The sequence below is a fragment of the Sander vitreus genome, chromosome 12, assembly GCF_031162955.1.
Source record: "Sander vitreus isolate 19-12246 chromosome 12, sanVit1, whole genome shotgun sequence".
In the NCBI taxonomy this organism is placed as follows: domain Eukaryota; kingdom Metazoa; phylum Chordata; class Actinopteri; order Perciformes; family Percidae; genus Sander; species Sander vitreus.
Genome location: NC_135866.1, coordinates 13,285,571 through 13,346,518, shown reverse-complemented (window position 1 = coordinate 13,346,518; position 60,948 = coordinate 13,285,571). Strand labels below are relative to the sequence as shown.

The 60,948-nt window shown below is 40.0% G+C and overlaps 3 protein-coding genes across 6 annotated transcripts in view; all 3 read left to right on the top strand.

Annotated features, from left to right (window-relative positions):
- The first annotated feature begins 1,221 nt into the window (after positions 1 to 1,221).
- Positions 1,222 to 8,007, top strand: LOC144526658 (TERF1-interacting nuclear factor 2-like). 2 transcript variants are annotated; one of them, XM_078264268.1, is made up of 7 exons: positions 1,222 to 1,324; positions 1,543 to 1,742; positions 3,285 to 3,386; positions 3,467 to 3,562; positions 3,783 to 3,893; positions 4,340 to 4,457; positions 4,553 to 8,007. In XM_078264268.1, the coding sequence occupies exons 1-7, from the start codon at positions 1,300 to 1,302 to the stop codon at positions 6,802 to 6,804; spliced, it is 2,904 nt and encodes a 967-aa protein (XP_078120394.1). In that variant the 5' UTR covers positions 1,222 to 1,299; the 3' UTR covers positions 6,805 to 8,007. The 2 variants fall into 2 exon arrangements, with proteins under 2 accessions (XP_078120394.1, XP_078120395.1); XM_078264269.1 differs by lacking the exon at positions 4,553 to 8,007 and having other exon boundaries at positions 4,374 to 4,457.
- Positions 8,008 to 16,089: 8,082 nt separating this feature from the next.
- On the top strand, positions 16,090 to 24,172 carry LOC144526611 (NAD-dependent protein deacylase sirtuin-5, mitochondrial-like). Its single transcript, XM_078264185.1, has 9 exons — positions 16,090 to 16,197; positions 17,317 to 17,424; positions 18,491 to 18,624; positions 19,114 to 19,339; positions 19,878 to 19,965; positions 20,159 to 20,212; positions 22,594 to 22,717; positions 22,873 to 22,988; positions 23,234 to 24,172. The coding sequence occupies exons 2-9, from the start codon at positions 17,325 to 17,327 to the stop codon at positions 23,304 to 23,306; spliced, it is 915 nt and encodes a 304-aa protein (XP_078120311.1). The 5' UTR covers positions 16,090 to 16,197; positions 17,317 to 17,324; the 3' UTR covers positions 23,307 to 24,172.
- Positions 24,173 to 36,978: 12,806 nt separating this feature from the next.
- LOC144526380 (adenylate cyclase type 1-like) overlaps positions 36,979 to 60,948 on the top strand; it is a 38,376-nt gene continuing 14,406 nt past the window's right edge. For 2 of the 3 annotated variants that reach the window (XM_078263817.1, XM_078263815.1), the window contains exons 1-5: positions 36,979 to 37,587; positions 40,545 to 40,694; positions 41,044 to 41,162; positions 49,808 to 49,919; positions 60,736 to 60,863. In XM_078263817.1, the coding sequence (XP_078119943.1) occupies positions 36,979 to 37,587; positions 40,545 to 40,694; positions 41,044 to 41,162; positions 49,808 to 49,919; positions 60,736 to 60,863 (1,118 nt within the window). The remainder of the gene's footprint in view (positions 37,588 to 40,544; positions 40,695 to 41,043; positions 41,163 to 49,807; positions 49,920 to 60,735; positions 60,864 to 60,948) is intronic. The other variant, XM_078263816.1, reaches the window with a different exon arrangement.

The window sequence follows — 60,948 nt, the reverse complement described above, 5'->3', positions numbered from 1 at the left end:
GTCACTACAAATTTGCTGTTCCTGTTCTCCCTGCAATTCTCTGTCTCTTCCCATCTGTCATTCTCTCTCTGCATTATTATCTGTCGTACTCACTCGTGCACACACAGTACCAGATTTCCTTGACACAATCTGAAAGAGAATTAATAAGATGGTATAAGTGCAGTGCCTTGCCTTTTCTACTTTTGATGTAGGGACATATGAATGATAGTTACGCAATCATAATCTGTAAGGAGAATGACTCCACACATTTTTTAAGCAGTTCTTGGCTCCATCTTCAGCATTTAGCTCAATCTTCCCCCTGACAGGCAGCAGAATAATGTGACATGATTATGTGAAGTCAACAGACTGCAACACTTCAGGAGTGAAACAGTGATGTATTCATTTTGAAAATAAATCAAACACAGACACAGACAGAGCTGACACAGACATGTCAAACTGAGATAGAAATATATCTACTTGTTTTTAGAAACAGTTGTGCACGTCGACAACTTTCCCTCTTAACATTAATAGTCACTGTGAATATACAGTAATTCTGCTCAGCCACTGAATCCAGCCGAAAAGTTCATAGTACTGTTATAGACTGTCAGGGATTGTTGTAAAATGCTTGCAACTACAGTTTCAGAAAACAGTATAGCCTACAGATGACTGCTCGCTTTTCATCTCTGTTGTAATTCATTCTGCCTCATTCTGTTTTTTCCTCTCCTCCTCCCGTTTGCTTGCCATGTCTCAGTATGTTTTCTGGATGAATTGACAAGTCTGAATGCCAACGCGATAACACAACGTATCAAATGGTACCTGATATAAGGAACAGCTACCACTGAATAATGTCACAATAAAACGTAACCCTTGTGTTGTCCTCCGGGTCATCGGGACCCGTCCAGTTTATTTGACGTTTTGTATTGGCCTGGCGTTGAGCTTCGGGGTTTATCCCATGTTACAATGCCGCTATCTAGTGGGGCATTTTGGTAACGTGGCGACAAATTATTTCATAGCACCCTAAACAAATCAAAAATAGAGAGTAGATTCTAACTTTTCTGCTGCTTATGTGCCTCTTTCACCACAATACCGATTGTGTGTTATTAACAATGTCTTTTGTTCTATCTAAATGCCAGAATACCATTATTTAACAGGCTATGCTACTAAAATAACTGAAATGTGCATCTGCCTTGCACGTTTGTACGTAACGACGTAATGCGTAGGTTGATACTTCCCAAAGAGAAGTCGGAAGTGGCTTCCATATTCCACAGTCAGACGTTTTCCTACTCTGCGACATAAAATGATTATGTCCATAACGCCAAAATGAGCAAGATATTAATGGACCATGGTGAGTGTTTAACACTCAACTAAACCTTACCTCAGTCCCTATCGTTAGATAAAAAGATAGCGTTAGAAAGTGATGGTTTTTGGGTAACTTCACGGCTAATGTTAACGGAAACAGTGGCTATTAGTAACGTTACTGTAATACATGTGTTGTTTATGTTCACTCTAGTGATAAAAGCAGTTGTCTCTGTTACCACACAGTTTTACCATTTGTTTCCTCAGGTTTCCTTCCTCTTTCCTCTCTCCGTCTTATCGTGCCCCCTCTGCAGCTTGTGTCTGCAGCTCTGTGGGAGATAGTGAAGCAGGGAGCTGTGATGTACTATGGTCTGCTGGAGGAGTTCGTTACCTCAGTGCTGGAAACAGTCCCTGAACTGCTCACATACACAGAGAGAGTCCAACTAGCTATGGGCCTACGTGCAAAGGTAAGAATTTAAGCATACTCAAGTGCTGTTCCTATGTTCAATTTTGAGGTACTTTCCATTTTATGCTACGTTTTACTTCTACTCCACTACATTTTAGAGGGAAATACTTTTTCCTTCACTACATTAATTTGGCAGCTCTATTTCAGAGTTAGATTATTAATCAAAAAATATAAATCAACTTATAAATTATGAAATATTGTAGCAGCATGTACCATAATCTAAATCAGCTCCACCTTTACCAGCTGCAACATGAAAGTGATATACACAATAATGCATCACTAATTATAATCCAGCAATATAATAGTCTCAACATTATTCTGAAATGGGCCATTCTGCATAATGCTAATACTTTTGTACTTTTACTTGAGTACAATTTTGAACGCAGGACTTTTACTTGTAATAGAGTATGTTTACTCTGTGGTATTACTACTTTTACTTAAGTAAAAAATCTGCATTCATACTTATACTCTACTAAATTTTAAATGGAAATGTAGCTACATACAATACAGCTATGTAGCTGTCAAATAAATGAATTGGAGTAAAAAGTACATTACTTACTCTGTAGAAAAAAGATAATAAACATGAAATCTATAATGGTTTTATGAAATATGGTGATTGTTTTTGATTAAACAACCAACAGTATCAAAGTATTTAAAGATAGTTAAAATGAATAACCAATTAATAAAATACTGTAAATAATACTTTAACACAATAATACTGCATAACAGGCATTTTTACATTTTGCTGATAAGACTCCATAATTAACCATAATTAAAGGTGCACTATGAGTTCCTGCATGGTTTCAGCGCAATTTCATTTTTGTCTCAAATCGTAGGCATCTGTCCTTGCCTGCCCCCTGAATACACTGTGAAAAAGCCCGGTCTCGGGAGACAACACAGGGGTCGTAAACGTCAAACAAACACTAGAGGCACAGAATAGGCACCAAAATACAACAAACACGTTCCAGCCAATCACCAACAAGATGGTTGGGGGAGGGGGTGGGGGTTAGTGACAGTTAGTCAGTTAGTACAGAAACATGGGGGGAGGGGCGAGCTTGCTCTGTTTTGTTTTCAATTTACTTGGAATGTCAACAGAAGTGACGTCATGCAGGAACGCATAGTGCACCTTTAAGATCATTGTAGTATTGCTACTTTTGGGTTAATGATCTGAATGATTTTTCCATCACTGCTTGTCTGATAGTTATAGCCCTAATAGTCAAAAGACATATGCCTGTTGATCTCGGGGTCAACTACAAAATAGCACCTCTGGATCTGGTAGAGAATCGGTTTACTACAGCTTAAATATGCTATGATCATGATCATGTGCTTTAGTATGTGGGAAGTATGAATAAATCAAACTGCATCATTAAGCACCTAACACTTCACAATACTGTTTTCTGCTCATACTTCGCATTGTTATATATGGTACTATTGGTGATAGCTCTCAGGTGATGGGCCATGCTACTCAGGGCCACGCCTTCACATGTGACTGAGTTGAAAAATAAAGGCTTCAGTGAGATGTAGTTTCTTTCTATGCCAACAGGTGGTGCTAGAGTTGTGCAGCAACAGGGATTTTGCCAGCCCACAGGCCATCCAGCCTCATCTGAGCAGAATAACAACCTACATTACACACCAGGATAAAGAGGTGGGTGCTCTTGTTTAATCTCCATCACTCTTTGTGTCATGTGCATTGACTCATGTGCACTTTTATTTGCTTTTTCAAAGACTTCCAGCTCTGAGGTAAAAGCATCAGTGACAAACTTCAAGAAGCTTGTTCAAACTCTAGTGGATGACCAATGTCAGAGAGATACATTTTATCAGGTGACTTGGTTGGTACTATATATTTTAATTATTAAGATGATGTCCTATGAGAAAAACGCTAAAAACAAATTTATAAAGTCAATTTCTAAGTTCCTATCATTATATACCATTAAATGTCTTCATGATTGCCTTAACGTAAATCTCAAGATCTGTAGTGGTATCAAAAGGGCCTTCCCTTGTTGGATAACATTTAATGAATACTTTTCTCTTTATTCTTTAGAAAATCTTTCCAACAGTGTTCGGCCCTAAATATGACTCAGCCCTACTGGCTCTAATGAGAAAGTTCCTCTTCAATCTGCAGAAGCTTTTACCTGTTCCAAACCTTGAACAAGTAGGTACCTGACAAACAGTAATCCTGGAACAAATAAAGCACAAAAACCCATAGATATTTAATATTTATACTGAACCTATTAAGTATTATTGTAATATTTGTTAGCAGTATGTTTGTATGTTAGCACAGAACCAAGTAATGGTTTGTATTGCTTTTCCTTTATATTATTTTTCCTGACTTCATTAACTTGGTAATCATATCTAAATCCATGCATATATTTGTGGTTACTGTAAGAGGAAGAACAGTTTCACTAGCTTACCCTTCTCTGGGAGATGATGAGATGAGAGGGAAATGTAGAAAAGCATTACCTGATTTGAGGCATATGAGGGGCGTTGTTACAATAACAAGAATATTAACAACATATATGAACACGACTGAAATGCAAGGATTTATTTTGAATATAACAATATCTGAAATTGATTCCAACTGTTCTGTTACATTTCAAGACTTCCCTCAGTCTCTCTCCTTCTATCTTGAAAGAGTGTGTAGACTTCCTGAATCAACCTGAGCCCCTGAATACACTCATTCAGCATCACAAACATCATGGCCACAAAGTTCCACAAGGTAGTATTTTCACACAACTCCCAATTGTCTGTCATATTATTCCTTCTGTTTTAGTTACTGAAAATAATTTTGTTTTGTCATTTTTTTTTTTCTAGCTTTATCTTCCTGCGGTGATGATTGCATTCTTTCCAGCCTGTCCTATCACCTACCACATGTGGACAATGACAAAGGAGACACACTTGGCAGTGAGTCGAAAAAGAAGAAAGAAGAAAACTCCAAGGTGATAAATTCAGAATTGGTGCGGAATAACGATAGAAATGGACATAAGCATGTTACTGATCTGACTGAAGACCAAGGAGCTTCTGTTGAAGTAATACTTCAACCTTTTGATGAAAGTGAGTCTAATGATGATGACGACATGGACAAAGAATGGTTCCACCATTTGAAAACTGGCAGTACGACATCCTCAAAAACCTTCATGTGTCTTGTCTGTGGCAAAGATTTTGGTTCCCCAAGGAAACTAAAGGAACACAAGATTACCCATAGTGGTTGCTGTACAAACCCAACGAGTCAGTCAAATTATGTGGGCCAAAGTAGCTTTTTTGAGAAGATAAATGTACAGCCTAAACCAAAGACTTTTGAGAATAACGCTTCTAGAAGTGAGAATAGGCTTTCATCATGTGCAAGTGCCACAACACATAACCCATCGAATCTATACAGTCTTCAAAATTTTGAGCAGTCTAATGATGACTCTAGTCTTGTTTGTCATGTTTGTGGCAAGGCTTTCACTTACCCAAAGAATTTTGACAAACACCAGAGGACTTGTGTGGTTAGTAGTAAACGACAAGCAGAGACAGACCCACAGTGTTCCACAAGCTTAGCTCATCACTCCAAACCAAACCCTGTTGATAAGACCAAAGAGTCTTTCTCCACTGAAACTGGGCTTTCAAATGGTCTACCCCAGGAATCAATATCTTTGGACTCACCACAAGAGCAGATGTGTAAAAGAAGCAGTCGTGTCAAACAATGCTCCGCATGCGGGAAAGTATTTACTTTTTCTGTTGACTTGATGAGGCACATGAGATGCCACACTGAACACAGTCCTTACCTTTGTTCTTATTGTGGGAAACACTTTGACAACTACGAAGACTGCGAGACGCACAAGGAAGGTAAATGCAGAGTTTCACACCAGCATTCACAAGACAATTCACTGAGCAACGCAAATAAAAGGAATCAGGAGAATACCGTTGTTTCAAGTGGTATAACTCAGATCCCAACAACCCGAGACGCATCTGCCAACTCGCAGGCTAAGTCACCCCTGACGTGTCAAGAATGTGGCCAGGCTTTTACTTACTACAAGAGTTTTGAGAAGCACCAGAGCAGATGTTCCAAAAGAGCTCCTCGAAGGAAAAAGCCAACAAATGCAAACCATTGCGTTATCAATGCTTGTAATTTCCGATCAGCTGACAATTTCGACGGGAGACATGCTGAGGCAAGTTCTGAAACGAAGGAAAGTGAAACTGCAAAAACTCTGACCTCGGCAGAACACGCAGATGACTCCCAGACTGAATCTCGCGCCATCAAGTGCACCATGTGTGAGAAGAACTTCTCAGAAATTGTCCTCATGAAAAGACATTATTCCAAATCCCATAAAGTTAGAGGCTCATACCCCTGTCCTTTGTGTAAGAGAACTTTTGTGAGGTTGTGCGAGTTGGTTCGACATCAGCAAAACAAAAGACTGTACCAGTGCGCCACCTGCAAGAAATGTTATACAAAGCCAGGACTATTAAATGATCATGAAAAAGTCCATAGCGCAAGTGTGGCACCACACATCTGTGAAACGTGCGGGAAAAGCTTCAAATCTCTCGCTCATCTGATTCTGCACCAGAGCAAGCATAGAGAACGGCAACCTAGTGTTTGTTCCTACTGTGGGAAACAGTTCAGTACGAAAGACTGCCTGAGAGCGCATATGGTGAGGCACACAGGTGGTTACCCGTGCCCTGTCTGCGGGAAGAAATTCTACCAAAAAACATACCTTAAATGGCATCTGTATAAACACACGGGGCAAGAGCCGTACCTTTGTGACACATGTGGGAAAGGCTGGCCGAGTGCAGCTCAGCTCAAGCTTCACATGATTGAACATACGGAGGAAAGGCCATTCAAGTGCGAGGACTGCGGTGCGTGTTACAAGAGGGGATCCCATTTGATGGCTCACCACAGAGCCAAACATATCAGGTTGCGGCCATTCGTGTGCGAGGTTTGCAGCAAAGCCTTTAGATTAAACGGTGAGCTGAAAAAACACATGATGGTTCACACAGGGGAACGGCCATTCACGTGTCCAAGGTGTGACAAAAGATTCACGAGAAATTCTCGCCTTAGGGAACACAGAGAAAAAGCATGTCTGTAACTTCATGCTGTTACTTACTACATACTGTAATAAAACCGTTTATGATTCATATGCCATACTACACTACAGACAGTACATACATGCGCCATAAATTCTCTCATCAACTATGTCTCAATGCTGTATATCTATGATGGCTTTAATAACAAACTACAGATGTGTGAACATTTTGTCTGATTTTGTAAATGGTTTTCATTCACTGAGAATGAAAAAATCAACAATTGTGACAAATGAAGGATTTTGTAAAATGTGCTGATGTCTACAAGGTTTCTCCAGGGGCTACAGAGAGCTCAAGTCTGTGTGATAGAATTTGGAGGAGGCAGACTGCCAATCTGGGTTATATGGGGGTAGATCCAATCCAAATAAATTGCACGAGGCCCGCCTTTGCATACACTGGAGTAAAGCTGAAACAATTTGTCAACCAAAAAATTAACGGGTAACCATTTAGCTAATTAATAATTTTAAGTATTTTTTTTTAAACCAAAAATGCCATACATTGTGTCACACCAGCTTCTTAAATGTGAGGATTTGCTTCTCTTTATTGTTTCATATCATAACATTTGAATACCTTTAGGTTTAAAATTGTTGGTCGGACAAAACAAGCACTCCGAAGACGATACCTTGGGCTCTGAGAAAGCGGCAGACATTTTTCTGAAGTTATACACCAAACTATCAACCGATTAATTGAGAAAATAATTGTCATATTATTTGGTAATGGAAATAATATGGCAGTTATGGGAACTTGTATATTAAAATTTCCCAGAGCTTCCCATTATCTTGACAGTGCTTGTGTTGGGATGTCAATTTAAAATGATAGGAATGCCATTTTTGCTTTCTAGATTACTTATTGGTTAATCAGTCATAGTTCCAGCACTAGGGTATGTATTGATATATGTACATTTAACCTTGTGCAGTAGCCTACTGTTGCAGAAAAAGCATTGCTTCCACCAGAGAGCAGTGGTGCTCCAGGGACTGCCTCATTTTCATCAGCCAGTGTCAAACTGTATTTTATGTACAGTATCTAGAAGCTGATTATTTCTTAAGCGTTCTTCAACAGGCCACATCCCATGCAACACATTTTTCTATGTCAAACTGAAAATGACTTGGACTACAGAACATTTTGATTTTGGAAGTTGTTACATATGACTGTAATCTTTAAATTTGCAAGGATAAAAGTGCAACAGTGCTACTGTAAATCGTTCATTAGATCTGTTGTCTGTGTCTCATTTGTTCTATGCAGAGCCCTGTCTCTGCAGAGCATGGAGGAACACTCAGTTTGGGAAATTTACACTTTGTCTACTAATTAAAAAACAGTGTTGCAGGCAAGGTGATAGAGGGTGACAGACAGCATCTTTTTTTGGTAGGGGAAATTAAGATCTCTGTAATAACCACACAATAGGGAGGGATGCAATTACTTTTGTGTTAGTCCTGTTTAATGAAATTAATGCAATAAGGGGAAAGAGAACACTGTATACTTTTCTATTTCGAGCCTTTGAAAGGTCTATGGACAGGATGTGCTATACAAAAGCACATTTTGCGGTACTAAGGTTCGGTTACAAGCCCACAAAATCACACTTCTGTACTTGACAGCAAAGTGAGTGAAAATCGAAACAGAAGTACCACAAAATACAAGCAATCTTCACTGGGCTTTGCAACGCTAACTGGTTGGCAGACTGTCCCACTCCTCTGGGACATTCTGGCTGTCTCTGTCTGCAGAGACACCCTGAGATTTTTCTCTGAATGAAACCTCCATCTGCCCTGCTCACTCTTGTTGAACACTGCAGCATGGAGTGGAGTGGACTATCAACTAAAGAGCTTAGGTCCCCTCTGGCCTCTTATGCCTCTGCTGAAATTAGGACTAATATCTCAGGCACAGGTAAAACTCAGCATTATATAACAAATCAAAGGGTTTTCCTAATTACTAATGAGCCAGGGCTGCTATTATAATTGCAGGTGTTAGTACAGAATGATCCCCCATGGACCATTATACAATGATCCATACAGCATATAAGTCATTTTAAATCTTCTGATATTGATATAGTCATAGATGTGATCCAATTCACTTATTGACCCCAACCACCAGAATCAAGGCCAAAATCTTACTCTTAGAATATGAACAGAACCCCCAGTATCATGTTTAACCTCTATACAGTTAGTGGAACTTTTTCGCTCATACAGTAATTGTTTCTGTTTTGGATCACCCTGGTGGCCTAGGACGCCGAGCCAACCGTGAACAATGTCAACATGCAAACTGCTGTTTGCGTGCAGCCAGGGGCCTTAGTTTTCATTCCCCATATCTCTCTTCACTCATTTCCTGTCATCTCTCTACTGCAACTATCTCATAAAATATGAAATACAATTACAAATATTTTAGACTTTATGTTTGGTTAGTTTTAAAACATTGCATGTTTGTCAGTGTGTGCTTTTTGATACTACCACTGTGATTTTTCAAAGCCAAATATTTTCACAACCTACACACAGGGCCTTTAAGTAGTATTTAGAACATTTTATCACTGCAGTTATTATGTGATGTGACTACAAGATCAATTCTACATTGAAGCTGTAAGATTTGCTAGAGAAAGGGTAGCAGCAAAATGTCCCCTCGGTTTAATTTCACATAATTGTCCTGCCTCTCCAGATATCAGTCATTTATCCTGTAGGCTAGTAGTTTGTGTTTTTATACAGAGTTACATAATTGTCTGTTAATTTCAGGCATACCATAGCATAATGTTCTATGTAGAGCACACACTGTATCTTTGTTTGATTTGAATGGCTCCCCCCTCCAAATTAAGTCCAAAGAAGGTTTATACTTTAACAAAATAATAATATCCACTTTGATTTATAGCATAACTGATAGGGAGAGATGGTATGACAATATGATAACTAATACAGAAATATTTATATTTTTTAAAATACCAAATAGCAATACTTTTCCAAAATGGAAGTAGCTTTTGGGGATGTTATTAATTTGTGGTTTATATTGACAGAACATTTGAGAATGACTCATGGCCAGAGGATGAACAAACATCAAGTGGTTTAGCTAATATAGTATAATAATACACATCAGCTGTTAATGTAAAGCCAAAATGTATAATGACTTTTCTCATTAGAAATAGGATGCAATTTTGAAGGACTGCTGAGTGGTGCAATGCAGCTTTGATTGAATTGACTCCCAGGTTTGCAGCAGTGTTGAAAAGGATTCTGACTCTGTAAAATCTCTTACTCAGCAGAAGTGTCCTCAAGAGCTGGTGCACTATGGGAGCTGCATTTTTGACGGCAGCAACAAATGCCATTCTGGTGACGTTGATCATATCCACATAATGGATGCCCATCTTTATCCCCCACCTGCCTGACATTATCTTGCTGAGAATATGCATTTTGTTATCATTGTAGATATTAGGGATATGACCTACCCATCCTTTAGGCAATAGACTGGATACAGTGTGCTGCCTCTTTTGTCTTATTTCCTTGGGCCCCACAGAATTCATTGCATGTTGCTTTAAATTCAGTAAAACCATCATTAGAGAGTGATAGTGATTCAGGCAGAGCTCTCTCCTCCAGCGTAATTGGTCCTTGGCAATGCTGCTTTTCAGATTGGAGTCGTATCTTTTCCCAATGTGCTGCCACACTTATTGTAAATATGACCCATAAGCACATCGCCATGCCGCTTTCTCCAGCTTGGGAGGCTTTTGAAAAAGGCGTTATTTCTCAGCTGGCGTGTGGAAAGCACATCACAGCCAGGAGCCTTTCTCACACTTCTAAGTGTGGCAGAGAGAGAAAGCAGAGAGAGAGAGAAAGATCCTGAGAGGATGAAGCTTCCTGCAGGTTTTTATAGAAGACACCTGGCCGTCGTTTTCTTTAAACCATCTTGGCCAGGTGACACTGATGGTTGATTGAACATTAAAGCAGCAGATACATCCAGTAAGGGTCCTGGATATAGCATTGCTATTTTGTCCTACTGATGTTTTATTCAGACACAGGATGCTTCAGCACAAGAAGGCCTATGTGCAGCCAAGTAGGGAAGATGGATGCCAGTTTTTTTTTTTTTTTTTGAGATACAGGGCTGTGAGTCTATCATATGATGGTCTGTAAATGCCAGCCATATGCTGTGTGTGCATGCATTAGTTAGATGGGGGTATAAAAGAGAGGGATAGATTGGAAGCGACCGAAACAGAGAACTCATGCTGAAATCTCTTGCCACTAATTATTATCAATTTGTTAAACACTTTTGCTAATAGCCTCAAGTGTTGCCATAAACTGCTAAAAACATCACAAATTCAACAGCCTCTGCACTGGCTCCAGCCCAGCTAGTTAATCTGAAATTCACTTTCCTTTTGAAAAAAAAGGCTGACAGTTCGAATTGGTGATTGCAAATTCTGCTCGTTCTTGACATTGTAGTCACATTTAGCTGCTTTTTGAATTCCAACAAAAAGTGGATAATCTGACTAGACCTTCTTCTGTGAGAGTGAATATATGCAATCATTTCTACATGATTAACAGAGTAGTGAAACACAACACAAAATATCTGCACACATGTCCTGTTAGAGAGGCTACAGTTAAATATCTCCCAGTGCGTGTAGGAAGTGTGTCTCTTGCACACTGTAAATCCTCAAGTAAACCCTGCACACACACAGAGCTCTGCAGCAGAAATTTGTCCCATCCCACCATGCATCTGGTATGTATTGATTGTACTCTTTTGGACAGCGGTGCTTACTGTACACAGGGATTGCAACACAGAGCAGAGAGAGAGAGAGAGAGAGAGGCAGGGAGTGGTGGGTGGTGAATGAGTTGAGTTTAGCTTTTTTTAGCTTAATGTGGCTGCAACACAGAGCCAGGTTTGAACATTGAATTGTGAGACAGAGAGTACTTGTACATATCCAAATATTGTGTTCAAACTTGTGTGCTTACATCTTAATTTGTAGACAATGTTTGAATTTGAATACAGTATGCATGTTGTTTATGTGCAATGATAAGAATACATACCCAATATTATATATCCTCCAACAACTGTAATGCAGCCAAGTCTGAACTTCAGCTTTGTCTATTTGCATTCAGGCTTGGTATAATGGTGGGAGCTCCAGCCATCTGCGTCCCCACACTTCTACATTTCACACAGCACCCAGCTGTTCAGCACAATTAACATCTGTACAGTAGGTCTGCTGTGATTAATGTTCCATATGCCAGACCAGACCTGAGAAGACCCTAAGCCTGTAAGGACAAGCTGACCTGTGTGTCGAGGCTGCAAGGTGCATAGAAAAAACAACAACGAAATGATTATCAAAACATATTAGTGGCATTCTAGATCAAAATATGCTACATGACTGTTATTAAACATAGTATTGATGAGCTTTGCCTAAATTCTGGCATGGCAAGTTGTAGTGTATATACAGATTTTATTAAAAGTAAACAAAACTTACCTAGATTACCCCTTGATTTACTAACTTTTTAGTACAATTTAAAAACGTCTGCCATGTGGCTATTCCTGTTTAAATCACAATACAAAAGCATTCATGTGCAGCATACATAACACACATGTACTGTAAAACACAACTGAATTGCACCAGGAAGTCTGGTTTCTTTGGTAGGAGTGTGTTAGAGGAATATCAAAAAGAGACTCTGTAATTGGGTGAGTTTCTTTTGTGTATCATGAGCGTGCCGACAGAAAGCAGATGGGGCTGTAGTTGAGCTGCTGAATGATGGGCAAATAAAAACAAGCAGACAACCTCTTCCAGTGAGACGGATGCTATGTCAGCAGGCAACACATGCATATCACACTAACAAGGGACCAATATGCATGCACGCTTGGCGATCACAAACACACATACAACAAATACACATGTTCTACCTTTTGGCTTAAAATCCATAGACAAGATCCTTACTTAAATAATAATAATTGTAGTTCAACAAACACTGTTGGTCCAGATGATGATGTGTGTGTGTGTGTGTGTGTGTGTGTGTGTGTGTGTGTGTGTGTGTGTGTGTGTGTGTGTGTTTCACAACAGGCAGTAATGATTGAAATTAAATCTGTGAAGTAGGTCAACCATCCGTCTACACCTTCACCCTTAAATGTTTTATGACAGGTGACACAATCGTTGATAGCTGCACAGTAACTGACGCCATTATATTGTTATGTCTTTGTGACTGTGTGCGGGGCCATTTAACGGTGGGGCAAATTAGATCAGTGCAGACACTACAGGTCAATGCAATAAAGCAATGTTTCATATGTGCTCGCTGATTCCATTAGAAGCCCATAGAGTATCTGCCATTTGTATGCTACAGCCTTGTTTCTGCAAAAGTCAAACTGAATCCCCATAGACACCACTGATGCATGCATGGGCTAACTACGCTAGGTTTCAGCATCAGGGAATAGAGCAAAGTATCAGCTGTTTAAACACTAAACAGTCGCTGTGAACCTCCGACTCATCTCCAAACCATCACATACACAAACTCACCACAAATCCAAAACAAATTACACAACTCTGTTTCATTGAAGCTGGCAGACACTGGCAGTGTCTTGATTATAATGTGACTGTGTGAGATACTAAAGTGCATTTTCTGCTCTCTGTGAGCAGTTCATTGATGAAAACATGGATACAGTCATAAATAGAATATAAGGCTTAACCATTACAACAACACTGAAAAAGCATAAAGACAAACCAAAGCCACTGCCTTGTCCAGAACTAAACAGAGATAATTGCTTAGTTCTTGTTTCACATCTTTGGCAGCACTGGTCATTTATCATTATTAAGCACCTAGGCACACACAACCACAATGATTTTGGTTTCCTTGGCAATAAGCAAGCTAAAGCCTGCTCCACTTCTTCAGGTGGAAGTGAGTCAACAGTGCTGTTGTACAAATCGCCCCCGTGCCATCCTCATGCTTTGTATGAGCTCAGTGTGGAGTAGGAACACATAAAAAAGGAAGAAAAGAGACAAATTACAGTGTCCTGTCGTTGACAACAAGCTTATCTCCACAGGCCAAGTACTCAATTGGCATGAGCAGCCAGTACTACAGAGGCTTATCTGAGATAAGCATGCTGGGGGGCTTTTTTTATTCAACATTCATTCATCCAGGAAAATACAGCTAAGCACCAAATGCTCTTTTCCAGCAGCACCCTGGTTCACATTGCACACCTGAGAGCTAATACAGAAGCTACACTGTTGGCCATTGAGCAGCTGCACTGGAGAAAGGTGCAGTCACTTTATCTATAACCTGATGACCCTGAACCTGAGACCCTGAAAACACAATCCCCTCACCATCCAGAGTCTAGACTGCTTCTGTCCTGACTTGAAATAACACAAAAATGTGCTTAGTGACCTCCCACCTATAAACACATAGTGCTGAAATGATTAGTTGATTAATTGATGTGCTATCAGCTTTTCCAAGTGTGATGAAGGTTTTCTGCATTCCTCAGTTTATATAGGATTTGGGATTGTTGGTCGGACAAAATGAGCAATTTAAAGATGTAACTTTGGTGTCTGTTGAATTGTGATGGATGTGACTAATAAGTGAAAAGCACATTTTGATTATGACTGCTGCAAACATCACATATCCTTTAGATATTATGAAATGCTTAACATGACTATCATTAGATCTGTAAAACAGACAGCTGGATGCAGAGTGTGTCTTAATAAAGTGCAAAAAATATGAATGGTTGACTCAGCATAAAATGCCAAGTCACCATGGTAACAGGGAATGCAACACGCTTTGTAACTGGGTGATGTGGACAGTAGACGATTCACAATTAACTAGCATAATCACGGGATCTATTTAAAAACTATTTTTACTGCGGTGATTAAAGTCTACAAAAAAAAACGCTGAACCAACCATATGCCATTTGATTTTGTGCTCCACAACCACAGCCAAAGCTTAGGCTGGGTCACGTTGAAGCTTCTTCATATTATATAACTGCTTTAAGGTTAAATTACAGTGGTAGAAATTACCAAGCGCTGACCAAATCAACATTCACACATGAACGGTATTTAAAGCTATACAATTGCTGCTTTAATATCTGGACTCCCTCACTATGTTTTTTGCGCCAAACACGTCAGTATAACCACCAGCGTTAGCCTACAAAGTTGCATAACATTTCAGTCACATTTCCCCCTGCCTTACAATAATATTTAGAGCTATCCATTAATAAATTATGGAGGGATACACACATTAAACTAGCGCCAGTCCACAAGAACAATAGCCATAGGGGTCGTTGTAATTTCCCATTCGCGTAAACCAGAAGCGTATATCTTAGGCGATAATTCCCCCACAGTCCACCCACATAAGACATCTTGCAAAACATCTAACAAAAAGATTTTGGGGACAGGATGGATGGATGGATGCGCCCCTACCTGTCCGCAGGTTGAAGGAGAGTCTGGCTTCAACCAGATACGGGATATCGCTCTTGGAGCGGAGTCTCCTTATCGGTCTGCGGTCTGTGCTGCTGTCTGGAGTGGTCGCCATCAATTTGAACCAGTGTCCAGGGATGACTGTCGGCCGACTTGGGCAGACGCAGAACCACGGCCACTCACACCGAGGTAGCTATTGATGGGGAGGAGGGAGTTCAGACACACACACACACACACACACACACACACACACACACACACACACAGAGAGAGAGAGAGAGAGAGAGGCGTTGGTGGCATAAGGGTGGCAATTTGTGGGGGCAAAAATCTACATCGGCTTGACCATAATGTAGCTACAGTATTGTTGTACACTGTTTAGTTACAGTATTTATAGATATTATGAATATGAATATATAACTATATTCTTGATAGATTTACATATCAAGAATATGAATATGTATGATCATCTAGGGTAATTTATAATAGCCTAAAAAAGACAGCTATGGCTTTCACGTTACTAACATAGGCCACACTATAACTATTATTAATAGGCCTATTAAAGATAACCAAACAGTAATATTTAAAACAAAGTAAAATAATATATGGTAAGAGGACATTTTTTTTTAACACTTACATGTAGGCTATATGCAATGCTGAGAACTACAGAATAAGAGATAAAATGGCAGATTTTGAGAGGGATCAGTGCAGTTTTTCATGTGATGTGTGATAAGTTCTGTTCAGATCTTTGTTGCCCCACAAAAATAAATACTTTTTGCAGCAAGGCAGCATGAAAACATAAATAGAAACACAGTCAAAACAATAAGACTTTAATGGTGTAGCATGAAGTGCTGCTCTGTCTCTAACTTGGGGGAATGAATGACTCATACTTACGGCAGTCTACCACCAGATGGCTCTCCTAAACCTACAACTTTTCAGAGCGCGGTTTACGACAGTGTGGCACTTTTACGGCCTCTCATGATAATTGCAGTGAGGTAAACAAGCAAACTCGGCGTGACTTTCTACTCGGAAAAGTCTAGGAATATTATTAAGCGAGGTAAGTACGATAAAGTTTCTATGGCAAGGTAATTTAAATGCGCATGTATCGGTCCTGTTTTCAGCGGATGTTACCTGTAAATACACGTCGGATGAACACGTTAGTTCCTATTTATGTGACAGACAGCAAAGCAATAGCCTATTAATCCATAGCTAACTTAACGTTAGTTCGCGACGCTACAAGCGACGTTATGTTAGTTAACGTAGTGCATTTTAGAAGTTTGTAAAGGGCTTAACCTGTTATGCTAACGTTAACTACGTGTCTTCTAAATATATAGTAACGTGGCTGTTTGCCGTGGGGGGAAAAAAACTGTTTTAAGTCGTTTAAAGTCTGTTTTAAAATGGCTAATACGAGCCTGGGCCTAAAACCTGTTTCGATACATTTGGCTTGTATTTTCAGGCTTGTAGCGCTGTTAATTTTCTGTTTTTATAGGCCGTTTAAAACCTGCCTCTTACTAATACTATTACTCCAACCTCTTCGTTTTAAAATGTTCACAAACCTTGTCTTATCAGTGCCAATAGCCAGACTTCCTCAGGTTTGTTGCTATCGCAGGCTACAAGAAAATAGTATCATTGCTCTGATTGCACAACTACTTCAACTGCATGCATTCCTGCAGCTATAGCTTGTATTTATTTTTGATATATTGAAGCAATGTAATATAAAGTGGGACAGGTACACATACACAGGCTCCCTTCTATTGAATTTCCCACTAAAGAGAACATTTAACATAAGAGCACATACAGCTATATATAAACTCAACAAGACAGCATGTTCGTTATGGCTGCACTATTACACCAAATGCATAATATATATTCTAGCTCGCTTTAGCATAATTTTGTATATAAATATAGCGTGACATATTTGGAAACTTTGGGATCCCTGTAGGGATTTAAGGTAACGTTGTGTGGGTTTGAACAATGCTTGACTGCACAACATGACTTTGTAAAGAAGAGTTGACGCTAAAGGATGATTTGTCAGCTTTATATTAATTACAGAAAAGTAAGAATGCATGTAATAATAATCTGCACTTATGTATATCTCCATACTGTAAATTAAAACAACTTTAATTTTGTGTTCTCTTTCATGTTTTTCATGTGTTCCTCCTGGATTTTGTAACAGTAGTGACAATGCTTCTCCAAAATCGAGCTGTGTTTGCACTTGGTCTTCGCATGTACTCCACTCATGTGATGAAAGGACCTTTGATGGATAAAGCAAATTCCAACTCAGGTAAAATGAAAGCTATAATTAGGTTTATATACTGTTGGTTTGCTGCTGTGTCAGGTCAATACTGGTCCTTCATTAAACATTGATTATCAGCCAGTCAGGGGTCATCCTTCTTGACAGGCACTGTGTAGCATAAGAACATCATGTTGAAATAAAGTGTTTTTAGTAGAATTTTGCAAAAGGGCAGAGAAATATTGTAGGATCTAGTAAATGAGTGAAAAACCAATCAAGTAGTAACTGAATTAATGAAAAACAAACATAACTCAATCAAGAACTATTCAGATAATGATAAGTTACTATCAAACAGACTAGATTCTATGTTAATGAACCAGTGTCTAATGTTTACTTATCTGTACATTTGCAAACATGACTTCTTTCTCAAATCAGTTGTTCTTGACTTGCCTAATGCAAAGTCTTTGGTAGGGACACTAAAACACTACAAATTAGAACTCAGATATTGTGATAATACCAAATGTAATATTTACTGATATTTTCCTGCATCCATAGTGCCCCTCCCCAGGCTTTAGTGGACAAATTGTTGACAGATCAGTTGTTGAAAATTATCAGCTTAAGAACAAAACAATTGATCTCTCAGACTGATATCAGCTTGTGACTTGGCTTTCATAGTTTGATAGTAATAAATAAGTTATAGAACTGTTTAAAAAATATCAAGACTAGGGCTGGGCAATATGGAGAAAATCAAATATAACAATATTTTTAACGATATTGTAGTGTTGACTATTGGTGCTTTCACAAAATATTTACACAATGAGATTTTTGATAAATAATCATCAATAATGTGGATATAATGTCTAAGTGGGTAAAGGCGAATAATAGAACAGTTACAACAGTCTGGTAAGTTCAGAAAATTACATCACTTTACTGTAATGCGGCCTTTAAAACCTGGAAAAGACAACACTTATGCCATATTACGATATCCAAAATCTAAGACGATATCTAGTCTCATATCACGATATCGATATAATATCAATATATTGCCCAGCTCTAATCAAGACACTTAGAAAGCACTTCATTATACAGTATGTTGCTTTGTCTTTTATTTTTCTAGAACTGTCTGAATTCCGCAACGTCTTTTCCAAAGCCAAGCACATAGCAATCATCACAGGGGCAGGTGTGAGTGCAGAGAGTGGAGTACTAACCTTCAGGGGAGAAAATGAGAAGTGGAGGAAGTGGAAATCTCAGGTAATTTCTTAAAAAGCAAAACACACACACACACACACACACACACACACACACACACACACACACACACACTTGTGTGTGGCTGTATTATCTTTTTTTGTCTTTTTATTTAGGTCAAAGTTTTGTGTTTGGTCTAATTTCCACCTGTGGTTCAGAGTTGTTGCTGTGGAGTGGGTGTATTTAATGTTTACATAATACATCTTCACAGCTCGGTGGATTTATCTCAGCAGCAACAGCCAGTAAAGAGAGAAATGGTGATTGTTGCATAATCCTGATTCTTGTCGTGGGCTGCAACAAGATTTACCTCCAGGAAAAAAAAATCTCATACCAAAAATTATAAGCTCCCTCCCTAATTGAGGGTTTTAAACTTAATATATGCTGCCTTTCATTGTCTGTCTAATTCTTGCCTCTGATTACTACACTTTTGATTCCTACCTTCTAAGCACTTGAGTTTTGACCTAAAACATGCCTCTGTTGATGCATCCACAGGACCTGTCGACCCCAGAGGCCTTCTCTCGCACCCCGTCTCGGGTCTGGGAGTTCTACCATTACAGAAGGGAGCTGGCTTTGAACAAGACGCCCACTGCTGCCCATCTGGCTATAGCAGAGTGTGAGGCCCGGCTGAGGAAGCAGGGGCGCTCTGTGGTTGTCATCACCCAGTGCACAGACGACCTCCACCGACAGGCCGGGTCCAAACATGTGCTCAAAGTTCATGGTGAGGGGCAGAGTTGGGCCAGAACTACAGACCAACATGCATTACACTGAAATAGTGAAATTTCACAGGACATAAAAGACATAATCATAATCATTTGATTGAGAATGGTTTGCTGTTGCACCGAATACTAAAGTGGTGTCTCATTTCATAGGGGTATGTTTTCATCCCTAGCCCTTACCACTCGGTTTCGAGGGACAAGGGCTGGGGGTAAGACGAAGGGGTAAAACAGAGAAATGAGATTCAGCCTAATTTTACAGGAAAAATCTAGCCTCAAACTGAAGTCACGTGTATTTTTATTTCAATGTTTTGAATTTGTTGTCAAACCAACATCCCATGAGCACACAGCCCTGTTTTCACCCAGTTTTACAGTGGATTGTGGCAAAAATGGCGGTAATTAGTTATTAGCGCTGCAATTAATTGAATTAACTGTGTATAAGTCAGAAAAACATAACTATCATTGTCAATACATTGTGTGGAGAGGGAGATGGTTTTTGTGAGGCCTTAATGAAAAACAGCTGTGTGCCTTGTGTAACTGCAGGCAGTCTGATGGAAACGCGCTGTGTGAGTTGTGGATATGTCACCGTGAACAACCGAAGCCCCATATGTGCTGCCCTTAAGGACAAAGGGTAAAAGGCAGCACCTCTGGAGTATACACACACACACACACACACACACACACACACACACACACACACACACACACACACACACACACACACACACACACACACAGATAAACATGCAGGATTTGTAGACTGATTTCTTGGGGTAAAATTAAAATGACATTTAACCCACTGTGTTTGTTCTCCTAATGTACAGTGCACCTGACCCAGATGTTCCTGATGCCCAGATTCCTGTGGATAAACTGCCAAGGTGGGATTACTGTCACTTCATATTAATAACACTGAGGTCAGATTTGCCTTAGCCTTTTTATACTTTTTTTTTGCATACTGCTCCTGAAGTTTTCCTTTATTAAACAGGTGCACCAGCCTGAAAACACAATTTGCCTGTGATCTTAGATGCATTTAATCTGCATGACAGCAGTGAAATGTGTCTCTCTCCTCTATTTGTGTATGCATTTGAGGTAGGATTGTGCAAATACCTCTTTGGAGGCAGACAAGTGATATAATAAAAGAAACAAAACATCTGAAGATTTTATAACACTAAAAGCAAAATATGACAGTTTGTGCTCATTGGACATTAACTTAATATTCAACTAAAGGGGGAGTCTCTGTATACTACCAATTGCACTCGTCCGATAAGATGAAGTGCAGTTCATTTGACATGCTTGCGAGACATTAGTTGTATTACCCACCATCTCCAGCCTCCACCTGCTCTGCTTTAAGCTTCTGCTGGACCTGCTGCTCCTTCCTGCTCTGAGCTCTCTCTCTGTCCCAGCTCTCTCTCACCACCTGTTGCAGTTGCTTGTATATCTATTTATTATATTGTGCATCTTATTAAGTTGCCCCTATTCCTTTTTTATTTACTTAGAATAACATTGCATGGCTATTGCATTAATAATATAAATTAAGGCTGTCAAACGATTAATTTTTTTAATCGCGATTAATCACCAATTTTCTATAGTTAATCACGATTAATCGCATATTTTATCACATGAATACAATTCTATTTTGCATTTCAGAACAGTTTTTAAGTACATATTAACAATGGAAAGCCATTATTACCAGTGTATCTTAATTGGGAATCAAATTCATGCAGAGAAAGTTACTTTATGAACTTGACTTTAAGATTTGTAATTGTTTATTATTTTTTTACTGTAAACAAAAGAAAAATGTGTGAATCTGTCATTATTGCACAATTCCTACAAGTACCTAACCTAACTGAGATGTAGCACTAACACTTTGCTTATACAGTACGAACAAAATGGTCCAAAAACCGGATGCCACAGCAGACATTTGTAACCTTTACGTTTTTCTAATAAGGAATGTAACAATTCTCCTGGACAGAAAAGGGGGTGGACAATGTCTCAAACAAAAACAGTCAAAAAAATGATACAAACAACACAGTCCTAAAACCGTATGCTGATATATGTAGTCAATATAGTGTGCAGTAACTCCTAAATAATGTTGATTACTCACTGACGTCCAGTGATCACTGGTTAATGAGACAGCGTTTGCAGCACTTTGCAGCAGTTCCAGTTGGGCTGCTTTCTCCGTGGAGGACAGGCTGTGTATGCGTGAAACTACTGTCCCCCTCGACAACTTTTTAAAAGTAAACTTTCCATTCAGAATCTTATTGGCATCCATTTTGGCGTCTCGCGCTCGCCAACCACTCAAAACGTAACGTTAGCCTACTACTCTTTGGCCGGCTCGCAAGCCCAAACAAGTGTGTGCGCATGGTGTGCAGCGTGCCTGTTGTTTTGTTTCCGGTCTAGCTAGATCCGGTGTGGTGTTGTAGTTTTTCTAACGTTACTAGTTGTTGCAACAGCATGTGGAGAAAAACGATAAGGTTTGCTAGGCCAAAAAGAACGTTAATCTTGCGATAAAAAAATTGACGCCGTTAAAATGGGTTTGCGTTAATGCCGTTAATAACGCGTTTAACTGACAGCACTAATATAAATACATAAAGCAATAGATCATTTTTGTTTGGTGATGTTAAAGTGGGATAACCGCGTCATTACTTTTTTTGAGTTGCCCACTAACTCTTTTACTCACAGAATGCACCTTGCGTTGGTGTGCTGGCCGAGTAAATCGGTGTGAGAGCAAATGAAATGAAGAGCACAATGCAAATGTTCTCTCTGTAACTCTGGCCCCCAGGACTTGGTTTGATCATGCATTAAAGGTTACACTCAATTCCCATGTCACTGATAGTGGAGTCAGGGCTTCCACGTGGGGGCATTGGTGTGCTATGAAAATGTTAACTTTCCTCTTAGACTTCAGGCTAGCAAGTGTTGCTAAATATGGCCAAAGAGTTGCAAACTGACAACAAATTGAGTTTAAATTCAAACAAACACACATACAAGGAACATGGGTCATACCGTTGAACCATAAAGAACAACAGAAAAGTGATGCTTTAATTAGTCTCTGTCTGACCCTACGTCCTCATCGATAGGACAAAAAACTGCCACTTCTTCATTCTTTATGGGTTTTAACTATCATGCATGTTGCACCTCTGGCCACACAATCAGTGAAACCATGTCTGTGTGGAATTTTGCTTTATGGCCAATTATTCTGTGATAAATGCAGAATGACACAATTAATCGTCTAAGGACTGTTTGGTGCTGCCCTATCAAGGTGTGGTGAAGGTGACTGCAACGGTCTGCTGAGGCCCAATGTGGTGTTTTTTGGTGAAACTCTGGACTCTCATATCCTGACCAAGGTGGAAAAAGAGATGGAAACCTGTGATCTCTGTTTGGTGGTGAGTCATCCTCATTTTTACATGCATGTCATATTCTCCTCTTGTGTAATATTATTACATAAAGCAATATTTGTTCAGAATCTCTCAGGGACTGGACCTGAAATACTATTTTGTACAAGCTGACACTGGTGACATTGCTCCCTGTTAACTCATAGGTGGGCACGTCTTCAATCGTTTACCCAGCAGCCATGTTTGGCCCCCAGATTGCATCCAGGGGTGTCCCAGTGGCGGAGTTTAACACACAAACAACACCAAAAACGGAGTACTTCACGTAAGTCATTCAAGAATGAAAAAGAAGATGAAAATATATTGATTAAAAGTGAAACCAGACCAGTGGGTAATGATGCATGCGTATGTTGATATTTAGTGCCATCCACTGGCAGCATAAGCAACATCCAGGCCCCTCCCCAGTGTTTGTTACCTTAAATCTATGAGTGTCCTTCCACCTGTTAACATAAAGTGTGTGTGTGTCTCTCTCTCTCTCTCTCTCTCTCTCTCTCTCTCTCTCTCTCTCAGGTATCACTTCCAGGGTCCATGTGGAACTACGCTGCCTCCAGCTTTGGCACAACATGAGTCAGAGGTTATTTAACAGCCACAGCAATGACTTTACAAACAGCAACCATTGCCTTCTTCCTACTAATGCAGTCTAAGCCTGGGGGGTTCAGAGCATATTTTATTCCAAAGGTAGAGGGAGAGTTAAGCTTAAAATTGAGCATTTTAGGACCTTGAGATGGATCTTGTAATACTTGAATATCATGTATAGTCCGCTAAACTGGAAATGGGATATTGTAAGTTTGACATATGTGCTGCTTTGAAATAGGCAAGAGCTTGGTATACGAAAGGGAATGCACTATGTATGTAGTTACTTGCATAGGATAATATCTCCTTCGATATCAGAGGGTATTTCTATTCTTCACATATCTTGTGTATTAGATGCTGGTGAGGGATTGTCACATTTTGCTGTAGATCAGAACCTATTACTCCTGATGCCGATGGAGAGTATTCCTCTTTTCTCTTTGCACCAAATAAACAGATGTACAGAGCGTAACATAATCTTGTGCCTTTCAAAACTGTTTACACAACCTTGACCAAATGTTTGCTTTAAACCTCAAGTGCAAATCAACCAATGTTACAGAGATTTAGTCAAGTGTACATAGTTTGCTTTTGACCAAGGACAGAGAGGGTAGAGAGAGGGAAAATGTCCCTTTTTAATGATTCAGCCTGATTCAGCATTATTTCCTTCTCATGTGGTTTGAATGTGTTTATTTTGACATCAGTATAGTTACACGTCATGGGTTATTCATGATGCATTTTTACACATTGTAGTGTCTGTTTTCAAAAAATATGTTTAACAACTGTAAACTAAAATTCGACATTAAGCATTGTGCACATTTTCTTATAATGAAAACTGCCAATGCAATTATACAGAACATAATTATTAAAACACTAAATGTGTATGTGCTGTTTTTGTGTCTTATTGTGCATTGAAAAAGCATCCGTGGCTTTTCTTGAGAGAGTGGAGTGTACTGTGTGTGCCCGAAATGAACAGTAGATGCCAGCATGTAGCTTTCTATCTTAACCAGATTATATAGTAACAAATGACTCGGCTTTGGAAGTGGCACAGAAAACAACATTGCATCCACTTAGATTATTCTCTTAGTATGCATGAGTGAGTGGAAATGCAGACTTAAGAACCCCGAGGCCATCAATGAGCTCAGATTTGTTACGGCTGAGCTGAGGAAACCGTATCGGCCTCAATCACAATGCTGCTGAGAATGGAAACAGTTTGAAGTGAAAAGCAGTCTATGACACAATGAGGCATCTGTTGTCCCAGCTGATCTCTTACAGGGATCTCAATACATTTTATATTTTCATAGTATTGCTTGAGTACAAAAACATGCGACGAGGAAGGGAGATTGTTTCTGGCAAACTCTAGCATATTTTCAAATGAACTAATAATACAAAATAAAAAATCTCACTCCTAAAACTGTTTGCCTTCATCTACTGACTCGACTAACATGTGTAAGTCACCCAGTCCAATGAGAGGCAGAGGGCTAGGAGTCATTCAAATTAGCCGTGGATGGTTATGTTCATTAGACAGTGTTATGATAATGTAATGATAGTCATAAAGGAATTATCTCAAGAGAGCTAGGGAGAGTATGTGTGTGAGACACACACACACACAGAGAGAGGTACGTAATCCATCTTCAGTGTCTCAGGGAAGTCACTCAGGGTTAGCTCATTTAATGCCCACTGTAGTTTCATTACTCTCATTATCCAATTGTTAGTCCACACAGCATTGCAGCCACTCAAAACAACACCACAAACACACCACAGTTGGTCCACATTGGTGAAACAGCACATGTGCGACACTATTTCCTTTCCTAAATTGTATTCTGTCTTCACTGTGGCACCTCACTACTTGCTTTCTTTGCTCAACAATTAGCATCCAAATCAAATCCTTCTGTCTGTCCATAAAGTATCTCCACCTGTTAATGTATATCATCATCATCATTGACATGATTAGATTTCCTCATTTCCTGTTCTATTACCGCTGCTTCCCCTTCAAGGAGAGTTAGGCCACGTCCCATTTGTCATCCGGCGAAAAAGTACAAGGAGGGGCACTTAAGAGAAATCTCAGCCATCTGATATTGTCATTTCTAGAGCTAATGTGAACAATTCTGCCAGAGAGCTGACAACTCTGCTTCCAAGTCCTGCAGCTCATTCATTTAATGAATGCAGTCGGGAGGGCTAAAATAGTAGAAGTGGAAAGGTTCTTGTCTGACCCAAAAGCCTTCGGGTTAATAGACTCATCTTCATTGGTGGCAGCTCTACAAATATCTCTCTGTCTCTTTGAATGAGGTGGTAGATTGACCGTGAGATGGCATCTCTGTGTGTGTAGGCATATATTGGTTTTAGTATAAGTGTGTGTGTGTGTGTGTGTGTGTGTGTGTGTGTGTGTGTGTGTGCGTGCGTGCGTGTGTGTGTGTGTGTGTGCGTGTGTGCATGCGTGTGATTGACTCTGATTTATTTTGTTGGAGTCTCTGTGTTTTGAAAAAGCTGAGAGTGGTATTTGATGGCCAGCTGGCTGTGTGTGTGTGTGTGTGTGTGTGTGTGTGTGTGTGTGTGTGTTTGTGCTGTAAGTGTACTCGTGTGATTTTTCCTTTCTGTATGCAGACCGGCAGAAGTGTCAGACCAAACCAGGTCAGGCTCGGTGAGGAGCTGTGAATATTACACAGATAAGCATACTGTAGCTTTATGGTTACACAGAGCTATTACACATTGTGTATAGCTACAGGCATCAGTGGCATTACTGTCAATTTTCTTTTAAAGACAACTTCTCTATCATCACATCCCATAGTACACATATTATTAATGTGTCTATTTTCATTTGATACAGTAACTAATTTGTTATACAATCAATTGGAGGCTATTGGGTGTGGTAACCTATAGTTCAGGAGAGACTTTGTTGAAAGGTACAAATAAGTTTATTCATCGCATGATGCACAAGGTTGAAATGTACAGTCTTTGGAGATTAGACTCCATCGCTATGTACATTTTTATAAGGGGTAGAGAGGCTATGAGTAGGCTGGATCTGGATAGATGTTATGGGAGCAGAGCTTCTGGTGGAGGACTGTGAATGATGATGACTGGAGGTGAATGGGGTGGGCTGCTCGATTTGCCTGAAATGACAACTGATAGCGGCAGAGAGGAGAACAGATTTTAAAGCAAGGATGCAATGATGTGATTGGCTCATGGAAATCATGGCAAATTCTGGTTGGTTTAACTGAAGAGTGAACGCCAGAATCAGCTGATCAGATTAGGAAAGACAGAGAGGAGAATGAAAGCATGGAAGTCTTCCTGAATGAACTTACGCTTAGCTTCATTTAGTTGGTTGAAATCATACCTAACTAATCATATTTAGTATAGTATTAATGGCACAGGTGGCGTTCCACAGGTATCGATCTAAGTCCCTCATTATTCCTAATATGTATAAGGGATATGAAATTGGCACTTGATTGTTAGCTTTTTCTGTAAGCTGACAAAATAAAATGTCCACAAGTTTAATCCTTGTGTAACCCTGGTTAGGTTTATAGTACTGTAATTAACAGAACCCTTTGAATGCATCTTAGTGTAATTAACAGAACCCTTTGAATGCATCTTAGTTGTTTCTCGTCTGGTAGTGGAACTTCTGAGCTTACCTAATGCATCACCTGCAGCTCTCGGTGTGTGAGAAGGTGAACGGAAAAAAAAGAGAGAAACCTCGTGCAGCCGCGGAGAAAAGTGTCCTTGTTCAGCGACCCACCGATGATATTTTGTGAATGTTGTGATAGACTGTCGTTAGAAAGTGAGTGTGAAGAGATACTTACTTGGTGGAAGTGCAATCGATCACAGGAGCAACTCCGACGGAGTGTTTCCTCGAGCTTTTCTGAACTATTCTGGCTGTTTTTTTTTGAGGGACGAGTTCTTCAATTCAACTGTGTACAGGAGACCTTTGCGGCCCTTAGTGGCGCTAAATGGTTCTCCGTCATGGACCTTAAATCTGGTTATTACCAGGTTGAGATGGCTTAAGAAGATAAGTCTAAAACCGCTTTCACGTGCCCCCTAGGCTTCTTCGAATAGAATCGCATGTATCGCAAAATAATGATCCTTCTATCTCACGTGTCATCAGTTTCAGAGAGACAAACCTTGAACATCCTGATGATGTCAAACTTCTTCTCAGGGAATGGAAAAAACTCGATCTCAGGGATGATGTCCTGTACAGGAAGTGGTCTGAACGAGGCGATCTTGTCTACCAGTTGGTTTTACCTGAGCAGTTCAGAGAGAGGGCACTGCAGGGAGTGCATAATGATGTTAGCCACCTTGGTTCTGAGTGTGCACTTAATCTTGCTCGTGCCAGGTTCTACTGGCCAAGGATGGCCAGAGACATTGAGGAGAAGTGCAAAAGGTGCGAACGCTGTTTCAGGAGGAAGGCTGTGCCTCAAAAGGCCACGCCTTTGGAGAACATTTCCGCTACTTACCCGCTCGAGCTTCTTTGTATGGATTATCTATCCCTTGAGCCAGATAATAGAGACACGAGAAACATTTTAGTCATCACTGACCAAATTCGCTGTGGCAGTGCCGACTAAAGATCAGAAAGCCAGAACTGTTGCAAAGGCTCTATGGGAAAACTTTATTGTTCACTAAGGGTTCCCCAGTCATCTGCTCAGCGACCAGGGCAGAGACTTTGAATCTAAAACAATCAGAGAACTCTGCACACTGATAGGAGCAGACAAAGTCCGTACCACCCCATACCGTCCCCGGGGAAACCCGGTGGAACGATTTAACCGGACTCTCCTTGGTATGCTAGGGACTAGAGAGATTTTGTCAAACACGAGAAATGATACAACAGGCTATTCGCCTTATGAACTAATGTTTGGTAGGCAGCCCAGACTGCCAATTGATCTAGTCCTGGGAATCCACGCTGATATGGGGAACCACAAGACCCACTCAGAGTATGTCAAGGGCCTTAGTCAACGCCTACAAGAGAGCTACTCATTATCTGCTAAAAACTTCCAGGAAATGGGAGGGAAGAACAAGGCTAGGTTTGACAAGAAGGTCATGGCAGCTGAACCCTTAGAGGGGGATAGGGTCTTAGTGAGGAATGTGAATATAAGGGGGAAACACAAACTAGCAGATCGGTGGGAACAGAAAATCCATGTTGTTGTCAGACGGATTAGAGACAGTCCCGTTTATGTAGTTAAACCTGAAACGGGAAGGGCCGCACCGCACGTTGCATAGAGATCTTCTTCTGCCATGCGGGTTCCGACCTGTAACAGAGTTGAGAGAGTACGGTCCTCCCACTGACACGTCAAAGGAAATGAGATTGAGGAGCAAAACAACAATGGGTGCCAGAAATCAGAGGGAAGTTCCTACAGAGGGAAGGATGCTTCTATGAGGCTCAACCAGCTTCCAGGGTATTAAACCCTGATACCCCTTCCTTTTGTGCCTCAAACCTTCACACACTTACCTGAGAGACCTATCCACGAGTTTCAACCAGAAGCTCCTCTTGTCAACTCCGAGGGTAGTGGTACAGTTACACATCCTACTTCACACTGTAGTGCTCCAGACCATGTTGTTATTGACATTCCAGAACCTAATATGACACACATCTCACCTGTTAGAGAGAACACAGATCTCATCACCACGGACCCTGTAGTTGTAGACATTGACGATGTAACATCTGAGAGCCTAGAGTCAGAGGCCACAAGTGTCAGGCGTTCTGTTAGGGAGAGATGTCCGCCTCGCAAACTCACTTATGATGAGTTGGGGGAGCCTTTAACCTTGGCCATCAGTTCGTTCTTCCAGGCTTTAGGAGCTGCCATTTCGCACGTATCTGTACCTGTAGGGGCAGGTATGCATGCAGGGACTCATGCAGTCTAGAGGGGGAGAGTGTAACCCTGGTTAGGTTTATAGTACTGTAATTTACAGAACCCTTTGAATGCATCTTAGTTGTTTCTCATCTGGTAGTAGAACTTCTGAGCTTCTGAGCTTATCATCACCTGCAGCTCTCGGTGTGTGAGAAGGTGAACGAAAAAAAAAGAGAGAAACCTCATGCAGCCGCGGAGAAAAGTGTCCTTGTTCAGCGACCCACCGATGATATTTTGTGAATGTTGTGATAGACTGTCGTTAGAAAGTGAGTGTGAAGAGATACTTACTTGGTGGAAGTGCAATCGATCACAGGAGCAACTCCGACGGAGTGTTTCCTCGAGCTTTTCTGAACTATTCTGGCTGTTTTTTTTGAGGGACGAGTTCTTCAATTCAACTGTGATCCATATCACCCGCCACTGCCGCGTGGAGGCTCTTGGTTTAACTGCAACCTGTATCACCCGCCATGCTGCATGGAGGCTCTTGGTTCATCGGGACCGCAGTGTGGACATCAGTGTGGTAGGACAAGGCTCAGTCCTGAGGAGTGACACATTTTAGTTGTACTTTTTTTTCTGAGATCTCAGTATTTTTTGGTTGATTTTTATTTATTTTTTTTATTTTATTTTAATTTTATCTTTTGCTAAAAACAAGCTGACAAAGGAACCTAAAGAACAGATTCTCGTTGGAGGACCCTGGAAGACAATAAATAAACTGAAACAGACAACGGAAAACAGGGAAGAATAAGGACAATTGAACCCATTAAGGGGGAAAACAAACATTTTTTTTTCATTATTTTTTCTATATCGGTACTTACCTGGGTCAGCTAATTTTATTTCATACTGTGAATTTAATTTATGTGGAAAGAACTGCATTTCATTGAATGAGTGTAAGGCTGAACATTTTATGTTTGGGAAAACATTTAATATTTGAATATATACATTTATACCACATTCTGTGTTGTATGTTACGTGGTCTGGGGGATCAATTGCTCTCGTGCTTCAGTGCTACTGCCAATGTCCTTACCCGAACCTAGTTGATCAGACAGAACTCGAGGAGACTGAGAAAAAGGTGTACAGTACAGTATAATAACTATCTCTGTCCAGTATCCTCATGTCCAGGTCCCATGTTGGATTCAATTTGTGTCTTTGTCTTTAGGTTTTCTTCTTTTTTATAACAGAATATAACCACATGATAAAGACATGCTTTAATCAATTAATGAGCTTCCAAAATAGATTGCATTTTGAAATGTGGCTTACGTATTTTCTATATATAGCAACTGTCATATCAGAACACTGGAGTGGAGAGTGGGGCTTGTCTCACGTGCATGCAAACACAAACACAAACACATACATACACACACACAAATACACACATACACACACACACACACACACACACACACACACACACACACACACACACACACACACACACACACACACACCTTTCCCTGAACTCTTTGTGTTTAGCAAACTTGGCTGTGATACCAAAGGTTTACAGCTAATCGCTCCATTGCCATGAGCACCATTGTTATTTAAAAGGACCACTTTTTGACAGACCCAGCTGGCCCCACTCTGCGATAATTTTGTGTTGCTTTATTTTTGGTCTTTTACACGATGAAAGCTTGATATTTCCACAATGAGATTAACCATAAGCGATATGTGAGAAAAAGGTTTCATATAGCTTCTAGGTAGGCCTGAGAGGGCTACCTAGAAGCAACTGGGAGGGAGCTGTTGTTTGAGAAAGGCTGAGATAGGGGCTCAGGTGCAAGCTAATCTGCTCTAACCCTGCACTAATTAGGATCAGGGCCAGTGGCCACTTTCTCCTGGTTATTGATCACCGCAGAATTACTTGGCTTCTATGAGAACAGCAGCACAGGACACACATAAGAGCAAACTCTCCCCTCCCTGCCTGCTGAATCTTGTTTGTGTCTTTGAAATTCAATATCAAGTTCCTATTCAACATCAGGCCTTTCCAAGGGTTGTTGAGTCTCATCCGTTACATGTCCAAATCAGCCTGCCACCATCTCTCTCTCTCTCTTATTTTCCCACTTTCTCATTACACTTCACTTAAACTTCAGATAGGCTTTGCTTTGACATACACTATTTCCAAGGCTATTTCCACTCACTCAAGTAAATTGCTAAGATCTGGGAGTCTGGCAACATTGCTGTAAAGTCAGGAACACAAGCAATCAGATCATAGAGGTTTTTCAACAAAATGGTAAAAATGATAACCCAAACGTACACTACATACTTGTGCATGCACACAGTTTTCCTGTCGCCATGTTTCCTGATCTCAGCAATAACTTTAGTGAGTACAATGTTATCGGAACGGCAGAAATGTGCTCTCATGAGCTCTCTCTCTTTTTCTTTCTGTCTCTGTCTGTCTCTCTCACTGCACAGTGAACACTCCAAGCACTTAAATTCAATGGGGCATGTGATACTTTGGAAGACAGCCTTTATGGGAGGGGACAAGGCACATGGACTATACGCAAACACACAAACACATACGCACACAGATACACGCTCACACATTGCCTCTCCCAGATTACTCAAACTATCAGAAGCTTTAAGAGGATTTCACAATGGGGCGGGTGCTGCACTTGAATCTCATGCACCTGATGGCTATTGATCCATTTTAAGCTTGCACACAGGCCTATGCCAAACAGCCACGAGTGTTACTTCTTGTTATGATCTTAATCTCTCAGCGTTTAGTGTTGTTGGAGGTTCTACTCGGTTTCTGTTGGACAGAAAGCACCCAAACAGTAATCCACACCTTATAAAAAAAGATAAAACCAACATGCAAACCACTACCATGTTTTCTGGGGCTGCCCGGTTATCAACGACTACAGGAGGGGGGATATGCAATGCCCTGCAAGAGATCAAGAATATGTTTTTGGGAATTTACCTCAGAAATGGTTAAAAAAGACAAGTATTTATTGAACATTCTGTTGGTTGCAGCTAAAAAGGCTTTAACCAGGAAATGGTTATCACAAGAGAGCCTGACTCTAAATGGATGGATGGACATCACAATGGACATTTACAATATGGAAAAGATAACAGCATTTGTCAATCATAAATTGGAGCAATTTACCTCACACTGGGAAAAATGGATTCACTATGTAATGCCCCATAGGGCTGATTTTGTTTCCACAGATCATTAGTTGTTGTAGAGAAAAGACTACTCCCTAACTGTTCAAAGTCCTCTTTCATTTTATTTAGTTATTTCATTGTCGGTATGTGTGTACTTTTCAAATGGACATTTCTCAGATCTGTATCGTTCATGTAAAGGAATAAATACAGAGGAAAATCCTGAGTCACTGTCCTTACACAATCCCATTTCCATTGTAGTCTGCAGTTACAATAAATGTGTCCATAAAAAGTATATAGTAGCTGGCTGTTGGGCTCATTAGCAATGCTGATATGAGTGGAAGATTAGAAGGGTGGTGTTGTCTGTAATGGAGGAGATGATGAAAAAGTTCCCTCAGATGTGTATGTTGATAAGCAAAAGGTTGCAATCAGCAAGCTGTCGTGAAAAATATTATGTATGCTGTTTAGGGAAAGGAAGGTGCTGCATCAGGATTACATTTGATCTGCAAATTATACAGATGCTACTTTAAGTATTCAGTTAGGATTTGATTTCCCTTTTCACCTCTATTATTTAACCTCACAAATATTATTAGAAGGCAAGATTGCTAAATATTTAGTAAAGAAAAGACATCTAAGATCAAAAGCTGGATAATGTCACTCATTTGTTAAACCATGTTTTTGCACATTCTATCCAAATCATTCTTTGACTCAGAAAAGTATTTCTCAGTCCACTGAGTGGGAGTGAATGCATTGATCCCAAAATTGAGATTCATTTAGGAAACAATGCCGTCACACATTTGAGAAATAATCTCAACAATTGTTTTTAGCCATGCTTACATGACAAACAGCTGAACTCTGTTAGATCAAGATTTTGTTGTGCAAGGTTTTAAAAATACAATCCAAACCTGTTCAATGACCTTGTTGACACTGAACTGACAAGTGCATCAACAGACAGAATTATGTTTGAATGTAACTTAGCTTTTATGTTTATCTGTGACGTATTTTGTAGAGGGGACAAATCATTCTCTGTGCTGAATGAAGGATAAGCTTGTGGATTTTTTCCCTGGGTCCAGTTTTGATTTGGTAATCATGTGTGCATTATGTTTTCAGCCCTGACAAATGGAGTTTTGCAGGTTCCTGCTCAAGGCTGAATTTGGACTCATTACTTTTAAGTTTATGTGAAAAATAGGTGACTTGTGGCCATGTTTGATTTACACTTTCTATTCAATTTCATAAGTAAAGGAAAAGAAATATATCCATCACCACGGTATGAAGGTAAAATCTCATGCATATACTGTAAAGCTCATATTCTCACAGAGTTCTCCATCTTTTGTAGTTTTCTTATACTTCCAAGATATAGCCGTTTCTCTGAGGAAACCAGGAATAGCACACCTGACTGACAATCGTGGAAAAAAGGTGTTTTGTTTCTTAGCACATTTTAATTAAGGCTGATATTAGCTAATTCATAACATGCATTGCCTGTCCCTCGTGGGTCTGGCTTGGCTGTTTCATTTGCTGGTGTTAAGCCAATGTGTCTGTGATTATAAGACCAGCAATGCCTCAGCCACATCTGGACACTTGTGGGACTTGCCAGCTGCTGGGCTATCATTACAGATGATCACTTGATGACAGTGAGTGTGAAGCAATATTTAGATGAATGCAGCAGATCTAAACATTTCCAATTTTTAATATGCTCTGCTTTTTTTCATCTGCTTTTTATCCTATTGTCCCCCTCATGGACCACACATCTGTGTGTGTGTGTGTGTGTGTGTGTGTGTGTGTGTGTGTGTGTGTGTGCATGCATGCGTGTGCGTGCGTGTGAGAGCCATCCGTTTTAAGATAAAACTTTGTGTAAAACTTTTTGCAAGAGAGGTAAAGAGGGTGACATTTCTCACTGCTCAATTGACAAGAGGAGCCACATTTGAGACATGACCAAAGGCCCAACATGAAACAAATTAGGTTGCAAGCATTTGCTAGATCTTTTATGTGCTATAGATCAGCTTTTGGGAAGAGGCTATACAACTGACATGTGGCGGAGAAGACTTTAATTGCTCCAGAGAGCTCAAGCTGTTGAGTCATCAAGCTGTTATTCAAATAACGATTTTGCAATGTAAATATGTCAGATACATAATTATCTGTTTTACCACCATTTCAGATGCTCAGCTGTTTCATGTCTTTCAGTCTGAGTCAGTCTGAGAGGATTTTTTTTTTGTGTAATGAAAGAGAAAGAGACAGAAATAGAAAGACAGACATAGAGGAAGCGAAGATGATTCTTAGTAGAGAGGCACGCAGCATGGAGCAGGCTGCTGTCTCCTTGTCCCATGCCCTTGGAGTGCAGCTTTGTGGTGTGAACACCCGTGAGACCTCTCTTTGTTCTCAGAAGATGAGGGCTAGCAGAGTGTGACCGTGCACTTACACCTGAAGCCATCAAAAGCGCAGGGAATGACACTTTGATACGATGCCTCTGCCCTCATCCCCCGATGTTCCTGGCCACAAACAGGCCAAGAGGTCCTCCTGGAAATACCGCATGCCTTCACACAAATGGGAAAGAAACCATCTGTCAATCAACTGCAGTCAAAAATAAAAAACACAAACCTGCATGTGCAGATACATAAATGGCAATCTGAATGTCAGATTTTCATCTTGTTTGAATGCACAGTTTGACATTTGCATCAAAGGAATGCAAGATGTCTTACAAAATTGAAAAATAGCAGCGCTCATTATTGAGAATAATTTAGGAGCTGGTACACAAGGAATATTGAAATATTGATCAGGGAGATGGCAGAAAATCGGTGGCAGATTAATTACACTCTGGTCGACAGACAATATATAAATTAGGTCACTGATTTGTTTCATTTGTATATTACCTCAGGCTTGTTACAGTATCCCTGTCACTGACAGGCAAACTACACTAACACATCAGTGTTTGTGTGCCGCCTAATAAAGTCCAGTGGAAGGTGCCAAGAGTGAAAAACGTTGTAGATCAGACAGAGTTTCCACCTAAAAGCAATGTGTCCTACATCATGTGTCCCACATCTTTCTCTCAGAGGAGCAGGAGATAGATAACACAGAGGAGTGAGACTGGCAGGCAGACATGAGGGGAAGGTAAGGGACACTGTTGTGGACACAACAGTATCCTGACAAATCATTTAGTGTGACAGCAAGCGTTTTGCAAGTTTGATTATAGTAGTTTATATCAACTAGGGCTGGAACTATTGATTATTTCATTATAGATTGATAGATTATTTTTGAATCATTGTTTGGTCTATAAAATGTCAGAAAATGATGAAAAATGCCATTTCCAAAATGGAATCGAAATTGTCCAAACCCCAAAAACATTCAGTTTACATTAAATATCAGAGAAGAACAGAGGATCGTCATATTTGAGAAGCTGCAACCGTAGAATATTTGTTGTTTTTGCTCAATAATGCAGATTAATCTTCGTCAATCCGCTTGATTTATCAACTAATTGTGTCAGCTCTAATACAGCATCGACTCACTCGAGCTTTTTGTTCTCAGATGTGTTAAAATGTCTTATTTTTCTCATGAAACACTGGCTTTGATGCTTCTCTGTGGCCAGACTTGTCTTTTATAGCACTGCTTCTTTTTTTGTCTCTGAATTTGGGCGGCTGCAAAATACTGTTTCTATATTCACTACACTCGATCCATTTCTCTCTCTGTCTGTTTACCTGTCAGACTGCATACACTCATTCAATAGCTGAATAAGATCAGTGAAAGCTAGGGTACTAATGGCTGAGAGAGAGAGCCAGGAAGGGGAACAGAAAGCATGCGGGTGTCCTGGTAGCATGTAAGAGGGCCGGACTTTGGCATGGGCCATCCATCTGTCACTTTCTAACACCCTCTCTGGCACTGACAGGTCATGGCAAAGGCAGCCTGTGACGGATGACTAATCTTCCCATGGTAATGAATGAAACACCACCCCCTGAATGCCAAGAGGTTGCTGATGGTAAGGGTGCCTGCCTCACTGGCAACACGGAAATCATATGATGAATGGTATGCAAGCATGTTATCCCATGTGCCAACCAAACACAGTAGCTGCCAGCTCAGTGAGAATTCCATGAATCATGGTCTGAAAACATTGATACACAGTAGGCCTACAACAGTATTCATTCTGCATTTTACTCTGCTCCTAGTGTGTGTGAGTGAAGGAGACAGGAAAAGGAAGAGCATTAAATTAATTAATATATGTAGAAAATAAAAATTGATTGCGCAGGCTTTAATGATGGAAACATGTCATGTGTAGGTGGAAAAGAAAAGGACATTGGGATTATGGACGATGTATGCACATGCTCTGTCACATTGGTGAGAAGAGCTCTGCAGCCGCACCAGCCAAATCGCTTTGAATGTGTGTTCAGTAGCTGAGACCTGTCTTATCTTCACCTCATAATGCGCAGGCGTGATCCTATCTGAGCCTTGCGAAAAGCTTTACCATCTGAACTAGACGTCGTGTGCACTGCTCTTCATGTGGCGCTCAAACGAATGTTAAAAAAACTGATATTTTTGATATATTTGCGTGCAAATACAGCCGGGACATGAAGGTTTCTCTGTTAGCTAATCTCGCCGAAGAACACAATTCAACCTGTGGATAGTGTGGAGCGCGTCTGTGGCCACCGGTCAGTCTCCAGCTATTTGGGACGCTCTGCCTCCAGCCTGCTGTGCGCGTCTTTTACCGTTGGCTCCGGTCTGTGTCGGCGTGGGATCCGGTGTTCCGTTTGACCTAAGCTGTGAGCAGGTATTCAGTTTATGAATGGCCCTGACATGGAGGAAATACCGTTTCAGAAAGTCAAAACCAGGCGAAAGAGAAGTCACTGTCCAACGGGCGTCCCTTTGACCACCATCGCGTGTGAGGACGAGTTCGACTGCAAGGAGCTCGAGTCCCTCTTCCAGAACTATAACCTGAAGCTGGAGCAGACGTCCACTCTCAAAGCCCTGGCCGTCCTCATCTTCATGTCCTCGACACTGGCCGTGGTGGAGTTGCTGTCTGGCCCCAGCCTCACCATCTCCAAAGGGTCCCATCCGGTCCACTGTGTCATCTTCGTCTCCCTGTTCATCGTAACCAATGTCAAGTACCTGCAAGTGACTCAGCTACAACAGATTGTTAACCTGACGCTACTCTTCGGCTTCACGTTCTCTTTCCTCTGCTGTCCCTTCTCGCTGGGTGCGATGGGGATGGAGCCCCCGACGTCCCCGGAGCAAGGCGTGTGGCAGCTCATCCTGGTCACCTTCGTCGCCTATGCGCTCCTACCTGTACGGACACTCTTGGCGGTTGTGCTTGGAATAATGGTCTCCATCTCGCATTTGATTGTGACTGCCACTTCTGTCACAGCGAAAACACAGAAACTATGGAGAACGGTACGTATGTGCTACACGTTAATTATGGTGCCTTTGTATGCTGTATTTTTATTTATTTATTTTTTACCATTAATAGGCATATACTGTAAATGTCATCATTATTTTACCTTCATCTGCACACGTGCATTATACTTTAAATACAACAAGAATAATGTAGGCCAATGCAGTGAAACACACTATTTAGACTTCATTTCAGCACCAAGGACAGCTCCCTGTGGTTAGACTTGATAAGATTTGCTCAGGCTTTGATCAAATTTGACCAAAGTGTAATTCTTGGTTACAAAAAAAGACTGGCTAGCTCATGTCAACTCAGCCACAGACGTGAAGAAGAAATTTAGATGAGAAGCTTGATCTGTCTGCTGGACAAACACAAAGTGAGACAGTGTGAATTTCTGCTTAATCACCTTTTGCCTGTCCTCCCTACTACAATATCGCACCTGTAAGTAAGTCTACATATTTACAGAGGTTCAGTAATAGTGAACTACTGTGTATAGGCCACAACTGTGGTGATGCATACTTGTAGGCCCCTAAAAAGAAAAGAAACAAATAAAAAATGAATGAGCAAAGCCGTCTGCATGCCCATGACTGTTTCCCTGGCGATGTGACACAGACCAAAAGGAGCTGGTTGGGAATGAAGAACCATAGTGACATCCTGCTTGCACCAGAAGTAGGGCAAACAGAGGCAGGCACACACACACACACACACACACACACACACACACACACACACACACCACACTTTCACCACACTATATGCTGTTATGAAAAAGAGGGCAAAGTCATTAATGTCATGTCCGAGCCGAAATAGGAATTGGTAAACTGCTCTCTGTGAATGTACAGTATCTCTATGTACCTTTTTCTATCACAATAAAACATACACACTCACATTTCTGACTGTTGTCAGGGGTGAGGAAAAGATATGTCACATCAGTCAAACCCTTCAGGGGTAGTGGAACATTTCTGCCTCTGTGCAGCATATGGCATGAAGATCGTGCATTTCGTGGAAACGAAATAGAGATGTGATCAGTTCATCACGCCCTCGGATGATGACAGCGTATTTGCAGAGGAGATTGTTTTCCTGTATGTAGGCTATGAGATACCTGCATTGCCATGTGAAGGACAGTGTTAGCTGTACTACCAGAGATAGCTAATCCATTAAGCTTAGCGATGAGCTGTGTGGCATGACCCTGCATGGCCCAGGCTTGCACCAACCACCCACCTAGGGCCCAGGTGCTCAGCCTATAGTACCGTCTGCTTTCATGGCTCAGTATATACCTGAAATGTCTAATGTCTAAAAAAAAACATAATATTGCTTTAAAAATAGGTTATTACTAGTTCCTTACTCTTCCACTGTGAGTTTTGCTGTCATCTACTGAACATGTTTTAATTGTGTCTGTCAAGAATATATATTACTTTTTACAGTGCCACATTTCATTTGTACATCAAAGAGTTGGGAGTAATAAAATGTTATATAGAATTAGTTGAAAACCTTGCATGTCTAGATTAAGCTTGGATTGGACAAATATAAAACAACAACAATGAACAACTGTTATATTAGATCCCAATCCAAAGCACATTCACACCTAATGACTATAATGACTGCTATAAACAATGTAACCAGTCCCTGGGAGTTTGTCTTCTATTTTGCTGCCTAATAACATGCATTATAAATGAAAGCCCTATTGTACAATACAATGCTATACATGTATCCTTTCACTACTTTAACAAATATTGAAAATCATAATTTTACATATTAAAAACCAATGTAAATGTAGTTTCCTCACTGTGTAAAACTACAAGGAGCTTTCTTACTGACAGTGAATGGGTAAGATAGCTGCACAAGTGAGTACAGTGCAATGAGGTCAGTTATTGCCATCTGAAGAGAAATTGGGGTTATCACCACAGATAAGCAGAGGAGTTTTGTACACCAATCATCTCAGATGTCCACATTTACGTACTTGAGGCTGTAAAGTAACTTGAGCATCGCTTGAACATGTTGATGCGTGCCAGCACTGCTGCCAAGCACAATGACTGACTGCTACTGCCAAAACGGGAATCCATTATTCATTGGACTGGGAAACATGCCTGTCTGTGGCAATGGAAGTTTGTTAAATTTGAGATCATGTGAAGCTTTGACAGTGTATTTATGATGCCCACTAAAAAACATGAATGCCCCAAAGTTACATCTTTTGTTGTTGTTGTTGTTGTTGTTGTTTATAAGTGAAGCGTAAAGTCATTTGTTATAGATTTTCTTTTGAGGTCAAATATGCTCCACCATTGACTCAAACTGTAGAATACACTCATGATGAATAACCTAAGATATGAGGATGGATATGTTAGTAGTAGTATATTAGTAGAACTGTGTTTGGTTTGTGTACAAAGTCACAGCCAGCCAAACTCAGTCAAGTAGAAAAAAACTTTGTGTCCTGCACAAGGTTGAAGCAGTCATGCTGCTGTGCATCTGCTGTGATGGATGAACCAGAGCAAGGATTCTCAAATACTTAAATCTCACAGACCAAAAATAGAGAACTATTAGGCCCCACCACCCTTTCACCCATCTCTCGTATAGGAAGATGTCACATACTGTGTATACTCCAAATGTAATAGGGATAGATTATTGTGACTGTAAGCAGCAGCTTGCCTCACAGATCAACAAACACACACACACACACACACACACACACACACACACACACACACACACACACACACACACACACACAATAGTACAAATGTAAAAACAGAATATCAATAAAATTATTACTATTTTCTGTACATGAAAAGAGAAGTTTACTTTTCTTTCATCATTCTTAAGCATGTGCATGTAGAGTGACATACATAAATACATACAACAGTCTTCTTCACAGCATCTCTTAATGTTTTCCTTTATACTGTATGTGTCTTTAACAACAATTAAAACAGTATGTTTCATGTTTTATTTTTTCTTCTGTTTGCAGTTGGTTGCCAACACAGTGATGTTCACCAGTGTCAACCTGTCAGGACTGTTTGTGCGCATCCTGACAGAACGAGCCCAGAGGAAGGCCTTCCTGCAGGCTCGCAACTGCATCGAAGAGAGACTCCGGATGGAGGATGAGAATGAGAAACAGGTACAGGCACCTGTACTCTGCTGAAACTATGGGTAAAATTAGATGTGTGTCGTTTTTTTCCCTTTTCCCCCTACCTCCCTCTCTCTCTTGTACCGTGAGTCATTTCGACACATTATTCATTTCTGTTAGATTTCATGCCTTTTTGTCTAGCGCATTTCTTATCGCTACTAACACTTTGTCCTATGATAACTTTGCTGTGTTTGACTGTAGAAATCTATATTTAAACTTATTTTATCCTTTCTCTCTCTCTCTCCCTCTCTTTCACACACACACACACACACACACACACACACACACACACACACACACACACACACACACACACACACACACACATACACACACTCAGGAGCGCCTGCTAATGAGTCTGTTGCCCAGGAACGTAGCTATGGAGATGAAAGAGGATTTCCTGAAGCCCCCAGAAAGGATCTTTCACAAAATCTACATCCAGCGCCATGACAATGTCAGGTAGGATCCTCATATCAACACAACACAACTACAGACAAATCCCAGTTGTATCCCTCCCTTGAATTGATTTAACTAATACCACTTTTAACAGTGGTATTTTGAGATACAATATTCTCCTCGTGGGAGAATTCCAAGCTAAATTAGAATAAAACTGTGTCCTAATGAATTATGGGGCATGCTAAAAAGGAACAAACATGTCCTTTGGAATGAACACTGAAGGCTATGCAATGTAGTATGATCCAACCCAACAGTGTCCTAAAATAGTAACACCGCCCCCGGCCTGCAAAACTGAAATATTTAATTTTTCACATTGAATATCAAGGGTTGACCCCTGACTCAAATAAATTATTATTTGTCCTTATAACACTGAATCCAGACTTTGGATTAAGCAATGTGTGAGGAGGAGATTCCTCTGGCATTTATGCAATGTCCTGCACAGTTACCAAGCCCCCTAACAGTTTGGGACTGATACTTTCTGTCTTACAGTAAGATCATTACTCTTTGCTACAGGTCGATGGCTATGGTAACCCAACTGCTAACCTTGATGAATGACAATACCTTATATATCTTCAGAAGACATTAGCTAACATAATGTACCAAAACAATGCTGACACAGTCATCACAATCATATCAATCATCTTTCCTCCCTCCCAGCCATTTTTACTCTACCTAGCAAACAAACCAGCTGTTTATCAATTTTGTCTGACATTTGTGAATGGACCAGCCCTTCAGCAGTTGAGCACATTTAATGTCTAAGTGTAGTTTATTTACTTTGATTTTCATTGGGCTGCTATTATTATACAATCTGCAGTGATGGGAATAAGTAAATCCAGATCCATAAGAAAAGCAGCAATACTGCTATGTATTTAACATTGTGAGTTAAAGTCCAACATTCAAAATGATAAAGAACAGTATCATCAGCAACATGTATCAAAGCTGTTATGTAGCAGAATTGCACCTTTCAGTCATATATTATTGTATTATTATTAATAATATTACAGATGCATTAGCATGCAAGCAGCCTTTTAATGTTGTTGCGAGTCGAACAACTACAGCTGTCAAATAAATGTAGTGGAGTAGAAGTCACATTAAATGAAAATACTCAGGTAAAGTAGGAGTACCTCAGAATTGTACTGAAGTAGGCTACAGCACTTAAGTAATTACACTTAGTTCAAATCCACCAGTGCAAATCTGCAGTCTGCAGTTACATCTTGCATTTTATCTCCTGACTACTGAAGCTTTAGTAGGCTGTGATTGACCTTTTAACCCTTGAAACAGCATTTTTGAAAACATGGTGTTCACTGCTCCATTCTCTGCAATGTATGAGTGCAAATCTATAAATCAGATTTTTTTAAATTTTCATCACCTCCTATCAATCTGTGTTTCTTACTGTATTCTCAAATCTCTTTTATCATGCTCCCATATTTCCTTGTTTCCTTTTCTTATCTCCTCTTCCTCCTTTCCTCTGTGTTCTCATAGCAGCAGGGAGGCTTGAGGAGGAGAGTTTGCTAAACCCCAGGATTAAGTTGCTACAGGGGATTAAAAGCAATGGAGACTAAATTCTTGTTGCATAACGCCGTGTGTGCGTACGGTGGTTAAATATGGACACATCTCAGTGGAGCTCGGCTGATTGCTTTTGTGCCTTGAACTCCTTCAGATAGCGCCACCCTTTGAGAGTGATCTAAACTGGATGCGGACATGATTTATGTGATTTGGGTGGATTGTAATTAGAAAGTAAACAGTGTGCTGCACAATGTACTCTGAGTTTTCTTCATTATGTTCTGAGACTGTGGGCAGTATTTGATCTGATTAAAATCCAGCCACAGGGATATTGTAATAATCACATACAAAAAAAGAATAGGACTTCAATGTAACAAACCTGCAGCTTATTCAACAACATAAGTGGGATATTATAGCCCCATATGGACATAAACGTTACATTTTTTGAAGGGGTTGTAGTATAGTAACTAATATAATACAATACATATTTGAAAATGCTCTTGATCTAAAAACAGTGATTACTGTACCGAAAGGAAATTTCTTTTCAAACCACCAGTAATTCATTCTGAATTATTTCTTAATTTATCAAGTCAAACAAATTGCATTTTTATTATTTATATGATGTGAAAATGAATGAATAAATTATGAGCAGGCACTGTTTAATATCATATTGGTATTTTAATCAAAGAGTTTTCAGACTTATCATCACTTTATAATTTAGCACTCGCTTTAACACAACAACACATCTTTATCACTCTTTATTTTTTTAATTCACAAGCATTTCCATCATGTCTATTTGTAACATTTCATTCCATGACAAAACAAAACATACAGTAAATACAGTCTGCACAAAATGCTAGTTAAAGACAAATTCCCGTCGGTAAAGGCATTCCCTTTACTAAATAGATGTAATGTTCATCAGTCGACATATCAAGTAGGATGCTTTTAACAACTTTTATTGCATCACTTGAGTTTGCGTTAAATAATTCTTTGAAAAATTTGAGGAAAAAACTAAATGATATCATTCTCTTTCCCAGGTGACCTACTTGGGCCACTGTCAGGGTTTTTGTAATGTTTGTAGATGCTCACTCACACTATCACTAAGAAGTTACAGTTTATCCTTCTAAAATGTCCTTGCATACTCATCTGTGTTAGCGCCTCTATTGGCCCGACATCAGCACATACACTGCCCACATACTGTAGCTCCTGAGGGGCCTTTCCAAAGTTAACCCTTGAGTTGGCTTGTCTCTTCCGCTATGTGATTAACTTGAAATCACATCTGCCAAAATAGCTACAGTAATGCCTCCCATAGAGGGAAATAGGAGATAATTGAGGGAATAACTTTTCATGAGTATGTGCCATTGGAGAGGAAATAATGGATGAGGGTGTGAGGGAGGTCGAATTAAGCAATATTATTACACAAGTTGTAGCTACCACAGGAAAAATCATGTTTGTATAACATTGCTTAATCATTTGAATTGTTGTGCTTTGCCCAAGTTTACTGAGTCAGAAAGTTGAGTTGGGGATGAGGTTTTGGCCAGTGAACATGGTACAGTCCAGAACAGTGAGTTTGCTGTAGACCAGTGGTTCCCAACCTTTTTTCCTTGGCGCCCCCCCCCTACTTATGTCTAAGAAAAGCTGAGCCCCCCCTCCGAAACCAAAGTTGAGGTAACTCTCGAGATAGAGCCTTACTTTCTTTTTTGATACAGAGGAGTTATCAGCACTTTTACGTTTCTCCGCCATGTTTCATTCATAAAATAGTGATGCTGTGGCGGCAGGAAAAACGAGGATGATAGCAGCTAGCAGCTGACCTGATGACAGCAAGGGTCACAGGTTAAGAGGTCCCGGAGGTTTGGCCTACTAAGTAGCCTGCCTACGAGAACAAAAATACATAGTTTTTATACAGACTTTTGTATACATTATATATTCTAGTGTATTATCATACACATTTGTTTAACATGTGCAAATATATTTTTTTTTTACCTCAACCTCACCAGATAAAGACTTGTGCACCCCCTGTGATCTTTGCCGCCCCCCAGGTTGGGAACCACTGCTGTAGACAATGGCTGGGGATAGACTAACTTATAACTGTTGCCAATGAATGCCAGTGAATAATATTGTATAATAATATTTCCTATATTTGCCAAGTACATTTACAACGAGGAATGTATCCTCTGCATTTAACCCATCCTAACTAATTAGAAGCAGTGGGCAGCCATAGTCCGGCGCCTGGGGACCAACTCCAGTTGTAATGCCAGTACCTATACGTCAAGGGCAATGGCAGGAGTTACCTAGGTAACTCCTGCCATTGCCCTAAGTCCTAGCATGCATGTCTTTATGCATTACTATGCATTACTAGACAAGAGAGCTGCAGTGTTTGTTTTGACTTTTTTTGCCGGAGGACATTCAAAATCAGATACAGAAGCTCTCAGTCTGTGATCCCTGTGCTTCTCAGTAGTCCAACTCATAAAAACACGAGTGCCTTTGATGTGTGAGATCACTTATTGAAAATTAGTCTTAATGCAACTGCAAATTCTATGTCAAATATCTCTTGCAACACTTCAAATGCATATGTGTACATTTTTCACATGGGTGTATAAATAGAATCAGAATCATGTTATGCAAGCATATATTAAAAGGAATGCTGTGTAGTTAAAAATGAGCCCTAGTTGTTTGTAGTAAATAACTGCATACTCAGCACACACCCCACGTTCATATTTGTCTTTATGATTTAGTTCTGCCTGTCCTCGCATGCTTGGACACGGTTACTAATTGCCAAGTAAGCTTATGTGTTCTCCTATTTAATGTGCATCTCTGGATTTATGTACCTTTTATGATGTGCTGAGTGGGACAAGTTGCTCATGTTGGTAAGGTATTTAATCATAAACATTTTTATGAGCTGAATGTGCAGTTACTAACATAACATTTGTGGCTTATTTTGAATTACCAGCATTATTTGACCCATATTACATGCTGATTACAATACTTTTCACTAATGCTATATAGTGTGTTTACAGAGTATGCCACCATAATAACATGACAGAAGGTTTCTGCATCTCTGTAAACCAGGGACTGAGAAATCTGACCTGAACTTTGAATGGAACACAGCCCCCATGCGCTATGCATGCTTCACATTAAAGTGGAGACAATGGTGCGCATGTGCTCTAACTGAGGTAAACACAGCCACAAATAACTGAGTGCAGTGAAGTTCACACAAGGTCATGTAGTATATGAAGAGCCTATAAGGTTAAAGTTTGTATAAAGCTCAAATGTGCTGAGACATAATGAGCACTGTGTTAGTGAAGTAAGTTTAATGATTTTCCTCTCAGTGGAGTGATGTGTTGAAGAGGATGTTTTATGTGATTCTGTGATTGGGGGCTGACTGGGATCAATGATTTTATGTGTAGTGTTGGAGCCCCCCAAAGAGACTCTGACCTCAAAGGGACTCAGACCTTTACTTGCCAACTCACATCTATTTACTTTATCTAACATGATACCTAAACGTACCCCTTATAAGCCATGTTCTTGCTGCAGCAAAACAGAGTGCATATTGGCTTTGTACTCTCCGGGTTCTGCAGGATCCATCATGATGCTGAAATTCTTGATGTAATAAACCTTTTATAATCAAGAACAGTGTCAACGAAGTTCCTTTTCCACACATCGGCAACGCAGTGCTGCAACTAAATATACAACAGTCACAAGACATTGGGACCATGCACTAAATGGGATGCCCTCTGCAGCACATAGGAGACTCATTCTTACTTGCTTCAAGTTTCTTTGCAGAAAAATCCCCATACTTTTGTTTGCCTGTATGAAAATGTCTGCCTAAATCCTCCTACATATACATAACCAAACTACTTACTAAAGGAAAGCAGTTACAGCCTGTAGTTGGGCTGTAATTATGTATGTTTCACTTGTATTAACACATAATGATAATAATAATAATAACTTTTATTTATATAGCGCCTTTCAAGAAACCCAAGTACACTTTACAGAATTACTGTAGCTAAGCTAAAGGAGGTTGTAGGCTGTGGTAAACAGGTGGTGTTTCAGGAGTTTTTTTTAAATGTCCAGGGATGTAGCATTTTGGATATCTGCAGGGAGGGTTTTCCAGAGGGATGCTGCTGCAACACTAAAGGCTCTGTCTCTGAAGGTACAGAGTCTGGTGTGGGGAATGGAGAGCAGGCCAGCATCTGAGGACCGCAGGATTGGGGGGGGGGCTGTATGGATGGATGAGGTCAGAGAGGTACTGTGGGGCCAGGGCATGGAGGGATTTGTGGGTGAGAAGGAGGATTTTATATGTGATGCAGGACTTAATTTGGAGCCAGTGAAGGTGGATGAGCGTTGGGGTGATGTGCTGCCAGGTCTTGGTGTGGGTGAGGACCCTTGCGGCAGAGTTTTGGACATACTGGAGCCTGTCTAGGGTTTTGCTGGGGACCCCAGACAGGACTCCATTGCAGTAGTCCAAACGGGAGGTTATGAAAGCATGAATGAGGGTTTCTGCCACGGAGTCAGAGAGTGATGGCGAAGATGTCTGGAGATGTTTTTGAGATGAAAAAAGGCTGAACATAACATAACATAATGCATTCATCAGCTTCCAGTCCAGTATTGGCTGAGCAAATGAGGGCCATGATTCCAGTGTTATTTTTTTAGACTTTTTAAGTGATGTGGACATGAAAGCATTAAAGAATGTGGAGAGAAATTTTATACAATACTGTCTTACAAAAGAGCGCTTGAATTTAAGGTGGGCAGTCATGAAAATTGCAGAAACGCAAAAGTTTGCTGCCTCCACATGTCGAGGAGCCTCGCAGATATCATGAACCGAACACGGACTGAGACATGTGTCACTTTGCAGGAGTCTATTAGCGAGCACACAACAGGGATCATCCTAAAATGTGTGTGGAAGGCTACTATCTTGCCTGTGTAACATCATCACATCAGAGAGAGATGCACTATAAGCTACTCCAGGCAGACGTTACAGTGCTACCGTGCTATTTTTAAAAGAGAGCTCTGAAATAATTAGCATTGTTCTTTTCCAGCAAAATTAGTCCTCTACTCTTACAGTAATAGCCAACAGTCTATGTAAAGACACACATAAAGGAGAAACAGCATGATTTAGTAGTGTAGTTTTCCAACTTCCTCTATTCAGGCACCTGCCAAAGAAAATAGTTTTCTTGTGAGAAGATGGTTTGAGTAAAATTTCACTTTTAAGATGGCTTATTCAAGACCATTTACAAGAAATAGTTCTGGCCCAGAATCAGCAGCAGGCATGAAACACAATTTGTTATGTTAGTTTGAAAGACTAAATGATTGGGCATCAAAATCAATCTGTGTTTATCCAGCTCTTTGCTCCATTGTTGGGTAATTCACTGCACACAATAAATATGATGTGATTGCATCTGTATACTTTTTGTCTGCATTTTGTCCAATGAAATGAAGTTTTCAGAGTTAATGTGAATGTAAGTGTTTACACTAGTACAGTATTTAACATTTCAAATATTTGTTAGCCACAGATGGTTGCCAATTAAAACATTTCCCCCCGTTACTGTGACATCTGTACCTGGTAAAGATCTAGCCCTCTGTCACATTGTGAAAACACCAGTCCACATGCAGGCGAGTCGGCCGTCAGTACGAGAGACGCAGACATGCAAGTTGGACATGATAGTCAGAGTTTAATGACTAATCCCCTTCACACCCTCAATGGGAGGACAGCACTAAGGGCAAATCCTTCACGGGAAAAAACGTTCCCGTTCTACTCTGATGCAGATTGATAATGAGTTGTTTCTCAGGCAGGTGAACCATATTAAGACACCAAAGTTTTTCAAACAAGTAACCTTTCCACCAGGGCCTGTTGTCATGTTATAATGAAACATGATGCATACGATAATCAGCACAAAACACTAATGGCACAGAAAAAAGCTATGAACAGTGAAAATAACTTCTACCAACCCTTAGAAAGCAACGTTTAAAGTCAACCTGAAATTTGAATTCTCCACACTTTTAGTGTAAGGAAGTATAATCTAAAATGTAGCTATTGTGCATTATTTTCCATTTTTCAAAAGAGAATGAAACCATTTTGGACACATTTGCGAAAACAGTGTCTAAGCTAAGAGTGTCTATTAGGTGGGTGTCATTTCTTTTTCATTGTTGTTTCATTTCATTGTCCAGTTGTGGGGACAGCACATAATAAGACTGAGTAAACTCAGGTAACCTCAGCACTGAGTATGCTACTCTGTGATTCAATAATCACATGGAGTAACTAACAAGCAGAGTCAGTAACATACAGAGTGCTCAAATCACAGATGGGACTACCAGCAAAAAGAGTCAGCTAACAACATTAGCCCCCCAGCTGGTTAATTGCTTATGTATGTGGCTGTTGGAACTAGAGTGATATTCTGAACTATTTTCAGTTCCCACCTACACAGATATTGGACCAATTGCATTACAGAACCAACATCTTCAGTGGGAACCAACAATCCATGCCATCTGGAGAACATTAATGTAGGAGGTGATATCACAGCAGAAAAGTAAAGTAATCCTAATATTTCTTCTTTTTGGTAATTGAAATTCTGACCACATCAGTACACAAGTAAAAATAAACCCACACCAATATTTCTTAGATTTCTTTTTAATTCCAGTTCAACTTTAAATCTCAAGCACTCTAAGACCTATGGAACAACTGTCAAAAGGGAATACGAGTTGACCTGGAGAGCGTGAAATCACCTTGATGGTTGCAATATATCCTAGAATGGCTCCTCACCACCACTCTTAACAGGACATGTCTTCACCTTTATCCGCATGAGAATGCTCTCTCTTCTATTTTGAGTCGCTCTGCTTGACTGCGCGGCTAGTCAGTTAGAAAACCGAGCACGTTCTCTCTTTCTCTTTTTTATTTCTGCTGCAGGTCATTAATTTAAATGTTTGATTAGTTTGCTGTAAAAAAAAATAAAAATAAAACATCCAAAGAGAATATTTAAATTGACTTACTAAATGTCATTTAAAACAATTCCTGTGAGCTAATCTGATCAGGCACCCAATACTCTTTTCTTTCCTTCATACATACTGCTATAAATAACCTGCATTGACTGAAACACCTCTCTCTCTCTCTCTCTCTGTCTCTCTCTCTCTCTCTCTCTCTCTCACAGCATCCTGTTTGCAGATATAGTCGGTTTCACCAGCCTGGCTTCCCAGTGCACAGCCCAGGAACTGGTTAAACTGCTAAATGAGTTGTTTGGAAAGTTTGATGAGCTTGCCACGGTGAGTCTGTTTCCCTTCCTTGAGCACATATCCCTCAATTACAGTCACAGTTGGCATGAAAAGCTGCTCTTTTTCTCTGTGTACACTTTGTCCAAACTTTGACATTGTAAGTGTGTGTGTGTGTGTGTGTGTGTGTGTGTGTGTGTGTGTGTGTGTGTGTGTACTGCTTTGGCCACAGGCTGCTGGCACATGCCACTATTGTACCAGCTTAGCATGATGTCACTGTGAATACTGGAAGCCCATACGGTGCTTAATATGATTATTCAGTGCTTCATTTGAGGAAGAGTGGACAGACCCCTTTAATCTAGACCAGATTTACCCAGGGCTAAACCTTGCCTCAACTTTGGTTGTGGGTATGAACTGAATGAAGGGACCATTGCATTGTCCCAATCTATCTTCCTTCACATGTAGAAAAGCTTGCAGCTTTCCCATCTGTCAAATATCACTCTTCATCTGTGATTTCAGTGCTGAAAATCCGCTCAACTTTTGCTGCATATTTGACCGTGGCGGTTAATCTAGTCACTTTCAAAATGTGACCCTCTAAGTGCTTGTGTTACAAAATCTTGTAATCAAAATAGCACAGGTACCTTGACACGCTTTTACTTTAAAATGTGCTAATCAGAATCAAAGCACATCTCCAGAAAAGGTATGATATGGCTACTTTTCCGTCACTGTGAGTTTGGCTGACACATACAGTATACAGTATTTGTTTGGTGAGAAGGTTGAGCCCCTGCAGATCACCCTGCCACAGCCTTATCTACGTATGTAATCTGGCCTCTATTATTTACACAAGGCACATGCCCTTGTCAAATCCATTAATCCACAGGATTACAACTAACCCTTTTTTGCTTTCATGGAAGGTTTTACTTGGCTGTGTTGCAAGCTTCTATTTTTAACTTGATTGTTTATGGTCACAAAATTAGAACTGACTAAAAAGAGTGTCTCTCATTTGATTCGTTATTGTCAAATCATTGTCATTACCTTTTCAATTAGTCTGGGATCAGTTGCTTTACCTAGCTCTTGCTGATTTGCATGTCAGCTCCAGTCTGTCTTTATCCTACGGAAAGTTGCAGTTTACCCTGAGATGCTATTAGCCAAAACAAGATGATTCCATACATTACAACACACACACACACACACACACACACACTCTCTCATATAAGTGAAGTAACGTCAACAAGTCGATGCACTTTAATTTAGGCTTTTTCCTCTCTTCCTTTCAAAGATTCTACAATTAATTTAGCTTCACATGATATATTTTATCTTTCATCTCCCAAAGTATGTTTGGCTATAAGAATTGTTACCTTGAGCTATGTCAATTTTCTTGCTGTTGTAATTAGAGTTGTCTCATTCTTTGGGTTACAACTGAATAGATTGGTCTGATCTCTACTCTAGCTAAGAGCCTCATGTTAAACTGAAAGGCTATCCCCAGCCATGAAACTTGTCACCAAATGTTCTAGCCTTGCCCTGACCCAAAGCCCCACTCATTCTGATCCACTTTGGCAGGAAGTGGCAGTGCCAGTGACTCATAGCCTTGGTCACTGTGGGCACGCAGACTCGTCTCATTCCATACGAAGAGCCGGCGATGCCACATGGCCACTGGGCATCAGCTCATAAAACCATTCCAGCACCATCCCCACACCACCTGTCCACTTTGGACTTGTCAAGCTGCATGGGAAGTGAGCCAGGAACAAAATGTACTCCTAAAGTGCTGCTGTAGTAGATCAAGTCTCCTCTCCTCCTCTCCTCTCCTCTCCTCTCCTCTCCTCAAGCCATCTAGCCAAATGTTTTTAACACAAATGAAGAGATAAGCCTTTTAACCTCAGGTAGCTACTCATACCAGCTTCTGAATTTGACACATAATCACTTTCACACTTTTTAGACATGAGATAAAAATAGACATTTTTTGTTTGAGCATTTAGAAACAGTTTGCCACTTTCAACCTTATCTCCATATCAATCATCACTAATGCTCACAAAAGGAATGTATTTCTGTCTCTTCTGTTTATCCATCCTGTGTCAATTTCAAACTCATGTAAACTATTACAATATTTCTCGTCCTCCTATGTTCTCAGTTGTATGCAGCTGAGAACAAGCTGTTAACAAAACACTGACATGTTATCTCTTATATCTTATAAAGTTGATATGTGTTAGCGTGTTAGCAAACAGTTACCTATTACACGTCCAGCAGAAATTAGCATTTATTCATTGTTGTATATTACATATAATATAGTTGAATATAAGCACTGGTTTGGTCTACATGTCACTCTCCTGAGGGAGTTCTTGGCTTTTTAGTTGCTAAATGCTCCACCATGTTCACCAGCTAGTCGGTAACTTTGCCTGGCTACTGTTTGGTTCTGTTCAGGTTGCAAACAATGGGTTTATCAGAACTTGTTTTACTGAAAATAGCTGCCTGCTGCTGTTAGAAACTGGGTTCATGAGAGCAGTGAGAGTGCATCAAAACAGTATGGTTGGTATAACTAAAGCAAACTAAAACAATGAGCTAAAAGATGCTGAAATACTCTGTTGGACCCATTGTTATGTTATATGAAAATATTGATTAGCGCAACTTAGCGCGAGATTTGCTCTGTCTCTCGCTGACTGTGCTAATAGTCTGTACCCTTCCGTGTTATGTGTTGCAAGCAAATTGGCAATGTCCGGAGGGAAAGACAGTGTACCCACCAATGTGTTGCATTAGCTTGGAAAATTACTGTAACAGTCAGTAATGGATTAGAAAAGAAAAAAATACTCTGGGTTGTTTGCATTTCTTTAAACCAATCACAATCGTCTTGGGCGGCGCTAAGCTATGGATGCAGCAACAGTGCTTCTGCAAAATAGTCTCGGGAAGGAACTTGCAGTGGTGGAAGAAGTATTCAGATCCTTTATTTAAGTAAAAGTGCTACTACCAAGTAACATTGAAAATGTTACTTAAGTAAAAGTATCATCAGGAAAATGTACTAAACTAATAAAAGTAAAAGTACTCAATGCAGAAAAATGCTCACATTTTAGAAACTGGAAATGGTCAAAAAATGTTCTGTGTTTAATTGTCTAATCATTTCAGCTGTAAATGTAGGACTATATGTTGTTGGGTAGTTTAATTTTTAACAAAACATCATATTGTATAAACTACATGTGTTTTGTGTGCAAACATCTTAATTTGTAAAGTAACTAGTAACTAATCTGTCAAATGAATGTAGTGGAGTAAAAAGTACAATATTTCCCTCTGAAATGTAGTGGAGTAGAAGTAGAGCATGAAAAGAAAATACTCAAGTAAGTACAAGTACCTCAGATTTGTACTTACGTACAGTACTTGAGTAAATGTACTTAATTACAGTCTACCACTGGGAACTTGTTTTGGTGGAACATTTGCACCCCTACAGTAGCTATTGGTTGCCATATTACTGTAAGTAGGAGGGTAGCTTGCAGATTGAAATCTACAGGAAACCCACTCACACTGATCTTTATTTGCTGTCTGATTCCCACCACCCACAAGAACACAAGCTGGGTAGTAATTATAACTCTTCACCAGCCTGAGAATCTGCCGACTTTATATCGCTGAGACCGAAGACAAGAGTCGCATTTTTCCTGACATCTCAAGAAAGCTTTGAGCCCTTATCACTACCTACACTTGGTTTTTGGTGAAATAGTAAAACTGTAACAGCAGACTGGCACACGAAGCAGAAACAACTGCATGGCTGAAGTGACAGAGTTTACTGAAGAAGTGGTCCGAACTTGACTGTAAGCAGAAACAGGGCATTTTATCTGTCAGTCGGAATTTTTTAAATACAGGTAACATAAAGAAATTACATATTATTCACGATAATAATGGCATTGTTTGTTTTTTAAATAAAGAAATGGAAGAAGGAGATTTATTTTGAAGAGTGATAGCACAAATTAACACACCAACTGGTCACTCTAGAAGCACTTCCTCCCTATCCCTGGCTGAGGTTCCAACAGTCTGTCTGGCACCCGAAACAACAATGTGAGAGGGAATCTGTGATTCATTTATGGTTATTGTGATGCTATATAACATTAATAGCTCTGGACTGGATGTACTTTTGTGATTGTCCGCATGTGTGTATGCATGCGCGTTTCGTGGCTGTTTCCATGGAAGAGTTTCACAAAGCTTTTCATTCTTGTCTCTCTTTTCTCTCCTCTCGCAACACCTCCCTGCATCACAGCTTTGAGACTCCTCCGCTCCTTGTTTCTTTGTTTTTTGATTGACATGCAGCAGCCTACTTCCCTCAACTGTGTCTTTTATGCCCAGTGGTTCTCTGCACTCTCTTCCTCTCTTGTGTTTCCATTTTTAGGATGGATCAATGATGTATCTACTGCATCTCACTTCCTCGACAAGTCAGAGTTCCCTTTTCATTCACACATATATGACTGTGAAGGCTTACAGAATAGCCTGCATCATATGTGCAGTGCATGAATGTATGCTGGAGTTGACATAATTCATTGCCATATTTGCATCCCAAGTCTTTTTTTCCCACTATTTTGAAGAGAATAGCAATTCACCAAGCACATCTGACAATCAGTTGTCAGAACTAGAATTCCCTGTTAAAACATGTAAGTACTTCATTAACAGGAGGAACTGACAAAGCAAAGACTCATCTAGTCATTACAGAGTAACCTGAGCTGGTGCAATTTTAATCGTAATCTCTTTTTGAGAAACTACTTTTTGTAAAGATTCCCCAAACAATGAAATAAATGAAACTACAAACAAGTACAGTATATTCACAAAGAACGCTTACCTTTAAAAAATGGTTCCAACTGCTTTGTAGATGTGATCATTTGTACATCTGCAGGTTTATATAATACAACATCCTATGCCAAGAAAAATATAACAAACAAAATTGCTTAGGATGCTATTAAAAATGTATTATTCTTAAATTAGGCACAAGGACTGGTCACTGCCTACACTGTGACAGCTGCCAGAAACTAAAGTCTGGGTGTAAACACAGCTCAAATAACCCTGTTTGGGTTTGTCTCATGAGCAGGTGCAAGGATCACTGTCAAATCCTGCATTTTCCCTCAGACGCCTGTGTGCTAAAAAAAAACTGTGGACTAAACCAAAACCAAAGCCAAACAAGATAGCTTCAGATCTTGACAGACGAGAACAAGAGAAAAAAAAGTGTCTGTTTCAAAAAGAAGAAAATCATGATGATAGGTTGCTATTGTAGTGAGCATACCATAAAGTGACTTGCACTTCAATAAAGTGGGGGACTCGCATGAGGCAGATTAAGGAAGATGATCAAAATTGAAGCAGCAGAGGCCGAGATATCCTAACTTTAAGTCACTAATATGGGTGAAGCTTGCATCGCTCAGAAATGCTGATTTCATGGAAAGACAGAGACATTATTTATATGAAATGATTAAGATTAACACATTCTGTTTACCATTTATTTTGATAGAGAACTTATTCTTTTACTTTTACTTATTCTTTTACTTTTACTTATTAGATTGCCATATCTGCTGCATTACACAATACACATATGCTGTAGGCGGCTTGGATGGCCTAAAGTACGTTAACAGCAAAATAAATATATTTTCACCAGTTTAAAAAAAAAAGTTTAGTCATTCCAACAAAACAGTGTTCCTTGTTTCCACGTCCAATCAAATTATCAGAAAGCAGTGTCATCTTTGTAAATAAAACACTCCTCGACTGCTGAACATTTGTTGTTTATTTTATCCATTATATCTGTTAAATATATCTAAATTAATATGTTAACTTAACAGATTCCCAACACCCGCTCGCTTCAACCCACCAGTTTGTGGTGGGTGGAGGAAGTGTTGATATATTATTCATTTGTTGTTGCACATAAATTATTGCTTATTAATTCAAATCAATGAGGGAGCTGGGTGACAAAAACGGAAAAATCCAGTCACTGCTTGCGTGCAGGCAGAGATGGAGAGGAATCAGTGGAGCAGGGGAAAATGTTGAGTAAACTTAACTACGTACATTTAAAAAAATTTCCCAACAGAGGGCCCTTGCCCCTATGAATCATCGTCTGCCATATTGATGAAATGTTGACATGAAATAATTCAAGCCAAGGTAGATTGGAAAATGTTTGTTGAATCTATGTAGTGACCTGACGTGAAATGCATTTAATAGGTTGATTGCTCGTGATAAGAATTAGGATCACACAATTCAATTCTCTGCTATAAATCTACATGTTCAGACAATTGGAGAAGGGCAGATTCAGATAGACGGCTGCAAACACACCTTTTGTATCGTGTCCTTTTAACCCCCCAAAGCTACAGGAGTGGACAACCTAATATTTAGCCTCATCAATAATGTGTACATACAGCACTGATCTTTGCCTTTGTAGTGAAGACAAAGCACGGTGTGTACTGCTCTCTTCTTCGGGGACTTGTAGGAAATGAACTGCTGCTACTCACAGCTGGCTCATCTTTTCCTTCATAATCATTTACCGAATGTCCTCTTTCCATATCACCTTATCCCTTTTTGTCTCTCTCTTTTTGTCTGTGGGCACTGAAGTGTTTGCTTATTTGCATCTCTGAAAGCATATGGTTATACTGTATGTAAGGTACTTGGTAACAGGCACGTGCACACATAGACATCAAAAGGGGCTTGAGCACATGTCCTTTTTCCTATTCGAGAGGAAGTGCCCCTTTTTGTGGATGCATGTTTTATCTTGAAAATATATTGCGTTTCCATTCTAATTGAAATTGTGACCACATTCTACCTGTCCCTACCTAATACACTGTACCCTTCTTGACCACCCATATTGCCCACAATGCGTCAGTCACATGATAGTGGTAATCCTGCTTGGGACTGAATCAGCCCCCTAAACCCTCACAGTGCAGATTAGCACAGGAAAAGTACAGAGTAGGATACTCTGTAAGTACCAGCTTTCCCCAGCTTCCTGTATAGCTTCAACTATGCCTCAGTATAGCGCCATCTGTTACTGCTCCACCATGACCTCAGTAACCCCGAAGATTACCCCTTATTGGCTTTGTTACAGTAAAACAAATGAAAATGAGAAATACCTAATTTAAGTGTCATCTCAAAGAATTTCTCTAGCAGCTTTATAAGTAAGTAGATTAAGATGTAGTCCACAGGATACCATATATACATTTCCAAGTAAATAGGCTTCTCTCTTTCGACCTATGTGACTCATTGCTTGGTTTTGACATTCATTCTAAGGTGTCTATTTGAAATGTAGCTGTGAACATTGTAAATGAGTGAAGTAACAAATAACTTTGAAGCTAAGCTATTTTGTTATAATTTTTGCACTGAGCTTATTCCACTGACCATAGGTTTGAAATGTTGTATTTGTAATGCTTTGTTGATCCCCAGGAAGAAAATTAATTATCATAGCAGCACAAGACACAAACCAGGGAGTAATGTAAGAACAATAAACAGATACAGTATATACAAAAATATACAGCATGCAAATAACAATATATCAAATGTAGAAGGTACACACTATACAGGAAGATACCCAGGACTATTGTGCATAATATACTAAACATTGTGTTAGGTAATATGAAATAAGTAACCAATATATATAATGTGTATAATTGCATGTTTTATAGTCTATATATAATGGCATGTCTATTTACTGTATCTCAAATCATTTTGAATCCTCATTTGAAATCACTAGTTATTTTAATTTTCAATTCAGTATTCAGAACAAAAATGCTGCTCAACAGTCTCCAATATACTGCTAAGTGTTTTTTCTTTTGTGCCTTTGTGATTCTATATTACATGAACAGCACATGTGCCTCAATGCCACTGAGCACTCAGAATGCATGACCACAGCATGTACAACTACATGGGGCAAATAGTTGCAGCGAACAAGCCTTAGCTATCGCTCTATTCTGAAACTCATGTGGCTTGCATGTTAAAGAGCATCCGTCTTGTCTCATGCCCACCAATTGTGCATCACTATGAATCTTTGTGCACTTCACATGCATAGCCAGTGATCCCATTACCTTCACAAACAATAAAGGGTTAGGAGAAGGCGTCCATGGTAACCCAGTCTCCCCGGTCAAATCTCTTGCTCATAGTCATAGTCTGTTGCTCATATCCTCTAATAATGGGTTATATTTGTGAGCCACCTTTTCATCCCACTGCTTATTATCCCTAAAGTATAAGAAGCCACTTAGGCCAAAATTGAATACTTGACTTGTACATACAGTATATATATATACACACACACACACATATACACACACACACACACACACTACATTAAGCGCTTGCATATACATGCATACTCTCATGCATGCGCACACACACACGCATAACATGAGAATGAGAGTATATAAGTGTAAGTATGCATGTATGTGCATGCTAAGTATTTATGTACTGTATGTGCATGTGGTAGGAGGTCAGGTAATGGTCGGGACAAACATGGTGTATGGAAGTCAACTTAAGTGACTGTTTTACATTGACAACTTCACTTACGTTCGTATTTTAATTTACGTATCAAATGTTTTGTAAAAATAAATATTTGAACCCAAACCACGAGCTTTTCTAAAACCTTACCAAGTAGTTGTGTTTGAATTCACAATGTTTAAAACTGTGACTGTGTGTGCGACCAGGAGTTGCTTCCTTGTTTGCCGTCATGCGATTCTGATGATGCTCGATTCAGATAGAGGGCAGGAAGTGAAAAGTAGAATGGATTGGAATAATTCTGAGTAATATTGACTGGAAGAAAAAAATTCCTTCCTACAAATAATGTCAAAAAGTGCCCTTTAAGTTAATCCACAGATTCTATCCAGTGAAACATTTCTTACAAAAGTTACAATGAAAGAGTGAAATCACAAAAGTTGAACGAAGAATGGATCTCCTGGGTGAAAGTTGTTTGTTTGACCCAATGATCCACCCAGATCTCATACCCCAAAGCACATACATTCATATTATGCACACATGCATACATACTCACATTCATATACCCTCATACTCTCTCTCACGTTATGCATGCATGTGTATGAAGGGCCGGGGGCGTATGAATATAAAATTGTGTAGGGGGCCGACAACGCCACCTAGGTTTTGGCTTGAGGCCTAGGACCTCTTAAACTACAAAGATTTCAATTTGAGATAAAAGATTAAAACAGGTCCTTATTACTGGGGGAGAGCAGTTAAACTAGTGGATTTAAAACAGTGAGTAAAAACCAGTTGAGGAATAACAATTTAACAAAAAAAAGGGGGGGGCGTACAGCAGAATAGGAGTTGGAGATTAAAATGTCCACAGGTTTCCACTGGCAACCAGCGTCTTTGTTGTTTGACTCTTCCCCTCGGGCATCGCCTGTGAAGAAGAACTCTAAGCCAGTCAAACGTCCTTTTAAAAGTGCCACTGTTGTATATACTACTCACAACAAACACCGGCCTTAGAAAGAGACTTACGCGGAAGGGAGAAGTTTTACCTTCATCCACTGTTGCCGCTAGCGATCGGTGTTTGAGTTTTCCGATGTATTCTACGGTCTCCTTCCGACCAGGGCCGATACTCCACTCACTGGGCACTGGGCACTGGGCACTGGGCACCGGGTTCCGGGTTCCGGGTTCCGGTCTCCGGTCTCCGGTCTCTGTGTCTCTCCGTCTGTTCCTCTGCCTGTTCTGTTCCCGTCTGTTGTACTCGCAGCTGCCTCTTCCTCGTTGCTGCTCTGTCCTTTTTATCTAAAAAAAAAACCCCAGTCAATTCCCTGTCTGGCTCCCAGGTGCAAATCCTTTATCCTAATTAATAAGTGTCCGATGGCGGAAGTAAAACAACATTTAAAAACACACACCACACGTTTCAAAATAAAAGCATGCAATATAAAAAAAAAAAACAGTGCAAGTGCTAACTGTAGTACTGGTATAAATGTATGTGCAAGTCAGCTTCTCATACTAAAGAGTGAGAGAGTGACTCACCTTATTCCCTAAAGTGAGACTGTTCTGTTGATTCAGTGCTGCATTGTGGGAACCATTTCAGTTTAGTTTGAGTTCAAAGTCTCAAGAGTTTGCATGGGATAAAGAACATGCAATACAAATAGCAATCCATGTGGAGATCCACAGCTATCCACTATAACTGTCTTATCTGACTTGTTTGATTGCTTTTTATTCTTTTATTAACTGCCTCTGTCTAGTTGTCTACAAGTTGGTGTTTTGCAAAGGGTTATATACCGGGATATTTATTAGCCATTAGCAGTGACTTCCCAGAGTCTTGTCATCACTTTGAGGTTTCCAGGCAACCTGTGGAAAGTTCAAGTTGCTGCTAACAGCTAAGGAATAGTCCAGCATATTACCCCCTGTGTCAACATTTTGACACTTTTAATGGATTAAACAAACAATATATAGAATATGAATTAGTCAGCTTTTGCTAAACTTAGCAGCAGCTGAAGGAAGCATTCTTCTTAAAAACTTTACATCACCAGAGTAATTTGCCTAAAATGTTGAGTGATGACATACTATAAACATTACATGTGTTATGATGAGGATGTAACAATTTAAGGTAAATTAATAAATGAGGTTATTTTCAAAAGCCATAGCTCCTGCACCATACACCCAATTGACCTCAGAACTTGCAGCAATTGATAACTTAAAGCTATACTTTCAGATTACACTTATGGATCAGTGTAATGGATGAACGATAATTAAATATCAGAATTTTTAACTCAAACTCCACCACTTGTGCAACTTTGATTAAAGTGAAAGAATGATGCCTTTTTGAGTATTTATTTTTTAATGGTCAGAGGTGCTGTTGCACTAGGATGATAAAATGTAGAGGCAAATATGATTTTGTTACTGATTGGCTTATCTTTCCAGGAGGAAGACATGGAATCACAACCTCTTTTTTAATTGTCAGGAGAACCACTGCCGCAGGATCAAGATCCTGGGGGATTGTTACTACTGTGTGTCTGGACTGACCCAACCCAAGACTGACCACGCCCACTGCTGTGTAGAGATGGGTCTCGACATGATTGACACCATAACGTGAGTGTTCATATTTGTTTGAGTCTTTCATTTTGCAGTATTTATAATAGTGACATTTTAGGTATTAATCTATTAGTGAAAACAA

Excerpts from the sequence above, each read along its gene's own strand:
- LOC144526611 (XM_078264185.1), top strand. The coding sequence starts at position 17,325 with ATGCTTCTCCAAAATCGAGCTGTGTTTGCACTTGGTCTTCGCATGTAC. Across the intron at positions 19,966-20,158 it reads GCTGCCCTTAAGGACAAAGG|TGCACCTGACCCAGATGTTC; the intron begins GTAAAAGGCAGC and ends CCTAATGTACAG. Across the intron at positions 22,718-22,872 it reads CCTGTGATCTCTGTTTGGTG|GTGGGCACGTCTTCAATCGT; the intron begins GTGAGTCATCCT and ends GTTAACTCATAG.
- LOC144526658 (XM_078264268.1), top strand. The coding sequence starts at position 1,300 with ATGAGCAAGATATTAATGGACCATG. Across the intron at positions 1,325-1,542 it reads CAAGATATTAATGGACCATG|GTTTCCTTCCTCTTTCCTCT; the intron begins GTGAGTGTTTAA and ends TTGTTTCCTCAG. Across the intron at positions 4,458-4,552 it reads TGGCCACAAAGTTCCACAAG|CTTTATCTTCCTGCGGTGAT; the intron begins GTAGTATTTTCA and ends TTTTTTTTCTAG.